Below are 63,610 nucleotides of genomic sequence, written 5' to 3' on the forward strand. Positions count from 1 at the left end.
ACATTGGTGCAAAGACCTTGAAATCGAGCACATGAAGGACAAATGAAATAATATTTACGTGATAGAAAATATTGAAATATGTACGTATATATATACATATAGTTTTCAATAAAGAAAGATAACATGTCAAGGACAAATGAAATAATATTTTTCAAAAATTGATCATAAGAGAAAATACTAGAACTGCTGACTACAATCTTATTTAAAGCATACAAAACACTGACTAAAAAAATAACATAAATTCTTTAAAAACAATGACATGAACAATGCAAGTGTTAACTCGTAAATTATATCCTAATACAAATTTAGACCAAAAAAATATCATGAATCTCAAGGACAGTAATGTGCACAGTATAGGTGCGAACTCATCAATCATACTGAATAAAAATTTAGACCTGAAAAAAGCACAAATTCACAACAGCTCAACCACTTGTATACAAAATAAGAAATTACAAAAGAGAATCAAATTACACTCAGTATTTTGAAAATACTAAGTGTAATATAAGAAGCTACAAATGTGAACAAATAACATTCAACTATTTTCGAATGTATGATATAAAAAAATTGCAAAAAATATTCAAATAAATTGCAAAAGATACTCAAATAACATACTAACCTTTTCAAAAGTGCGTTAATAGTTTATTTAGAAATGATTCTTAATTGATCCGACTAAAAATTAATTTTTCATAAATAAAATGATACAATTCCTATTATCATATAAGATAAATCAAAAAAAAAAAAAAAAAAAAAAAAAAAAAAAAACAAAGATTGAAATTTATATACATATAGTTCTCAATAAAGAAATATAATATGTCAAGTACAAGTGAAACAATAAATTTCCAAAAAGTGATCATCAGTAAAAAAATACTAAAACTGATAACTACTATCTTATTTGAAGCAAACAGAACAATACATATGCCATGGATATCAAAGGATTTCATCTTGTCCCAAAAATGTTGGGTGATGTGCACAGAGTTAAGTGCTAACTCATAAACCATGTCAGAATATAAATTTAGACAAAAATATATATATAAAATAAATAAATAAATCTAAGAACGGTGATATATGTAGTCTATGATGTAAGTGTAAACTTATAAGTTATATCCGAATACAAATTTAGACTAAAAAATATATCATAAACGCTTTAAGAACAATTATATGAACTATGCACGTGTTAACTCCTAAACTATATTCTAATACAGATATAGACAAAAAGGAATATCATGAAATCCCAATAATGTGAATAGTGTAGGTGCAAACTCATAAACCATATTGGATACAAATTTAGACCTGAAAAGAAGCAGAGACATCTTTTGAGAAATCTCAAGATCCCCCAACTTTTCAACATATATTAATATTGCTCAAACCAAATTCATGTTACAGACTCTGCCACCATTTGATATCTTTATACCAATTATCTTTTGACTTCTCATATTTACTTGTCCCTTTGTATTGTTCTAATTCAAAGTACTAAAATCCCCGTTCATACCCACAAACTTACAGGAATTGAACCCCAAAAATGTCAAGGAGTGCTCAACAACTTGAACTATATCTCCCTGTTATGAGCACTTCAAACTTGAGTGCTTAAAACATTCATCATATTGAATTCTCTACATTGTCGACAAGAACAAATATATATTCCTCATGTATTTCAGTATGAGAATCATTCAAGGCCTCCTACAATGTCAAAGAGGCCTTTAAACTTGAACCCCAAAAATGTCAAAGAGTGCTCAACCGCTTGAACTATATCTCCCAATTATGAGCACTTTAAACTTGAGTGCTAAAAAAATTCATCATATTGAATTCTCTACATTGTCGACAAACACAAATATATTTTCCTCGTGTATTTCAGTATGAGAATCATTCAAGGCCTCCTACAATGTCAAGGAGGCCTTTAAACTTGAACCCCAAAAATGTCAAGGAGTGTTCAACAGCTTGAACTATATCTCCCAATTATGAGCACTTTAAACTTGAGTGCTAAAAACATTCATCATATTGAATTCTCCACATTGTCGACAAGTTAATTCTAAGACAAATATATATTTCTCATGTATTTCAGTATGATAATCATTCAATACCTCATACAATGTAAAATTTAAGAATAGAGGCATTAGAATTTAATATGATTGTTTATTGTAGGTAAACTTTATATATTTCTTCATGTTACCCCAACAACATTGCATCACTCGAAAAACAATACACAAAACAAAAGGGTCATGACTAACTTATGCTGTAATCTAATAGAAATATAGAAAAGAGAATTTTCGAGATCATCTTCAATTACAACAATACAAAAACTAATCATACTTTATTCAAGCTGACAAAAGGAATTAATCTGAGAAAAAAAAAAAAAACAGTTACCAAAACTGCAATTAGAGATCCGATACAACAAGAACAACAACATGCCCAACCAATGAATAGACACAACATCGCACCTTTCAATGCAAAAATCAAAGATGTAACAGCTTCATACCAAAAGAAGTTTACTGCAAGTAACAGCTTCATTCAACAATACAAAAAACATAAGTGAAGAGCAAATAAATAAATAAAAATAAAAAAAAAACCCACAATTAGAAATTATAATACATATACAAACATTCTTCAAACAGGCCACAATTCAAGATCATTATATAAGAAGATTCACACCCGAAAGGCCGAAACAACAATGAAATTTTTAAATCAGAAAATCACTTTACATGTGAAGATAGATTTTCATTTTATTTTCGTTTTTCTGGGGAGTAGAAATTCAAACAGCAATTGTTCTATGTTCTAGGGAGAGAAACCAAAAACATCAAATAAATAAATAAATAAATAAATAATCAAGAAGGTACAGAGATATAATTAATCTGTTAAGAAAGAAACTCACCCCAATCAGTGTACCTCAACGAAATCGAAGTCGTCCTCTCCAACAGAAACACTCAGCTCCAAATTAATTATGTCTGTAACCACCCAATCATCGAGTTTTTCCTATTGCACATGAAAAATCAAATCACGAATATACAAAAAAAATCAAAAAAAAAAAAAAAAAAAAGAAATAAGGATACGAGGAAGATGGACAGTATCAAGCAAACCAGAAAAAAATTATTAAATAAAAAGAAAAAAACAAATCAAGAACAGCAAAGGGTGAAAAACCAAAAACAAAAAGCAGGAAGGGATTGAAGAAGGGGATGAAGAGAGAGAGAGAGAGAGAGAGAGAGAGAGAGAAGGGTGACAGAAGACAAGCGAGCACAAGCGCAAGCAAAGGTATAATGACTGTATACAATTGTGTGCCAGTGCTCCCTCTCTTCTGTCAAGTCTATGGAGTCTCTCTCCCCATTTCTCTCCCTCTCCTCCCAATAATCGACTCGGTCCAAAGATGGATGGATCTGAAAAACCTAAAGGAGAATCAAAATTAAAAGTTAAAAAATCAGAGTCTCCCTTCTTTAATTTGCAGCGAAACTCCCAAACAGGAAATTAGGGTTTCTGCGAACCAAAATTGGCATTTCTTCTTGGGACTTTTTTCAAGTCTGGTTGGATATTGTTGACGGAGATAGTATATAAGTATGCTCGAAAATCAAACAGCTGCTATTCTTCTTCTTCCTTGGGCCAGTTTCTTACAAGATCGATGATTTCAATATCGATCATCACCGTCCTCCCTCCTTCCCTGTGCAGGAATGGAAACACAGACAACTAAAAGGGTTACGGGTTTGGGACTAAGTTATGAGGGTGGAGATATGGAGGAAAATGAGGAATTGATCGGTGAAAGAAAGATGATGATGGTCATGGAAGGAAGGAAGGATAAGTATGGCTTCTAATCATGGCGATGATTGGCTATCAAATTTACAACAAAACTTGATGACTATGGATTTGTTGGAACAAATCTTTTTTTTTTTTTTTTTTTTTTTTCAATGTCATTTCCAATATAAAATAATAATAATAATAATAATAATAATAATAATAATAAATAAATAAATAATAATACAACCTTTTATATTTCAAATCAAAACAATTCTTTAAATCAAACAAACCCTATGACTTTATGCATTCACTTATTTATATTATTCATCTATTTTAGGGTTTGTTTAGACAGAGAATTTTGGAAGTTTTTGAAATTTAGAAAGTTTAAAAAAAAATAAAATATTTGTATTTGATTTAATATTTGGTAAGAGAATAAAATGTATTTAATATAATATTTTTTAAAAAATAAATAATATTAGAGTAAAAGTGTGTTACTTAAACATAAAATTTTATCTATTTATTTATTTATTATTCATCTAATTTTTAAAAATTAATATTCCTCCTATTTCAACTTAACGTTTTTTTTTAATAAAAAAGACATCAAATTGTTAAATATAAATTTTTTTATCAAGCTACTGTATCACGTTAATGTTAAAAACAAATAAAAATGATTAAATAAGTACTTACAAAATTTTCAATTTTTTTTTTTAAAATTTAAAGGAACTAAAATATATAGAAAAAATTATTTTGATTATGTTTAATATAGCGAGAAAACACTGGCATTATATATATATATATATTGACTGTGTTTTTCTTTCCTTTTTTTCTTAAGAAAAAAACAAAGCAGTATATTCTTTTGAAAAATTATTATAAAAATACACCCTAAGTATTTTCTTTATATTTAGTATTAAAAAATTATCGGTAATATAAAAATAATATTTTATATTAAATTATTAAATTTACGAGGCTAATTGAATATATTTGTGTAATATTATGTATATACATTATACTCTTTTTGTTACATAAAATTATGTAAATTTGGTTAATAATTAATAAATAATAATATTTTAATATTAAAGTAAGATAGAAAAAAAAAGAATATTATTACATCCGTCCCATGTACAATGTCTATAACGGTATTTTAGTATTTTAGGAGAAGTATAATTAGTAGATAATTAAGAATGTACTAGTGAAAATAATTATCCTATAATATAAATAATTATAAATTAAGATTAAAATAACTAATTAGTTTAATTAAAATTAAAAAAAATAAAATTAAAAAGTTAAAATGAGATAAAACTGTATAATCATTTTCCAAAAAAAAAAAAATGGCATATGGGACGGATAGAAACGGCCACGTGGACATGGTATGTGAAACGGAAGGAGTATAAAAAAAAGTCATTATATAATTAATAAAAATTAGTAGAATAAAAAAAAAAATAGTAGCAAATTGATTATTATTTATTAAATCAAAAGTAATAAAATTATACATGTATAAAATTATTTACCACAAATAAATTATACATAATTTTAGCCAACGATATATATATATATATAAAAAAAAAAAAAAAAAAAAAAAAAAAAAAAGAAATTGAAATTGAGTAATTATTAATGAATTGAATCAAATATCTTTTGTAAAACACACATTAACCTATTTATATCTTTTGTAAAAAGGAGAGAATAATATTTTATTTGATTATTGAAAATGTCTAAATGTAGTAGAGACTTTTATCTTTTATATTTCATGTGCTGATCGGTATAATTCTGATTTGGTCGAATTAACATATGTTATAAATGTGAGCAACGTATATTTATATATATTTTAGTATATTTATAATACAATATATATCATATATTATATTATAATTTTACATATGTTATCTTATAATACATCATATGCTAAAATTTGTATAAATATATACTAGTTACCCTATAATATATGTTAATTCGGTCAAATCGGATCTACACAGAATCTACAACCCTAAAGTAGTAATATATATAATGATATACTTATAATTTATGTAGAAATTAAAGATACTTTAGTATTAATATATTAGTATTGTTTTTATTATAATAAAAAATGATACTTTTAAAATAAAATAGATAAAAATAATGATAAAAAATACTCCTTTCATCTCATATAAAAAGTAACGTTTATTTTTTGCACGTATATTTTTTAATATTAGTATTATATTGAGTTGTAGTAAAAAAAGATAAAAATATATTTATTAGTATTGTCTAATATAAATGTGGTGGCTTTCTGTAGTATATTGTAAGTTGGAAGAATATGTATTATGTTAGATAGGTAGTATAATTACTAAATTATGAAATTATACTCTTGTTTGGGGACGAATGAAAATAGAAAATGAAACACTTCTTATGGGATGAAAATAGTATTTTTAATGGAAACGAAAAAAATATTATACTATGTATTAATATATTATTATTTTTATTATAATAAAAATTAATACTCTTAAATATAAGTGACAAAAATAATAAAAGAAAATACTCTTTTCGTCCCATTGAAAAATTGTTATTTTTTATTTTTTGTTCGTCCGAAAGCAAGATTATCATTTCCTAATTTAGTAATTGTACTACTTACCTAACATAATAAATACCCTTTCAACTTACAATATATTACTCAAATGTCATTACTTTTATATTACACTATACTAATAGGGGTATTTTTGTCTTTTTTATTACAATCTAATATAATATTAATATTAAAAAATTTACCTAAAAAACAACCTTATTTTTGGTATTTTTTGGGTAACACTGATGGAGTGGAGTTTTGTGGTGTTTTTTATATTTTTGGTATTTTTTGGGTGTATTGTGTAATTTTAATTTTTTTTAAGTAGATGATATATAATTTTATATTTTAAAAAGTTGTATGTAATTTTATTTTTTTTAAAAAAATAATGTATAATTTTATTTTTTAAAAGTGATATAATTTTAATTTTTGGAAAATAATATAATTTTATTGTTTTAAAAAATAATGTATAATTTTATTTTTTAAATTGATATATAATTTTACTGTTGAAAAGTAATATAAATTATATATGTATGGATCTAATATAAAAATAAATTAAAATTAGGGTGTAATTTATAATTATAAAAAATTATATAAAATAATATAAAAGAGGATATATAAGAATATAGTAAAAATTGAAATTTATGATTAGAGTAAAATTACAATAGATGTAGACGCAGAGTATAAAATATTGTGGTGTCAGTGGTACTGCTTTCTCGCTCAACTTAACTTTGACCTATACAGTCCTTTCGTCTTGTATACTCACATACGGTGTTCTATTTATACGGTAGATACGAAAACTTAAAATTTAAAAAAAATATAATTAATAAATAATTAAAAATATATTAATAAAAATAATTTTAAATTAAAATTAAGATAATTAATTAATATAATTAAAATAAAAATAAATTAAATTAAAAATTTTTAAATAAAATTAAAATACATAATATTTTTCAATAAATAAAAATGACAATAAATAAGACAGGAAAAGAGAGATAGGACAAGTGGGACGGAGAAAAATACATGACTAATGGATGATGATGATGATATACAGATGATGATGGTGATGATGTACACCACCCACCCACCCAGTGTAAGTCTATTATCAGTGGGTTTCCATTTGGGCAACAGCCACCCTAACTCGTAAATAATTTATAATTTAATTTAATTTGCTCCCGATTCTCTGTACTACTACCAATAATACTACCATATTCGTTTAACCTTGTTAGTGTAGACACGAAAATGGCGTAGACACGAAAATTTATGATAAATATAATTAATAAATAATTAAAAATATATTAATAAAATTAATTAATTTATAATATAAATCATTATAAATTAAAATTAAGATAAATAATTAGTTTAATTAAAATTAAAAAAATTAAATTAAAAAATTTAAAATAAAATTATGATGGATAATCATTTTTTAAAAAATAAAAATGACATGAGACGGAAACAGACATGGTAAATGGGACGAAAGGAGTAATACACAATTTGCAGGGCCTAGTTTGCGGAGGAAATTAAGTTCGGTTGGAAGTTTGTCCAATGTATATTTTCGGATAGCGATTGCAAATTTCACTTCATTAAAAAAATAATAATAATACCCCTTCCGTCCCGGTGAAAGAGCGACGTCTGTTATTTTCACGTAGATTTTTTAATATTAGTATTATATTAAATTATAATAAAAATGACAAAAATACCCTTATTAATATAATATAATAATAAAATAATTGTAATATATTGTAAGTTAAAAATTATATTTATTATGTTAGATAAGTAGTACAATTATTAAATTAAATGGTAATCTTATTTTGGGATAGACAAAAATAAAAAATAACAATTTTTCAATAGAACTAAGAACATAATAATAATAAAAATAAAGTCACAGCTGAGCTAAGGCACCTACCTATCTACCTACCTACCTCCTACTGCTGGTCTGCTACTACTGCCCTACTCCTGCTACCCGACAAAAACCACTTTGGTCAATAATTATATTAATAATTAATAATAACAAAATTAGTGACCCTAAGCCCTAACAATCAATCTCATTAATTGATAAATAAATAATAATCATACATATATATATATATATATAAATCAATCACGCATTGATCCCATCTCTACTCTCGACCATGTGATGTGATGTTAATAACACAACTTGAATTCAAACGCACCATAAAAGTGAAAAACAAAAATAGTGATCCATCGTGTGCATATTTACTTTGAGCATAACTAAACATTTTTTATAAGCTGGATTCGATCAAACATAACAACCGTTACTTACCTCCATAGCAACTATGGCGCCAATTTCATGCTTCACAAATATTTGATCAGCATATACGCCACCACAATCAACACCACGATGGCGACGACGGATAAAAGCAACGACGCGCAAGAGCACCCGCCCTTCATCCGTTTGTTCAATATGGCCAGCTTTCTCTTCGCTTGCTGTTTGTTTTCATTGCAAAACAAACGAATCAAAGTGTTGGTAGATAGATTAATGGAGTAAGAATAGTAGTCGGAAAAATATATATATATATATAAGTAAATGGACCTTCACCTGTAGCTTAGAGCCGGTGACCTCAACTCCTTCGTCGAGATCAAACTGCAATATTGAACAAACGTGAATTAAAGACTTGATTTTAGGTTATATTATGCGAAATGGGAACTCACAATTAGTCTTGTGTGCAGATCGAGTTCTTCGTTGATAGCCAGAGCAATGTCTTTGGTTTTCATCACCGTATCCTGCAATTTGTCGAAATCCTCGTCTTGTTCTGTGGGAAAATTTTAAATTCGGCGTCAGGATCGAAGATATAAGATCAAAAGTTTTAAATTCGAATAAAAGCACGAGCCTTTCATGATTTGCCGTTGTAGACCGAATATTTCGACATTGTCAAGGCCAGCTGCTCTGTTCCTAGCATCGTCAGGTTTACTTTCTGTCGCCACATCAGGACTGAGTAACCTGTCTCTGTTTCCCAAGTTCGACGCGTTCAACTCAGAAGCCATCTGCTTTACTGTGGATCTCAAATCTGCAACCAAGTCCTCTCTATATTTCAGGTTTTTCGGTGTCCTGCAAGCTAGACCAAGCACGGTCAAGAAGTGCATAATACATAATGCCAAAACTTGGAGCGGATCACCAAATCGCTAATAACAGTTAGTATCATATAAATAAGTACAACACTACACCTAAGTTGCCATTCTCTAGTATTATGATCGATTACAAATATTCAAATCTAGAACATAGAGAAAGCAATCAAGCCAACAACCCGGCATCTTAGGGAGATCGACAATTGAGCATCTGTTCTTTTTTAAGTCGGGAAAAAGAAGCTTTGCATATTCATTGAGACAATATACGAAACAAAGGAAAGAAAAGGGCTGTGAAAAACTGTTAGCAAAAACTATATGCTACGATTTTGTACTGAACAAGAAAATGCATAATAAGAAAGAATCTTGGGTCATTTTATAATAATGAAGCAGAAGTAGAATGGATGAAAAATCTTAGGCTTAAGATCATAAGAATCTTCAGATTGACCGTAAATAATGCATCACCTCAACGCACACGTGTTAGCAAGATGAGCCAGATGAATTGACATAAAACAAACTTTGGAAATGAATAGCAGGGTATCATCATCAAAGAGTTCGAAACAATACAACCTAAACAATTTATTAGGTTTATTAACATCAAGCTCAACGAGCAAACTTACAGAGACGGCTTTCCAGAAGGTTTGGATAGACGAAACTCAAGATTATCCAGTCTGGTTCCTAAAATGGTGATTTTCCTCCTCAAGGTGGATGTAGATCGCTGAGATTCAGAACTTGTTGCAGGCAGTGAACTCCTTTCTGACATCATGTTGCTTATATCATCAGAAAGTTTGACAGCTTCATTGTATTCCCTCATCCACACATCTCCAGAGTCTACCATAGTTGCTACCTCTGATAATTAAGTAGTGCTGGGCCCTGGCTGTCATAATAACATTCAATAAAACTAGATTTGAATCTTAAAACTCCTGGTAATTAGTTAAGTGATCAACGATGTTATGTATCATCTTCAACAAAGTGTTCTGCTCACCGAATGTTGAGGAAATAGTGGAAAACACAGAATTTGAAAAGAATAATAAAACAATCGAAGAGATTATGGATTTCAATGAAGAATTGTTGCGCATTCCTGTACATAAATGGCTAAACCTTATGGTATTCCGAGTTATATAAATACAGGTCAGAACACATTTATACGAATTGTATAATCTTATTCAGTGAAACATAATTAAATAAATCCTAAAGCAACAACAAAATGTAGTGTGTGTGTAAAGCAAAACCAACCCTAAAGAAAATCAAACAACCAAGCACTATAATTTTAAGTGTCTCCGACACATATTCGCACAACCAGTACAGTCTTCACCAATATTTAAAAGAAAGACTTATTACTATACATTTATTAGTTGTCGGTTCATTAGACAATACTATATGTTTAAATCATACTGATGCATGTCTCCTGTCAAGAAGACTATCCTTAGGCTTCCCACCCGATTTGTGACTGTGTGAATTGTGATCAATGCCTAAAGGTTACCCAACTAACTAATTTACATGTCATGGAAGATCAGACCTTATGTTGGAAAATATAAATCATATATCATAGGCAAATCATACAATTGGAAATCTCTCTTCCTCTGTCCAAATCCCTAAATCTCTCTTTATAGTTCATCTTTCCAACCCCAAGCATCCCATAAATTCCGAGGATACGAATTCAGAAAGAAAACAACCACATAATCAACCTCTAAAGAACATACCTAATCATTTAACCATGGTTTCTCAACCTCAATTTTTTTGCAGAATTTCATTAATAGCATTCTCTAATCAATCAAACCAGCTAAGTACTTGTGGTTCCAACTGCTTACACAACAATTTACTGATGACTGATAACTAAAACAGAGCATAATGAATAGCTCAAGAACGGAATTATTTATAGATCATTCCACCCAATCATTTTGGGAAGATAAGTTATGAGCATTAACACAAATTCTCCTGAAATAAAATATTAAATTTCTTTACCATATTTATGGCTCTATTTGATAATAATTAAGTACCATTCCAGCTAGGTTTCTAGATAAAAACAAAATCAGCCAATGAATCACTCTACAACCTATTTTCATATCGAACTCAATTCGAAGAGTCTGAAGCAAAAACCCACGGTTGAAAAGAAGCACTACAACACGAAACAAAAGTCGAATTGATCGATTCCCTAATTCTATCCCTAAACACCACCTCTGATTCATTGATCCTCAAATAACAATAGCTTCTACCAAAATCACAAACGAATCACAGCTTTCCAGTACAAGTCGCCATGGACTTTACTGAAGTAGCTACAAGGTCGACAAATCGACTACTTCCATAAAAGCAACAATTAATCCACATACGCTAGTTTATGCAGGAGAATCATCAAAATCATCAATTCCAAATAAGAGATATACATATGCTTACCTTGAAGAATGATGAATTAACAGCAACCTCTCTCAGAATTGAAAGGTTTCGCAACAATAAACGGTTCAAAAAGGAGATGCAACAGAATGGCGCACCGGCGACGGCGACGGCGACAGAGAAATTAAGGCGAAAGAATCGGCTTCAGCGCGGCGATGCTTTGTTGAGAAAACACGTCGAATTGTGCGGATGACTCGACGCGCAAGTTTGTCTTTGTGTATCGTCTCTGCCGAATATGGGGTCAAGTCAATTCCTTTCTAACACAGACAATATATTTATAATATTATATATATATATATATATTAATCAGACCTATTAATATTTTATAATGAAAAATTAAGTGGGCTTTAATTATTTTAAGGCCCAAAAAATCTTTACGGCCTATTGCTGTTAAGAGTTTGGATCTGGATCCCAAGTCTGTATTAAAAAAATAATTATTATTAACTTATTTATTTATGATATAATTAATCTAATTTTAAAATCAGCACCCAATCTCCACCTTATGTCATAATATTCGGCAGACTAATAAATAATATTTTAATACAATAATGAAATAATTAAAATAAATAAAATAGGAGTATTATAAAAAATATTATTAAAAAATTAATAATAAAATAATAAATTATGTAAAAAAAAATAAGAAATTAATTATTATTTTTTAAAATAATGATAGTAAATAAATAAAATTATTTACAATAAATAATGTATAAGTTTAATAAAAATAATAATAATATAATTATTTTGAACAAAAAAGAATATAACTCCGTCCGTCCGCCTCTATGGTCACCTTATTAACATTAAAAATATACGTATAATTTTTTATACAAATTTTTTAAAAATATTTTTATAATTTTTTCTTAATTAATATTAAAAAGTAAAATACAAATAATAAATAAGATCTTAGAGCCTATCAAGTAGTATATTTATTTACAAAATAGCAATAGTTAGGCCAAGGCAAGCCCTTCTCCGCACCTTCCTTTCAGCCTCTACCACTAAATCCTCCCTTATCCGATAAAAAATATATATAAGAATGTGCTTATTATGTTAAATAAACTAGACATCTAATAAGCACATTCTTATAATATAATAATAAAAAAATCATGTTATATTATGCAGAGCATTTAATATCGGCTTAATTTTTTATATTTTATATAAAATAAATTTTTTTTTTAAAAAAATTAAACCAAAATACAAAACCAACGACCTCAGCCTTCCATAGAGAGGTGGGAAAGGGATTTTGTTATGCAAATGAAGTGGCAACTTGGTCAAATTAAAAGATACAATTATATAAAATAATTAAATAAATATTTAATTTTCCTTGCTATTTCCCCATGCTACGCACTCCCAGAAGGCACACATTACATAACCAAGAATTTTATTACAAAATTTCTAAACAATATTAATATAAAATTACAAACAATATTAAATATCAAAATTACGAAAATATCTCGCCGCCGTCAATTTTCCGATTCAACTCCCCCCGCCGTCGCCGAGCTCCATACAACGTCTTTAAGCGCCGGCCGGAGATGTTTCCGGCAGAACTGGCTGTACTCCACCGTGTCGCCGACGCAAATCTTCACCTCCACCACCAGAAACGACGGCGCCACCGTGAAGATATCCACCGCAATTTCCAACCTCTCTTTCCTCCCACTCTCCGCCCTAACTAACCTCACGCAAGTTTCCGTCTTCTTCACGGCGAAGTCCTTCGTCTTCGCGACCTCCTCGATCTTCGAAACCACACTGTTCGCCGGCATCGTCGTCGCAAATCGGAGCTCCTCTCGCTCCATCTTCTTCTCCTCGAACAGCGGCGAGAGATCAAATCCTTCGGATAATGAGATGATGTGGAAGGCATTTAGCGTTTCCGTTTCGTTGCTTTCGAACTCCGGCGGATATTCCTTCGCCGTCGCCATCGTCTTCTTCCTCGGCGCCGATTTGTTGAACCACGACGAATCCATGATTTGCTCTGTGCTTATCCGCGTGCTCGGATTAGGATCCAGCATTCTGGTGATCAACCGCCGCGACTCCGGCGAGAGCCACGGCGGACACTTGAAATCGCCGCGGTGGATCTTCCGGTACATGGAAATGACGTTAGTGTCGTGAAAAGGTAAATATCCGGCGAGAAGAACGAACAGAATTACGCCGCAGGACCACACGTCGGCCTTCGCGCCGTCGTAGCCTTTCCTCCCGATCACCTCCGGCGCGACGTACGCCGGCGTTCCGCACGCCGTGTGCAGCAGTCCGTCCTGCCGGAGATGATCGGAGAGCGCACTCAAACCGAAATCCGCAACTTTCAAATTACCTTCCACATCGAGCAGCAGATTCTCCGGCTTCAGATCGCGGTGGTAAACACCGCGGCTGTGGCAGAAATCGACGGCGGAGATCAACTGCTGGAAGTAGTTCCGCGCAGAATCCTCGCGCATCGGTCCTCTGGAAGCTCTGGCGAACAGCTCCCCGCCGCGGACGAATTCCATGGCGAGATAGATCTTCGACTTGCTCGCCATAACCTCGTGGAGCTCGACGACGTTCGGATGGTGCACCATCCGCATCACCGAGATCTCGCGCTTCATCTGCTCCATCATCCCCGCGCGGATCACCTTCTCCTTATCAACAACCTTCATCGCCGAGTTCCTCCCCGTCCGTACATTCCTCGCAAGGTAAACCTTCGCGAAAGTTCCATAACCTAATAACCGCCCAAATTCATACTTCCCGTGCAACACGCCTCCACACTTTTTCTCTTCAGATCTCACCCCCATCGATTAACAAAATTTCAAATCCGTTCGTCTCAGATCTCTCTAAAGCTAATGAAGAAGGAGGAGCAAACTTACGCGCCGACTGCAATCGGAAACACCGCCGATTTCACCCGTCCTCCACGTGCTTCCGGTGGCAATCGCGGCGGCGACCGCGTGGCTTTTTTATCCTCCCGCCGCCCGAACGACGGTTAGAATCCGGCGTTCCGATCATCTTTCTGCATTCCCTGGCGGGGGTCCTCTCCGCTCTCGTCGTCAAATCAAATCAAATCAAATCAAAAAAAGGGAACATCGATTCGTAGGGAATTGAACAGCGAAAGTTACACAGTTACGTTTGGTTCCATCACTCCGCAGAGGAGGGTTTATATACATATCCGATTTTGGGGTGTATATGCCATTCCACCATCCCCGCCCCCAATTTCAATCCGACGGCTGCGAGTGTACTTTGGTCTTATCGGACACGTGTCGTGATTTTATTACCAAAACTGAAACCGCCATGTTTACTGCGTCTGGGTGCCCTGGTAATAAGAAAACTATTCTAAAATTTTCATTTTCTTTTCTATATTACTCCATTTGTCCCATATAATAGATGCTACAATTTAGATAAAATATAATTAAAAAATATATTAATAAAATTAATTATAAATTAAAATTAAAATAATTAAATAATTTAATTAAAATTAAAAAAATTTAAAATTTAAAATAAAAAATGTGATTAATGTATATAATTATATTTTTTTTTAAAAAAAATAACTATATAAAATGAACGAAAAAAAAAAAAAAAAATTATATAGGACGGATGAAGTAATTGCTCATTATGTAGAACTGGATGAAGTAGCTCCTCCCCTTTTACTAGAGTAGATTCATTACGTAAATATATATAGAGAAATTCTAAAACTAATAGTAAAAATTTTAATACTCCCTTCGTCTACCACGTATCTATCCGTTTATTCTTTGCACGTAGATTTTAGTACTATATGGTACAATTGATATATATAAAGAGTATTATACTCCTTAACATTTATGATATTAAGTGGTTATTTAATAGCATTTGTGTAATATTATATAAAGGATGGAGTAATTTTCTATTTTAGTGGAATGTATATTTACTTTAAAAAAAAAAATTTGATACATTTGCGATGACATACTAAAATAAAAAAATGGATAGATTGGCGGTGGACGGAAGATAATTTAATACTCCGTCCTATGTTGGATGTCTGGGTCAAATACGAGAATTTATGATAAGTATAATTAGTAGATAATTAAGAATGTATTAGTAAAAATAATTATTTTATAATATAAATAATTATAAATTAAGATTTAAGATAACTAATTAGTTTAATTAAAATTTAAAAAAAATAAATTAGAAAAATTAAAATAAAATTAAAGTGTATAATTATTCTCCAAAAAAGAAAGTGAAATGGGATGTGAGACGGACGGAAACAACAATGTGGACATAGTAGGTGGGATGGAAGGAGTACTATAATACTCATTCCCTCGTATCTATTGTGATCATATTGTCAGTCCTTTCCATATCTTATCTCATTTTTTTAAAAAAAAAAATAATTATTACATATTTTAATTTTATTTTAATTTTTTTAATTTAATTTTTTTAATTTAAATTAAATAAAATAAAAATAATTATTTTTACTAATATATTTTTAATTATCTACTAATTATATTTATTTTAAATTCACTTGTCTACAAATATACTTATAAGGGACAAATGGAGTAATATTTATGAAATATATATTTAAATTAATATTTTTAAAATGTTATTATTGATGCATAGTAGTATAAAAATATATATACAAATTACAAATAAGATGTATATTATATTTCTTCAGTTCGAGAACTATAGTCTTAGTTGTGTTTGACACAGTGGATAAAAAATATAGATAAAATATTTTTTTGTCCTTGTAAGTGTATTAATGTAAAAAATAGTGATAATTGTGTAATAATAATGAAAGAATAAGAGTAGTTTTACAATGATATAATTATTTATAAAAATAATATTATTATTTTAAAATAGACAAAAATAATAAATAATACAATTGTATTGAGAAGGGTGAGGAAGTAGACTAATATCTTAAACTTTATCGAGTCTAGTCAGAAAATTGGATTCAATTACGTGCTTTATTTTAATTTAGAAAGCGACAGATTAATTATGTCCTATTAGGCTAATTAAGCAATCCAATTCAATGTACGACAAAATGACAATAATCGGGACACGTCAGCACAATTGAATGAAATTGAATCTTGTGACAAATAAAATTTAAGCACTTTTGACATATACTTTAAATTTTTAGTACTATTAATCAATATTAATATTTTAAAATAGTACGTTAAAATATTTATTTTATTTAAAAATAAATCTTATCAAATACTAAATAAAACGTGTGTCTATATTTATGAGATGGTGTTTATTTGGACACACAATTAATTTTATTTTTTTTTATTCCAAATTAAAATGTATTTTGTGTGTAGATAATTATTTAAAAGGGAAAAAATTATTTTTGGTTCTAATATAATCAAAATTTATCAATTTTGGTCTCATATAAAAATCTTATCAATTTTGATTTCAATATAACCAAAACTTATCATTTTTTGTCCAAATATAAATTTTTTTTATCAATTTTATTCCCAATGTAACAAAATTCATCATTTTTTGTCTCAATATAATCAAATCTTATTTTTTTTGGACCGTCAACAAACCGATGGAAAATGCTGCAAGATTGTGCAATTTTTTCAAATATAAATATAAGGTTTGATTTATTTTCACGTCAGCATTTTCCGTCGATTTTTTGACGATGTGAGATAAAAAAAAGTTAAGGTTTAATTATATTGGAACAAAAAAAAATAACGTTTGATTATATTGGGACAAAAAATGATAAGTTTTGGTTATATTTGAACTAAAATTGATAAAAAAAATTTATATTATGACAAAAAATGATGAGTTTTGTTTATATTAGAATCAAAATTGATAAGATTTTTATATTGGGACCACAATTGAAGAATTTTGGTTATATTAGATCCAAAAATAATATTTTTCCTATTTAAAAATATCCGCTGCTGGCAATGGCATGTTATGTGTAGAGAGAGTTAGGCAGAAATAAATTTATTTAATTTGCAATGATAATTTCTAATTTAGGAAAATTGAACCTTCCCTAGGTGTTACCCAGTTTCTGGTCACGTTCTTCAATAATTTCGCATCAGCTGCTACGCTCATGTTAAGATATGTTGGTTGTGGTGTGGTTCAAAATTTTCCAAATTTAAATTTCAATATATAAAATATAAGTAAATGTTAACTATAATATTTTAATAAATCATACATTTTTATTAACAATATAAATAAAAAATATAAAGTATGTATTTTTAATGAAAAACAAAATTAATTGAGTAAGAAATAAGCAATCATAAATATTATGAAAAAGAAACAAAAATTAATAAAGGATAAACTTCGTTTAAATAGCATATTAAAAAAATTTTGAAAATTTGAAAAATAAAAATAAAAATATTTAATGATGGAAACCGAAAGTGCACAGGTGACCTGAGACGGGGGTTTGAACTTATGACCTTGAAGTCATAAGTCCTGCTTCTACACCACCAGGTCATCCCTTATGAGACTACTTTTAATGATTTTTGAGCGTATAATGATTTGTCGATGATGTAAAATAAACAATACTCATTCTGTTCTAATTCAAAATATATTTTTTTACCGTTTTTAATTTTCACTTCAAATCATTTTCTTTCTGATTTAGAAAAAATAATCATACACTAATAATAAAATATCATTATATCATTACATATACAATTATTTATACATAAAGTGAAATGACAAAAATATTTAAAATCCTTACACACTTTTACTAACTCATAAAATATTATTATTTCTTAATCTACGTACAAAACTCCAAATAGTCATTTGATTTGGGACGAAGATAGTGTAATATATTCAATTAAAGATAAATTAAAATTGTTGTTAAAATATTTTGAAAATTATACTCTTTTGTGTATTTGATTTTAGTTTTTCTTTAGATTTTTTATAAAAACATATTATATATATATTTTTTATTATGTTTCAAATTATTATTCAAATAAAAATTATTATTTTTAATAATAATAATAATATATTGCTCTATTTTCTGCTACCAACAAAAGATCTAAATAAATTGAATTTTCGTTTCGAAAAGCTTTCGAAAAACCATACACATACATAGAGTTTGTAACTAACAAACTAAGTATGGCAACTAGTTAGTTGTATATCTTACAAAACGGATAGATGTCCGATAAATATACTACACATATGTATCGTTCTTGGAGATTTTCCGGGAACTACAACACTGATATAACTTCTTCTTTACGCGATCTTCCCACATGGAATGCATTCACAAACATACCATGTTGAGATATTACAACCTAATTAATTCATCTCCCCATGATGCGATAATCTCATACATACGTAAGAAAAAATGTCGGATATAACTAAACCCTAGCTATAGTAGTATATTCGACTCATCTTCATTCCAAATACCGATAAACATTAAAAACCCGTCAAGATATGACATATTATATAAATGGATGTGTTCTTTTTCAATTTTTTATTTTATTTTATTTTATCTTTTAATATTGCAATCATCATAAATTATTTTTATAAAAATATATTCCTTCCGTCCGCTTCTAAGGATCACATTGACCTTTTGCGTCATTGTATTTAATATTAAAAATATCCTTATATTTGTATAGTTTTTTTTGTACAAATGTCATTCGATTAATATTATAAGACACTAATGTAGATATTTTGTAGTTTTTTCTTAATTTTTACTACGTATTGACATAATAATTAATATTCAAAGATCGCATAAAAAATAAACGAGATCCTTAGAATTATTATTATATTTTTTAAAAGATCACAATTCAAACTATCATTAAGACCCTCCTTGCTTAAACTAGCATGTTTGTCTTTAAGATAATTTTGGTATTATTAATATTTTTTTATAATAAAGGATAAAAGAAGAAAATTTACAAATAGAAAAATAAATAAATAAAAATACAAAGAGTTTGTTTGATTTTTATTCGATTGAGAATTTTGATTTAATTTTTTATTTAAATAATATTTTATTAAAAAATAATAACATTAGGTTTTTAGCCATAATCCCCGAAACTATTGATTTGAATTTGAAACTCAATCCAAACACAATTAATTTCTACTCCTTTCAAATTAAAATATACTTCATCCGTCTCAATACAATAGTTTTGTTTATCATTTTTGTCCGTCCCAAAATAATAGTCTTATTTTCATAAATAATCATATCACCATAAAATTATCCTTATTTTTTCATTTTTATTAGACAATTGCCACTACTTTTTACACTAATACACCTACAGGGACAAAAATGTCTTTTATCTATACTTTTTAATAACTATCAATATAATACCAATATTACTTAAATCTTATGCTCAATTCAATTAAAACTATAGTTTTAGGACTGAGAAAGTATAAATATTCGTATATTTTTATCTAACCGTCGTACGATCAAAATTTTAGTAATAAATTATTGTTATTATTACAATGAAGACTGGACATAATAGGACGGACGGACGTACGAATACGGACGGATCAATCATGTTTGTAAATGATCAAGTATTATTATTATTATTATTATTATTATTAAATTAGTGGGGTTGCACGTTTTACGTCGGTGCAATCATTTAATTATAAAACATATGATTATTTATTATAATTAAGCTAATACTAGATTTATTATTATTATTATTATTATTATTATTATTATTATTATTATTATTATTATTATTATTATTTGACTTGCGGTAAATGATGTAAAAGTAAAACTGTAGGATCCTAATTTATTATAAAGCTATATATATATTTTTATATTATATGGTTTGGGTAAGTCTCGAAGACAATTTAGTTTCGGAATTTCTGAAAGTAATATAGGTTTGAAATTTTTTGAAATTAATAGGGGTTTGAAATTTTTTAAACTATTTAAAATAAGTTCAAAATTTTGAAACTTTTCACAATAATAAAATATATATTTAATATAGTTTGAAAAATCCGAAACAAAATTAATTAATTTTATATTATATATATATATATATATTTTGTAGTTTTAGAATTGATTTCGAAACAATTTTTGAGGTTAATAAAAGAAAGTATTTTTAATAAAAAATTTATAAATAAATTAATAATATTAACATTTTCTATTTTGCATTTATTTTAACAAAATTAATTATTTTAAATATAAATAATTATTATTTCAATTATTTTAAATTTATAAACATATGATAACTTAATGAAATAAAATATATTAACATAACTAATAAATAATAGTATAATAAAAATATATTAATATATATGTGTGAACAAGAGATTAATATATAAAGATAAATTATGGATAAAAAGAAATAAAACCAAAACATTGTTATGAAAGGCTAGGGTATAAAATTAGTTTTTAAAACTCGATAAACTTTTTAAAAATTTTAATTTATCAAATATTAAAAATAGTTATCGGACGGTTAAAAACTATTTAATAAGCTAAAAATAAACACCCTCTTAAACTTTGAGATTTATTCTTTTAGTGTTTTGCTTATTTTAGAATTTTTGTTAGTAAATATTAAAATTTGTGATAGTATATATTTTAAAGAATATAATATTTAGGTGAAATAATTTCAATCCTTTTAGATATTTTATAAAATAAAATAATATTCTTGTTAGAAAAAGACAAATAACATATTTTCATCGGAAAATTAAAATAATTATTCAAAGAACAAACCATATAACAAATGTTATAGTAATATATATATATATATTATTATTATTTTCTATTAAAACTATTAAATCAAATACCGCAATAAAAATTTATTTACTATCATCGAATCCATCCAAATTAAACCAGTACAAAAAGAAAATAATATATTTGTAACGAAATTCCGTTCATAATGTTCACATAGCTAACGTAATTCCATTTATAATTCCGTTTCTAATGTCATTAATAACGGAAAAAGTAAATTTAGAGACAAACAAAATTATGTTACAAAAATAATTTTTTGTTGTAGTGACCTTAAAATACAAATAAACATACTTAAACTAATATCAATATGAGTGGTAGTGTGTTATTTAGATTTTGGTCTCACACCTTTTATTTATTATTATTTTTTTATTAATTTTGAAGATATTACATTAATAATTATTTACATCAAATCAAGAAACAATTTTGTTATAGTCATGACAAAATAGAAGGAATCTTGTATAGTTTATTGATAATATTATTATCATTTTGTTCCAAGAAAAATAAAAATAAAAATAAGATTACTTTTTGAATGAATTATTATAGTAAAGAATATTATCTTGATAAAAGGGTTGGTTGATAATGTTTGTTGTTTGTCATTGACTTGTCTATGCTTGTATATATTTAATTTATGTGATTTTTTTTTAAAAGTTAGTTTTATTGGAAAATATGAAAGAAATTTTGGAAATTTATGAAATTATTTGAATAAATAATTTATTTATTATTTTTAAAATCATGCATGATAGATAATTAGTTTTTTTATAAAAAAATTAAAAATTATGAATATATATATTTTTATATTGAGAATGGTTTTTAAAAAAGAATAAATCCATCGAATTCATTGACGTATTATACTATAGTTTTTCATGAAAAGTATATTCAATATGTTTCATATCAATGTAATTATTATTTTTTATTAGTATTATATTTGTATATAGTAAAACAAAAAAAGAAAAAGATAATTTTACACCTATTTATTTTGTGATATATAATTAAATTTAATATAAATAACAACATTTTTGTAATATATAAAATTAATACATTTTGATGAAAATAAAATATATATTAAAATCTTATCAGCAGTATATTATTCATCAATAACGGTTGACGACTAGCATTTAGGAAATTCATATTTATACATACCTTATTTATTTGGGCGCGGATTAGGTGCTGTGCTTATTTGACTCAAACAACGTATACCATCAAAGCATACAATATATATTTTTGCATAACACAGGGTTATAAAATATAGTTATTACATAACATATACTGCATCATAAATATGTTATGATAGTATATAATATATACTGATTATATTTATGTGATATGATGACATGATCAAATCAGCGTTATACTGATTTGATTGTATCTACACTCGGATCCACAACCTATTTATTTATATAAAGCATGTATATGTCTAACACAAACTAATTTGTATTATTGTATCTTTCATAATATTATTAACATTATACCTTAATCAATAATACATTAAGATGATAAATAAAGCTACTAAAAGTTTCAAAACATTTCATGATTGCAAATAAACAAATACCACTTTTTGTTTTAAAATAAAGAACCCACAATAATTTTATATAATGAAATAATAATTAAAGACGTCAAATTTTTCACAATCAAATTTCTTTAAATTATTCTATTTTATTTTCTCCATCTATGATCTATCTAATAAATAAATATGTATACAACTTTCAATGATTGAGATTTATCAGCACATAAACCATTGTTTATATAAAATAAATTATCTTTTTAATTATCTGAAAGTATACTCCAAATCTTATATGATTATACCCTTTGAATTACATATAAATGGTCAATTAATTGAAATATTTTGAGTACATTTATATGGTAATTTTATTTTATTTTATTTATTTATTTTAGTGGGTTGGATTTTCTATTTTATAAAATGAAATAATATATTGTTATATAATATTAATATTATATATTAAAAAAAAAAAATCTAAGAAAACAAATTCATAAAAATCTTTAAAATAGTACCATACAAATTCTCAATAAATCCTAAAAAAAATTCCATTGATAACACACACCTATATCATAACAATAACTACCAATTTCTAATTCTTATATGTGTAAAATAACACATCTAATCAGATTAAATCAACCCCAAGAAAAAAAAAAAAAATTAAAATTTAAAATTGTAATATTCACATAAATATTCACACAAATATTTTCAACCAAATTGAAATATTGTTATGTACATTCTACCATTGATCCAACAATGTACAACCAACACTTGTATTACGTAGATTGCGAGAAGAAAGACCGTTGATAACATTTGAATGCAACAAATAGTACGAACAATGTCCAAATTCGAACAATGGTCGAGCATACATTCCAAATAACACTCAATGCCAAGACTCCAATGGCTTTCTTGTGACGACATGACTTCCAAACATCCATGATTTTTTTGACCCAATATATACCTTACAAATAAATTGAAATAAACAAAAATTATACATCGTCGTCTTCACTGTATCTATATTACTTTTTCTCTATCCCTAACCAATATATCAAATTCTTAATTTAGTCGATATAGTCTTCCCACAAAAATAAAATATACCTACGCTTCACTAAAATTACTAATATGATACTATTTCATTTTACGACATATATACTACTTTTATAAGACATTTAGTAAATATACTCTTATATGAATAGGAGTATAAGTTTGTTTGATTTTGATTTGAAATTGTATATTTGATTTAAATTTTAATTTAAATAGTACTCTTTCCGTCATTTAAATCTATTCTCACTTTTCTTTTTTGGTTGTCATCTAAATTTATTCCCATTTTTTAGTAAAAAAAATACTATTTTTCTTTAAAAAAAAAAAAATTCTATTATTACATATTTTTCTTAAAACCCGTGCTCGATTAAACGAGCACCCAATTGGATGACAGAGGGAGTATATGATGTAATATTTTATAAAAAAAATAAATTACATAAAACCGTGTGAGTGAATAGTAATATTGATTTAAGTTTGAAACCCAAACCAAACCCAACACATTTTTGTTAGCAACATTTTGTTGTGTATATATATATATATATATATAACAAATAAAATAAAGTTGGTATGTGTATATTTAAGGCCCATAATAAATAAGCCCAAAAATAATTTAAGCCCAATATTAATTTACCCTTGATATTGATTGGGGTGTGTCTGGTTTTCATTTTATTTTTGGACCCTATAATTTACAATGAAATAAATATATATATATATATTCTTTATTTAATATTATTCCAATGATCATATAAAAATAAAATAAAAATACGAATGAGAGATAATTAAGGATTTTAAAATGGAGTGACTAATTTTTCTTTTAAAAGATTGTTTTTTTGTACACGTGTTTTCTTTTATTTTTGCTACTATTAAATTTTAAAACGTATTATATCAAACAAAGTATTTTTAATTTGATTATATAAATATATATATTTTTAAAAAACATAATAAATAAAAATACAAGTAAAAGACAAAAAAAATAGAAAGGGTAAATTAGAAGTATTACCGAATGAAATTAAGTGAGGCGAGTAGACTGAGTAGGCTTTTGGCACTGTAAATATTCCAACAAATCCTGCCACCATAAATACGCTAGGTTTACACAACACACTTTCACTTCTTCTGATACTATTAATTTTTTAAAAAATATTGTATCAAATAATTTTTTTTTTACAAAACATCAAATCAAATACTAATTTTTTTTTTTTCAAATTTCCAAATTCCCAAAAACCTCCAAAAACCTCTTATCTAAACAATCACCATATAAAGTCAACTATTGGATTTATCAATTCCTTTTTATATTAAATATAAAAATTATATCGATAATATACAAATTAATATATATATTTTTGTGAATTATTAATTTTTTACAAATAAATAAAATATATATTATATACTATATTAATATAAATATATGCCACAAAAAAATATTGGGTATATGGCCTTCTATTAATGGCCTTCTATACACCCTTAGGGTGTGCTTGTTTGGGGTTTGGATTTTGAGTTGGGATTTGAATAGTAAAAATTTTGAATTTGAATAGTTGTATGATGTAATATAAATAGGGTTTGATGTGATGTTTTGAATGTAAAATTGATTTTTAATATAATATAAAAAATGAAAAATAGGTGTTTGATTTAATATTTATGAAAAAAAAATTAGATGAATAGTAGAAATCCACCAAAATCCTTCAAACAAACACACCCTATATTCGGACGTCTCTTTGAAGTGCGTATAATCCACGAAGCTTACGTGTCACTTTCAATAAAATAAATACAACTATATTCACGAGAATACTGTATCTTATTTAATTGACACCTAAGTTTTTATGTGTGTTCACTACTTGTGATATCTTCATCATGATTTTATTATTATTATTAATTTTAAGCAAATAACATATGAAATAATATTTATTATATTATATTAAAAATTATTTTTTATTCAAAATATCAAATTAAATAATTATTTTTAATTCAAAATTTTATATCAATAATTTTTTTTTTCTCTAAAATTGCATCTGTAAACTGTAGCTCCGGTTACTTACGCTTATAAATTATTTCGTCCCTACTGACATTTTTAAATAATTATTTTTTATAAAATATTATATTGAATATTTAACTTTTTTATTATTTTATAAATGTTTAAAATTTCATAATGTGCAAGAATCATATATGAACAGATTTAGAAAAAGAGAGAACAAAGGTTAGGACAGCAAACCTAGCTTGGCCATATTCCAAATACAAATGGATCCTCCAAATCTTGCCAATACGAACAAAACCATAGCCAACTGCAATACTATAAATTAATATATATATATATGTATATATAAATGAATAAATGGAAATTGGGAATTGCCTTGATGGTGATGACAGGATCTTGTCCAGAAAAGAGGGCTCTAAAATGGAGAAGAACCTCATTCACATAAGGCAAACTCAATTTCATTATCCAAATGGCTTCTTCTTCCCCAACAACACTTAAACACCTCTGTCTCTTCTCACCACTTTCCCTGCAGAAAAAATTTATTTATTCTCTGTATAAAGTTTTACAGAAAAAAAAAAAACAAAAAAAAGAAAAGAAAGAAAAGATTTTTAGAAGAATGAATGATTGATTGATTGGTTACCTGGAAATGTATGATTTGAAGAGGAAAACAGCAGCAAGATACAAAAGGGCTGAGTAGGAAACCACAGAAAGAAAGCTGCCATTGTTGATTCAAGAACATTATAAAAAATTAGATTCAGAAATTAATCAAAAATTTATATAGATATGAAATGGGATTTTGACCTAATGTTTAAATCCCAAGTGTGGGAAGAAGAAGAAGAAGAGGAAACAGCAGCAAATGCAAATGCCCCAATTCCAAAGACAAGTGCTGATTTTGATGGATCTTTCCACATTATCAGATTTTGAAGCTTCTTTCCATGCCCTGTTATGTCATAAATATGATGTAATCTAATATTTATGAATTCAACAAGAAATGAAAACTTACCTGATTGATTTGGGTGGATTGTAATTGTGGGTTCATACTCTTCTTGATTCTCAGCCTCATCATCATAACCATTCTTGATTTCTTGATAGACACACACCTCGTTAGAAGATGCTGCAAAACTTTGAATCCCATCTGCTGAAGGGTTGGCAATGGGCTCAACATCCTCACTTAAATGGGCTTCGATTTCGATTTGGTCAAGAAGAAGAAGATCCCTAATTGGGCCAGAAGATTTCAGTTTCCTCAACTTGAATGAAGAATAAGAATAAGAATGGGGTTTTTCAATCCCAATTCCCATTGGCATTGATGCTCTTCTCTTGATCACATTCCCATTAGAAGAAAGAATGGTTGTCGGGTTCTTGCACTCCAATTTATTACCAATCTTGTTCTTCTTCCTCATCCCATTTGGATCATTATTATTATCAGATCTTCTTGTACTGCCATTGATGATCCTTGAATGATCATCATCTTCATACTCCCCCAAACTGCAAGAAGTTTTTGCTCTTGCACCAGTTTCTTGAAAATTCTTGTGTTTGATTCCACTTGTTGTCCTCATTATTCTTCTTCTTGTTGTTGTTCTTCTGGCCTCATCATCACAAACACTAATGTCATTTCTTCTTGTTGCCCCACTCATGTGGCTTTTAGGACAGTTCCTTTGAGATGAAGCTAGACTGCACTTCTATCTATACATACATTGAGTTAGCGAGAGAGAGAGAGAGAGAGAGAGAGAGAGAGAGAGAGTAGCTGCTTTTGTGGGTGTTGGGATTAACTTTGGTCTCAAGCATGGTATTCCAGTTAATTACATCATGCCGGAGGCATCGGGAGTTTGAAATCAAACTATTTTTAAGATTTTTTTTTTTTTTACTTATAATTGGATAAATTCCGAGTAAATTTAATATTTCTGCAAACTAAACTCGATAAAACAAATTACATAAACCACGTGACATCATAATGTATGTTCTGTGTGATTATTAAGTAGTTGAAGGAATGGGGAAAAGTAAATAAAGAGATGATTATGATGATACAAAGTGAGGTGTCTATTTCGTGTTGATATAATGAAAATTGTGTTTACAATTCGAATTTGATGTGCTGAAAAGAAATCTAGAAATTATATATATATATATTTTGATTACATGGGAACTCGCAGTAGCTATCCGAAAGTGCGCACTGGATAAACTCTTGACCGAACTTAATATCCTGTAAACTATAGACATTTTATATATTTATTCATATCGACGATGGTTGTTTTTCGAATGCGTTTTAAATAATTTTTTAATAATACGTAATAGCTTACAAATTATTATTATTATTGTTACTAATACGTGATCTCTATTTTTTTTTCAATATTTATTGATTTAAAAATATGTATATATATATATATATATAGATCATTGGACATCAAGAAAACTTGACAATAGTGTCTAATGGACTATTCTTTTGAAATTTCAATAAAAAAATATCAAATTAAATATATATATATATATTTTTAATATTTATAATATATAAAAAAATTAATTTAAAATATTAAATCAACAACTCAAACCTAAAGTCAAAATCAAAATGCCGAAACAAACACACTAAAATATTTTAGATTCAAACCAATTCGGAATGGCACTACTTTTGTAGCTGAGAAATAAAAGTTTGATTGGGACAACATGGTATATTTCCGCTATGCGTAATAAATTTAAATAACACCATTTTCGTGACAATAATTTAATAGTTACATAAATAAAGTGATATATATATATACACAAAAATAAAATTTAAATTTGAAGCAGGCGATTTCTAGCCTTAAATTCAATTCAAAATTGTCCATTTCTTTTTTTTTTTAAGGGAGTTTTAGAAATATTAAGATAAAATAGAAATAAAGGTAAAAATACTAAATTAACCCTATTAATATTGTATGATGTAAACGTAATGACATTTGTGTAATATATTATAATTTGGAAGGGTATTTATAATATTAGGTAGATAGTACAATTATTTAAAAAAAAGGAAATGAATATTTTGTTATGAGACGGACCAAAATGAAAAAATGGATAAATTATTAAAAACCGGAGGGAGTAATAAAATTTTAAGTGTTTTAAAACTATCAAAAGTATGCTTTTAATTGAAATATATGTTTTTCATAATTGATTTTTTTTTTATTAATCATATTTTAAAAAATTTAAATATCTAGTATAATTAAAAATGTATTCATTGAGTTTGGTAAATTGTAATGTTAAAATCCTATTTTAATTATATATATAATTTAAAAAAAAAATTATAATTTAAATGTAACTCTAAAATATATAAATTATATTTAATATTTTTAAATTGTTTACTATAATTAAAAAACTATACTCCCAATGTCCCAACTTTTTTGTCAGCACGAGTACTTAAAAACTGTATTAGTGAAATAATTATAGATTAAAATTTGTTTGTAATGTTTGTTACATAATACATTCTTTTTTTTTAAGGGGTATGTTTGTTTGGATGTGTTGAAATCTTTTTAGGTATATCAGAATATTGATATACCTAAAATATTGATTTAGGTATGTTTATATAGTAGTTTGATATAAATATAAATACTACTATCCACTGATCTATCAATTTGTATTTAAGATCATTGTTTTAAATGCTTTGTATAATTTTAGACACCGATATGAAGTATTTTTATCGTTTTTTCTTAATTTGTACTACGTTTTGATATAATAATTAATACTCCATCCGTTCTCTAACAAATTATCCATACAAATTATTCATTTTTTCGTATTAATCTGTCCCATAACAAAGTATTTATTTCTTTTTTTAGTAACTGTACTATCTACCTAACATTACAAATACCTATACAACTTACAATATATTACACAAATGTCATTACATTTATATCAAACAATACTAATAAGGTTATTTTAGTCATTTCTATTTTATTCCTACTACATCTCAATATAATACTAATATTTCTAAAACTCCGTGCAAAAAACAGATGAATACGTAGTTATGAGACGGATGGAGTATTAAAAAATTAACATACAAAAAGTAAATGGATAAATTGATAGTGGACGGAGATAGTAGTAAAAAACTGAATAAAAACTGAAAACCGAGTATACTATTCGAAGAGACAGCTACAATGTTCAAATTTCCGGCATTTATACACAAGTAAAAAAGAATCGATGACGTTCGAGCACATCTCCAATCACCGGAAGACTAAAATATCGACAAATTCTAAAATCGACATCGTTAGAATCGAATAATCAAATGAAGCTATAAGCATTCTAACAAATTAAGTATCACATTGTCGATTACTCATCGTAAGCAATCAATTTTCCAGTCTCATAGATCACGTATAGTCGAAAAACTATCTCCCTCCCACTTTCTCGCCACATAAAGAAATTTGTAAAGTTACCGATAATCCGAGCATCAAACTCTCAACGCAACTGGATCCTGCCAAGAGATCTTTCGCTTACCCACGCGGGAAGAACCTTCGCCGGAATTTCGACAAATGGAAAGCTTCAAATCGGTCTGTGGGTCGAACTTCGCTGCTTCGCCATTGCTCGAGAAGTCTTCTTCTCCCGTCTGATAATATTTAGAAAAATCGAAAAGAAAGTTAATCGATTGAGGTATATTTTTGAAGAGACGACGAATTTGCAGCAAAATGCGAAAACTTACCGAGACTTGGTTCAAGTCGAATATTGGTGCTCGGGGGAAAAAAGTGCCGGGATGGGTTTGGCTAAGGCTATCGTGGTTTAAATCGAAAGCGCAAATTGGAAAATCGATAGCGCCGAACGTTCTTTCTTTCAGGTCCTTGTTGAAAATCGTAGTGGCGAAGATATTCGTCGGAGGGTCTTTTTCATTATACGTCGTTTTCTTGATTGCCCGAATGTTCTCTACGGAAGTGTCGCACGTAGCTACTTGTTTACCGATGCTTTGTTTCTTCTTGGGCTTCGGTTGTTCCAGAGCTGGAGGCAAACCATTCCGTCTCGACTCTTTTACGCGGAGAATTTGATCTTTCGGCTTTTTGGTTCGCTTTGGCAATGGCGCGATGTGTTCGTGCGTCACGGTCAAATTCTTTGTTTCGGAAAGTTGTCTGTGCCTTTCACGGAGAAATCTGAGGAATGCGACGGGAGACTAGTGAGCGCAAACAATCGGAATTAACACAAACACATGCCCTTCTACATAACAATATATTTAAGAATGATTCAAACTATTCAAATTTCTATTGTATTTTATTCGATTCGATTTGATTTATCCAAATACCATTGGTTTGATAAAACTATTTACGGAGATGGATTGAACAACAATCGAATTATCGATCATACCTACATAACAATTGTTAACGAATCATTCTATCCAACATTCTACCGTATTCAATTTGATTCGATTCATCCAAATACTATTTGGATTGAACAACAATCGAATTATCGATCGTACATACATAACGATCCATTAACGAAACGTTCCATCCAACATTCTACCGTATTCTATTTGATTCGATTCATCCAAATACATAAAACTATTTGCAGAATCGGATTGAACGACAATCGAATTATCAATCGTACCTATATAACAATTCATTAGCAAATCATCTATCCAACTTTCTACCGTATTCAATTCATCTAAATACCGTTCCTCAATAAAACTTATTACAGAAACGGATTGAACTAAAATCGAATTATCAATCGTACCTACATAAACATCCATCAAAATACCATTCCTTGATAAAACTATCTACAGAAACGAATTGAACAACAATCGAATTATTGGATGTACCTATACAACAATACATTATCAAATTGTTCCATCCAACATTCTATCATATTCTATTCGAACAATTAATCCAAAAACCATTCCTCGATGAAACTACTTACAAAAATGGATTGAACAACAATCGAATTATCGCTTGTCCCTATATAAAAATCGATTAACAAAATCATTCTATCCAACATTCTACCATATTCAATTCGATTCAATTTATCCAAATACCATTCATAGATAAAACTATTTACAAACAAATTGAACAAGCAGCGAATTATCGATCATACCGAACTTCGGCGGCAAGAATCTGCTTCCTCTGTTTAGCAGAATCCAATGAACCTCTCAAACCACTGACTTCCTACAAGAGTGCATAAATCGAACATCATCGTCTACACAATTGCCTAACAAGAATTAACTAACAAAACACCATAAGAACCCTAAAACGAAAGCTTTAACAATCGAATTTGATATAATCACGAATGATCTGAACAGTACTAATTTTTCCAGTGAACTGAGATTAAGATCTAACAAGAGGCAATTAGCATAAGAAAGACACAAAATTGGAATTAACCAATCAATCCAATCATCGATAAATTAATCGAAATCACGAAGGAAATAAACAGACTGTAATTAGACTGAATCAATAATTCAATCGAATCGATGGGTAAAAGCATCAGATCCCCAAACAGGGGCAGAAATTAAAGAAACCCTAGAACGGAAGGAAAAGGGGAAACCTTCTGCAACTCGACGTAGTCGTGGATAAGAGACTGATGCTTCAGGGAAGCCATGGATATAGAACCTTCACACCCTCCAACACCAAACGAAGGCGTCGTCGAATCAAAAGCCACACTTTTACTCTTCTTCTTCGACATAATCAAAATCAGATCACAGAACGAAAGAACCCTCCGATCTTGAAAACGCCCGCCCAGCGATTAACAGAAAAGAAAAAAGTTTGGGAGGAGAAGAGAAGGAGACGGGAAGGGAAGGGAAAGGGCAATTGCGGGTGGGGATAGAGACGAGTGCGAAAGGAGAGGTGGGCAAGGCATTAAAAGAAAGGGCAAGAAAAGGGATAGATACGACAGATAGATAGAAGAGAGGGAGAGAGAAAATAGGGAGGGGAGATGGATAGAGAGAGTTTCTTTCTTTCTTTCTTTCTTTCTTTCTTTCTTCGATTTGCTGTTTCCTGACCTGCGTGGGAATTCCTTTTCTGAATTTTCTTGTTACCCCCAACAAGCCCACGTAATTCGGGCAAGGATTAAATAGAAAAGACATAATAATAGCCGTTTGGAGAGACACAAAGGTTGCTGTTGTTGGTGGTTGTTGTTGTTGCAGCTGCTGTTGTTGATGATGGGGATGAATGAAGAAGGGTTTTTTTCGTGTTGCAGAAGGGGCAATTCTGGCAAGAAAAGAAAAAAAAACAAAAATATATATATATATATATAAACGAGTTTTTTATTTATCTGGTTGATTTGGAAGCGAATTGAAGGCATTGATAGATAGATAGATACAAATAGATACATACATACGTAGAGATGAGACCTGTTCCTTCGATTCCATGTTTTGTTCCTCTTTTTTCTCGCACTAAAATAACGCGGCAGCCATTTTCTTTTTTGGGTTTTTCTTCTTCGGTCCAGCTGGGCCATTGGGAAGAGGGTTGGGTGGGGTGGACTCTTCTCCCACCTCCTAGAGTGAGAAAGACACAGCCTTTTTTTTTTTAATCTTTCTCTCTCTATATCTGTATTTGTAGAGTGAGAAAGCAGATGTTGCAGTTGTTGGTAGTAGCTTGTTTTTAGGCTTTGGTCCTCCTCATATGGCCGCTTTGATGGCGATTCCATTACCACCGCAGGGACCCAAGGTAACAGGTGAAATGTCCATTTTGCCCCGCCTGTCATCATCTTCCATGTTCTTCCACTATCGAATCAGTCAAAGATTCTTTCCCTGTTCTGAGGACGAGGGCATTTCGGTCAAATCAATAACACATTCTGAACCATTGATCTCCCTTCCTCCCCACTACTTTCTTGAACCAGGTCTTCCAGTAGGGTCATTTTGGTAATATCACTCCCACAGATGTATGGAGATGAAATGATGACGATGAAAGCCCCATTCTTGATTTCATACCTAACGTAAACAACATCACTTGAAATTGATTCCTAACTCCCCCCACACACAAATAAATTTTATATGTATATACATTTATCTTTGATATTAATTAATTTTTTATTTATTAAAATTAGGAGTGGACTCTTCAATTCCATCACTTCACAGAGACAGACATAAGAGTCCAAGAATGAACCACCACCCCAGAAAGAGCTAGCTAGGGCCAGGAAAGAAAACCCATATTTAAATTAAATTAAATCGATATGATATGATATGATCACCTATATATATCTATATACATATATTCACCAAACGTGGCTCAAATTAATTCAGACAGATCCCATTAACAGGGATTAAGCTGTAGTATTGAGAGACGACATACAGGTCACAAATGGGAGGCAGCTGTGGCTGTGAACATACTGCAGGATAAAAAAAGTGGGGTTGGGAATCCAGGGAACACACCATTAACAAAAGCTCTGGGGTTTCTTGGGGTTTGATCACGTTCCATTTTTTTTTTAAAAAAAATTATATATATATATATGTATATATTTTTAACAATATTATTCAATCCTGATTCAAAAATATGGAATGCACTGTGTTTTGGGCTTATATCCATTTGGTTGATTAATCGGTCATCACACTTCACTCACAAATTCATCTTATACACACATGAATTTATCAGTTTATATTGTGTCTATATATATAGACCATATATTTATTTATTAATAATATATTATTTTTTACTAAAAATTTTACGTAATTTCAGAATTAGAACGCTTTCATATCTGAGTCTCACTGTTTATATTCATGGTTGTTCATATGTAGAATTTGTATGCAGTACATGTTCACTTCCTTCAAATCTAAATTTTTAAGTAAACTAATCATTTTAGGATTAATTAGTCCTATATATGAAAATAGAACATGCACGACATAAAAATAAAACAAGCAATATATATTATTAGTTTGTGCTATGTTAATATATCTATATGTTGAAATCAAAGATGCTTATTAATGTTACTCAACACATACAATATAAAATGATCGTCATTTCAGACCATTGTTAGTCTCAATACAACGATGTACTATATTATAATACAACGCAAATATATCATATGAATTGAAAACATATAGTAACAGTTCAAATATTGCATACTAATTTAATTCAAATCACGGTTTGAGAAGTTGTTGATTAACGTTAATCAATATGGTACTGATTAACTCTAATCAACACGTCAACCCGGGTACATGCATGTGTTCGTTCAAGAACTTGAAATATATATATATATATATATTATTACATACAGTTGGAAATTGAATGATAATGTGATCCTATAACTCTAAATCAACTATAATAATCACTTTGGAGAATTCTTAGTTCTTCTCATCTAGTGCCAGCTTCGATCGATATGAATTTTTATTTATTTATTTATTTGGCAAATATTTTCCAGACAAGAATGACTTGAAGAGGACAAATCCTCTCCTAGGTTGAATCAAAGGAACCTCATGTCCAGCTCCTCTTACTGTTGCAAATGTTACTCCTTCATACACCTCACTCCACCCCCCAACCTATTTATATATCAATTAATTAATTATATACTTGGAACAAATATGTCAAATTTTTGTGTAATTGAATATATAAAACAAATAATATTGATGAATTACATAAATCTCTAATAATTACCTGTCCTCCAGTGTACCATGGATACCATGGAGTTTTTATCTTGAGCTTTAGATGGCTTAAAGAAAACCTCGTCGCCGTCACCGGAACCACCGAGTCCGTGTCTCCGCTGCATCGAAAACATCGATATCGCCATAAGTATTCACATTCAACTCATTATTTGAACCAAAGCCAAAAAAAAATCACCACTATTTAAGTTTAAGTTACTTTTGATGATAACAATGTAATTTATAAAATAGTACATAAAATGCTTATTATTATTTTTTTTATACAAAATATCATATCTAATCTATTGAATGATATTATTCAACATGTTAATATAATTTATGGAAGCATATAAGTAGACAATATAACAATAGTTCATATAACATATACTATTATTAATCTCACAATAAAAATATATATTCATATACTAAGTTAACACATGATCAACAATTAACATATAACCATTTTTATTTAACTCTTATTCATATCATACATATACATGTTATTTATTCAATTTCTTTTTTTTTTTTCTTCCTATTATTATTCTCAAAATTATCTAAAAAACCTCAAATTACTACCAAAACATATCTACAAACAAGGACATTAGTATGCAATATTAAAAAAGAATGCCATTACCATCTAAAACCCTAGGTTGTAAGAAGATCAATATATCATCTTATTTAAAAAGTTTAAATTATTGAATCGAATCAATAACCACATATATATATATATATATATATATAGAGAGAGAGAGAGAGAGAGAGAGATCGCGCGCACCTGAATATCCATATTCGAAGCCCGGCAGTGATAAGCTTCTTGTAGGTAGGCAACATCGAGGCATCGGAATCCTTCCAATGTCTTAGAAGAACATCACTATATATATGCATATATACGTATACATAATCTTCCTCTTATGATTCGATAATTTAGCGCGCATTGTAACGAGTCTTGACTAAATAAATTAATTAGCTTACCTACAAGCTGTCCATTTGTATGGGATCCCTGTTAGGTTTGCATGGAGGGCTTTTTGCACGTCGGGTCGATTGTAATACTTCTCGGCATAGCTCTCGGTGCATGGATCATATCCAAATGATCTTCGCCCGATGAGAATGCTCTTGAGCGTTGTAGAAACTCGTAGGGTTTTATTCGACTTATTGCATACAGGTGTATAGATGCTGTACTGATCGATCTTCCCAAATTCGTGGTTCATGGCATAGTTCATGATCTTGTCACATTTTATCGAGCTTTCTTGTGGCACAAATTTGCAATGTTTGAGGAGGGTTTTGTATGTTTTGTCGGAGATCATCGAATGGCTCCACCAATATGTGACGGTCCCTAGCCCGTCGTAGTAAGTGTCCATGACTGCGTTCCCGACCTGCCCAAGAGTTTAGGGTTTCGGCATTCGCCCGAATGATAAGAAAAAGAAAAGAAAAGATCGAAGAATTGAATCAACTCACGATAAATCCTTTGAGATTGAGGAATGTTTGGGAATGTTTCTTGTTGTATTCTTGTATTTTTAGAGCTAATTGGGGAACATAATGTCCTGTCGAAACAAGAAATGTGATGAGTTAGGTTATGTGTCTGTGTTTTTGTTTTTTGGATTTTAATTTTTGTATTTAATATTTGTTGGATATTAAATTTTATAAGAAATAGTACTTCCTCTACATCATAAAGAGATAAATGTTTACTTTTTTTTTTTTTTTTCTATGTAGATTTTTTACTATCAGTATTGTATTGGGTTGTAGTAAAAAAAAAAAAAAAAAAAAGACAAAATGCCCTATTAATATTATATGATATAAAAATAATAATATATGTATAATATATTGTAAGTTGAAGAATATTTATTATGTTATATATGTAATACAATTATTGAATTAAGAATGATATCCTTGTTTTGAAACACACAAAAATAGAAAATAGATTCCTTCTTATAGATATGGAAATAGCTTTATTTATTATTATTATTATTTTTTACAGAATTACAATAATTACGTGTTATATATAGATATATGTATCTATAACTTAAAAGAGCGCAGAGACTTTAGTAAGAATTGATTGAATTCGATCGGACAGACCGATCATATAATCATCAATACAATCGATGTAATGATAGAAACGGCGACTCCGGGGCTGAAAATCCTCCGAGCCCGTATGTGGCTAGGCTACTAACTATCATGTATTTCATGAATTAAATAAAAAATATATTATTATTATTATTATTATTATTATTATTATTATTATTATATCACAATCAAATTAAATATTCAACCAAAAAATCAGAACCTAATAACTAAACGAAGATATTCTTGGGGTGTGTTTGTTCGAAGGATTTTGAAGGATTTCTACTATTCATCCAATTTTTTTCCCCAAAAACATCAAATCAAACACCTATTTTTCATTTTTTATATTATACTAAAAATCAATTTTACATTCAAAACATCACATCAAACCCTATTTATATCACATCATACAACTATTCAAATTCAAAATTTTTACTATTCAAATCCCAATCCAAAATCCAAACCCCCAAACAAACACGCCCTTGATGAATTTATAAGTTATTACACCAATGTGTATTTTGATGATGTAATTTATTGTATTTGGTTGGTTGGTCATAAAATTCAGAGATTGCACCATTATTATGACACAAGTTTCATAACCAAATAACAAAATAAATAAATAAATAAAGCCCATTTAGTTGTAGGTTTTGAAGTTGGCTATTGAGTTTTGAAGAATGAAATTCTGAATCGAAATAATTGTTTAATATAATATAAATGTATATTGATGTATTATTTTAAATATTAAAATTAATATAAAAATAAAAAATAAATATTTAATACGATGCTTTGAAAAAAAACAATTATAAATATTAAAAATAAGATAAAAAAAAAAACCAAGGTGCAAACACAAATTTACCGGCATAACTTTCCCCAGAGAGGTAGAAATCTCTATATTTGTACTGTGGAAATCTCGACATCCATCTTATCAGGAAAATTAGGGCATCCTCAGCTGTATCATTAAATTATTTTCACAATAATTAATTAAATAAATAAGAATGATTAAAACCCTAATATACATAAACATATATAAAAACCTGTTCTTGTATCCCCAGAATCCTTAAGATCAGAGGTAGTATTAGTGTAAGAGTAACCCACACCAGCTGGTGATTCAAGGAAAAGAATATTTGCCACTGCAAATGAAAATGAAGATTAATTTTTTTTATTATTTTTTTTTTGGATAAATAAAAATGAATTAAGTTTGATGGAAAGAAAATTAAATATACATGAATTCCAGGAGTATTCATTGTAATAAAGAGATGAAGCAGTTGTGTTGATTCTGAATGCTCCAATTTCTTCAGAAGCTCCATACGCTATTGATGAGCATCCAGGTCCTACATAAAAATAAATAAATAAATAAATCTCACTTACATTTACAATATAAACTCTTACACAATTTCTATTAAAAATTTACTCACAAACTTATTTGATTTTAATTAAAGTTTGTATAATACTAACTTGAGTTTATATAAAATACTGTCTCCGTCCGGCTCTAAGAATCTTTAAATATTAATTATTATATCAAAATTTAGTACAAATTAAGAAAAAATTGAAAAAAATACTTTCATTAGTGTCTTATAATACTAATAGAAAGACATGTATATAAAAAATTATACAAATATAAGGACATTTTTAATGTTAATTATAATGACGTAAAAAGTAAGTGTGATCCTTATAGACAGACAGAGGAAGTAATAATTTTACGTAATAAACTGTAAGAGAATATAATATATATATATATATGGGCATAGATCGGCGGTTGATCCGATCAAGTCAGTATAGCCCAAATTTGATCGGATCAACATATTATAGGGGTGACAAACATATATTTATTCATATTTTAGCTTATTTATAATATAATATAATACTACATTCGTTGGCTCTAAGGGTCCATTTACTTTTTGCGTGTTGATATTTGAATATTAATTATTAGTATAAATTAAGAAAAAATTACAAAAATACTTTTATTGGTGTCTTATAATACTAATAGAAAGACATTTGTACAAAAAAAAAAATACAAATATATGAATATTTTTATTGTTAAATACAATGACGCAAAAAAAAAATGTGATCTTAGAGACGGACGAAATGAGTATATATTATAACACCACATATAATTGGATATGTATAAATATATTTGAGATATATATATATATATGTATAAAAATAATTAATAAGAATGTTAAAACCGAAACAAAACACTCATGGGCTCTTTACTCTTCTTGGATCGTATAATTAATTGAAAATAATAAAAATAAATAAATTAAATAAATAAAGGGTCCATTGATGAGTTAATGAATGTGGTTGGGTTAGAGGCAGCCGCCATGTGTTGCAATAAAATGCATGCATGCAAATACATGAATGTGATGTAATTTCTAGGTGATACATTAATGCATTTACTATTTATATCTTAATCTATACATAGAGAGATATAAATATATTTTAAATACTCCCTCCATCCAATTGGAACGGTGATATTTGCTTTTTACACGGAAATTTTTAAATATTAGTATTATATTGGATTGTAATAAAACAGACAAAAATACCCCTATTAGTATGGTATAATACAAAAGTAATGACATTTGTGTAATATATTGTAAATTAAAAGGGTATTTATTATGTTAGTAAGATAGTACAATTACTAAATTAGGAAATTATAACCTTATTTTTGGGACAGACAAAAATAAAAAATGGTAACATTTCAATAAAATAGAAGAAATATTATATTTATAATTATCATTTTAGTCATTTAAGTAAATCGGGTTTGTTGAAACAGTCCTATATTAGTATAATTAATAAAAAATAGATAATAATAATATTTTTTTTTTATTTTTTTGCAATAAAAAATATAAAAAAGTGATTATTTTTGTTGCTAGATAAATGGAATAAGAATTTTATGACAACCTAAAAAAAGTAACCATAAATTTGATATTCCTTCTCCGTCTCAGATATATTATTCACGTGTAAATACATTAATAAATAATTAAGAAATATATTAATATAATTAGTTATTGTATTATAAAAATAATTACACAATAAAATTAAAATAAATAAATAATTTAATTAAAATTTTAAAATTATAAATTATAAAATTTAAAATATAATTAAAATATATAATTATATTTATAATAAAAGATAAATTATATATAAAAAAAATTGAAAAAAAAAATAATTTAAGTGGGAGGAAAAAATTATATTAGTCGTGTTTATATATAGAAAAGATAGATCACATGCGCACTAGGGCATAGCAGGAACTATTACTATTAGTGCAGTACAGTGGCTGCCTGCGTCAATTGAATTGAAGAAATTGGAAGTGGTGTCAGTTTATGTTATAAATTGTCTTGTCTCCTCCTCCGTCCTGTCCATCCATGCATCACACACACACATATATATACATATATATATATATATGCCGACAGATACGATACTCCATCCGTCTCATAATTAGATATTCATTTGCTTTTTGTACGTAGTTTTAAAAATATTAGTATTATATTAAAACGTAGTAGGAATAAAGTAGAAAATGACTAAAATAATATTATTAGTATGGTGTGATAATATAGGTAATGACATTTGTGTAATATATTGTAAGTTGTAAGGGTATTTGTAATGGTAGGTAGGTAGAACAATTACTAAAAAAAAATGAATATTTTATTATGAAACGAACTAAAATAAAAAAATAGATACTTTGTTATTGGATGAAGGAAGTATTATATATATTAATAAAAATGTGGTTATACGACTATTTAATTAATTAGGGTTTTCCAAGAATGTACAAATTAAACTAACCTACACACGATTGATGATTATATATATATATATATGGTTCAGTTATCCTCCTCAATCACCATCCAGTCATATATATTTTTAAAATAAAAATAAATAATAAAATAAAAAATTTAAATATAAATTATGAATGGTGATTCATCGGTATAAGATGGACACGATACATTGGGAGTAGAGTAACTAACTAACTATATATATTCCTCTAAGAATTAGGGTTTCTAATTCTCAAGTGTATCCAAAAACCAATAAAAATGAGGTTTTGATCAATATTTTTTTACTCATTTGTTACTATTTATTTTTTAAAAAATATCATTATCAATTTTTTTTTTTTTCATAAAATATCAAATCAAATACTATTTTTTTACATTTTTTTTTTTTTTTCAAACTTTCAAAATCCTCCAAAAATTGTATCTAATCAAAGTCGATATCGATTATAATTTTGTTTATATATATACAATGTGTGAGTGAGCTGTAGATTGTGCTAACTAATTAAGGGTGTTCGTTTGTAGAATTTTAACAAAATTTTACTATTCATCTAATTTTTTTTCCCTAAAAACATCAAATCAAACACCTATTTTTCATTTTTTATATTATACTAAAAATTAATTTTACATTCAAAACATCATATCAACACCTATTTATATCACATCATACAACTATTCAAATTTAAAATTTTTACTATTTAAATCCCAACTCAAAATCCAAAGCCCCAAACAAACACACCCTTAACTGGTAATTGAAAGTGTACCCCACTCATAACACCTAAAATTTCAATCTCAAAATATAGTTTTTTTGTCAGGATAAATGGTTTGTATTACTGTAGATAAAAAAATTTAGATAAAGTATAATGAATTACTAATTAAAAATTATATTAGTAAAAAAAAATTATTGTATAATAAAATTAATTATAAATTAAAATTAAGATAATTAAATAATTAAATTAAACTTAAAAAAATTATAAATTATCAATTTTAAAATTTGATTAAAATATTTAATTATATTTTTAAAAACAAAAATAACAAATTATACAGAAGGAACTGAAATAAAAAAATATAAATATTTTATGATGGACGAAGTAGAGGATATAATAGTATTAGGAAATCTAGCAACAAAAAATAAATATATAGAAAATCCAAAAAAATTATCCCGTAAACAAAGAGACTTTATTTCTGTTTTTTATTATAGAAACTTTTGTATGCTTTCAATAATAATATATTTATTTTTCTCATTAATTACTAATTCAAAATATTATTTAATATTTAAATTGAAAACTCAAAAGTGAAATGCAAAGAGAAATTTTTTAAATATTAATATTTTGAATGTATAATTAATTTTTAATATAGTATCCAAATTTAAATTTATAGATTTGATGCGATATTTTTTTAAAAAAAAATTATAAATAGTAAAAATGAAAAAACCACAAACAACATAACTTAAGGGTTTTTTTTTTTAAAAAAAAAATAAATTTGAATTTGAGTTTGTTGTCTAATAATAATGTACTATAGTTGTTATATAAATTAACACATCATTTGATATGATTTATTACATAAGATAACAATTGGTTTTTATTTTTAATTAATTTTTTTGTTCTAATATATAGTTGTTAGAAGAAAAAAATTGATAAATAGTGCGACATTCGACTCAATCACATTATAATTAATTCCCTTTATATATCAGACTCTTTATATACCAATTCCATTCTACTATAAAAGGTTACATTTACTTTTTGTTTATTAATATTTGAATATTAATTATTATATCAAAATATGATATAAATCAAAGGTAAATGGACAAAAATAATTTTATTAGTGTCTTGTAATACTAATATAACAATATTTGTATAAAAAAATTATACAAATATAAAAATAATTTTATTAGTGTCTTGTAATACTAATATAACAATATTTGTATAAAAAAATTATACAAATATAAAAATAATTTTAATACTAAGTATAATTATGTAAAAGATAAATATAACGAGACAAACGCAAAAAAGTATATATAGACGATCGAGAAGCTAAGCTACTGTCGGCACTCCATTTTTTCCTCAATCCTTTTATTTATTTATTTTTCTTTTCACGTTTATGCAAAGAAATTTGGAGTTTTCATTTCAAAAGCCCTAAAAAAGGCAACTTTCTGTTCCAAAGGCGCATCTTAGTGAAACAATGCTATTTTATGCTAACGTGCGACGGGTGTCAATGGTTGCCCTAACACGACCTGTAAGGGATGATGACTATGCTGGACCGATTTGTTTTCGCAGCTCCCGGGAGCTGAGCTCCCGTACAATAACAGTGATAGTTACGAGGTTTTGTTACATATACTTCATCCGTACACCAAAAATTTGTTTATATATATTTTTTATTTTGTAAATTACAAAGAAAATAAGGATAATTTGATGGATGAAGAGAATATATTGTTATATTATTTTTAATTAAATTCGCAAAATTTGTAATAGTATTATTTAATCGAATACTCAAATCGAAATAACATTACCAGGAATTTGGAAATTGGTTTCGAAAAAAAGCTTTGGAATCAATTCCGAAGTTATTAAAAATAATATTAAATAATTTTTATTTCAATAGTTTTGAAAAATCGGAGACTTATACTGTTTTTTCTGGTCTTATAAGAAGTCTAAAATCAATACGTACATTTATTCAACAACACACTTGGGGACCAATGGAGATACCCACGGGCATTATTTTGGATGGATTTAAGATTAAAAGTAGAAATGAAGGAAGAAAAAATACGATGAGTAACACAAGGAATTATTAAAATGAAAAAATTATTTATTATTATAATAAATTAGTATAAATAGATTATTTTTTATAATAAATTGGTATAGAAAAAGGGATTTAATGTATGAACAAGAAGTGACTTCGAACCGTTCAATCAAAAGGGCTAGATTTTTTTTTTTTTTTTAGAGTATTAGGTTCGACCAAAGATTTACCCAATGCGTACTTTCGGGTAGCAGTTGAGGGTTCCCACGTCATTAAAAAAAGAAAAGAGAAAAAAAAAGGCTAGAATTGTAGTTTGCAGGGTATTAGATTCGACCGAAAATTTACCAAGTGCACACTTTCGATAGCAGCTACGGGTTTTCACGTCATAAAAAAAAGGAGCTAGATTTTATTTTATTAAATAATCAAATTCCTTATATATTCTCTTCGTTCCGAATCAGAGTACATTTCTACCATTTTTGTATGTCTAATTTCAAAATATCGTTTTTCAAGTAATTATACACTAATATAAAAATACCTTTAATTTATACATATATTACAATCGTACTATTACAAATACAATTATTTTATAAATAAAGTTAAATGACAAAATTGTTAAAATTTCTTACACACTTTCAAATAATTCTTTTGGAATAGTACGGAGGGAATATTAATTTTCATATATTATTGGCATGAGTAGCATTAAAGAGATGCATTTCTTGCAAGATGTAAAAAGATAATAATAAATAAATAAATCATTCTTTATTTCCCCTTTTTTTTAAAATCAGAAAAAAAAAACCAAGAATTCTCTTAAAAGGAAATACAATGATCTTTATATGTATTGATTGTTAAACAATGAGATAGAAATTACTAATGATTTTAACTAATGTTAGGGTGTGTTTGGTTGAGTTAGATTTTATATCTTGATTTTAGGGGAGGGGATCTCAGCATCATTCCCTACACTCATGTATCTATACATGAGTGTGTGATGATGCTGAGAGTGGGGTAGAAAGGGATGACCGTGAGGCTCCCCTCCCTGATTTTAGGTTCGATTTTAAATAACAATTTGATATAATATTTTATCAAAAAAATACAGTATATATTTTTTTATAAAATTAAAAATTAAGAAAAAAAAAACCTCATAACACAAACATCACTAATTAAACACTCCATTATAGATTATATATATATATACATATATGTATGTGTATTATTGATATCAGTCATTATAAACTATTTAATTCTATTCCAAAATTTACTTGTTTCAAATTAAATTCTCCACAAATTATGTGACAACCATTAAATAAAAATTCACTAATACACTATCTTAAACTGCTAAGAATTAAATAGACACGATCATATAATTTAATTACAATTAAAAAAAGGTATGACTAAGGTGTTTTTTTTGGGGGGGGCTTTGTAAAATTTAATTGTTGATGTTTTGTAGGTAAAATTAGCAGTTGAGTATGATATTTATTTTTATTTAAATTAAAATGGTCGAAATAGTATAATTTAAAAAAAAAAAAAAAAGAAAAAACATTTATCATACCTCCATTGAGCCAAAGAACAAGAGGTTTTGTGTGGGCATTTTTGGGAGCTTCAGTGAGCCAATAGAAGAGAGCACGGCCGTGTTGTTCATTGACGGTGACGTAGCCGGAGAATTGCGAGAAATTGACCGGCGGCTGTCCGGGCAGCGTCGAAATCCGGTCGAGTTCTTGATCTTCGGGAACGATACGGGCGAAATTGATGGATACTAATGAAAAAAAGAAATAGATATGAAAAAGGGTTTTGTGAAATGCCATTGTATTGTAGAAGCAATCAAAGTATATATGATAATGAAATACTACTACTATTCTATGTATATATAAACATATATATATATATATATGCAAGAAATGCTGAGATATTTTCTTTTTCTTTTTATTTATACAAATTATTTATATATTAATTGGGGCACACCTATATATACACTGTCAATATATATATATATATATATATATATAACAAGGGAGATAATGATGCAGCAATGATATGATATATATATATGTATGTATATATGGTTGTGTTAGATATAGTATTTTTTTGAATTTTATCAAATATTTTTATTTTTCAATTTTTTAAATATTAAATCAAATAATTATTATTATAATTTTAAATTCAAAACATCAAATCAATATTTATTTATATCACATCATCAAACAACTAAGTCAATTTTAAATTTTTATTATTAAAAATCCAAATAAGAAAATCCTTATTTTCAAACTTGTCTAAGATATGGACCTCATTCTATACCATCACGACAATTAAAGAATTTTGGAAGTTTTTATTATTAAAATATATTTATTCTACTATTTTAATATGTCTATTGTGGTTGTTCGGGAAATTGTTTGTTCCAGGAATTGGATTTTAAATACACTATTTTTTTTCCTTAAAAATATCAAATTAAATACCTATATTTTATTTTATATTAAAAATTAATTTTACGTTCAAAATATCACATTTAACACCTATTTATATCACATCATACAACTATTCAGATTCAAAATTTTTACAATTCAAAATTCAAATCCTCGAACAAACATAAGTAAAAAATATTATTCTTTGGTAAGGTAAACTCGTAACTGTAAAGTTATAACTTCAAATTCTGCAATTTTTATTTTTTTTTTGTATATTAATTCTAATTTGACCTAAAATTTATGTTACTAATTCTATGAAAATTTTTAAGTTTATTTTAGAGAGATAAAAAAAAAAAAATCATATATTTTTATTTAAAATTATACATATGAAAATTTATATTAAAAAAATATTATTAAAATTGAAAACAAATATAGGCAGTGTATTTGGGTAAGAAGGTAGGCAGCCAAAATATGGGTGTAGAAAGTGTCCATAAATGCCTTCTCTATACATAATAAGTGGTCCATTCTACAGCGGCAGGTAGGTGGGGGTGGGGTGGGGTGGGGTGGGAGACCTTATTATTATTATTATTATTATTATTATTATTATTATTATTATATGTCAAATTTTAGTGAAATAATTTTTTTGTTTTTTTATTAAATTACACATGACAAATGGAGACCAGAACAATAACATCTATCCTGTCTAGATCTTGGATTTGCTTTGTGTTTTTATAATCTAGTTTTTGACTTTTTTACTAAACTATTTCGATTTTATATAAAAATAAACAATTTAATTTAATATAACATCTTATTCCACTGCAAGAAATTATCAATTTTGTAACAAGATTTTTTCATTCCTAAATTCACTTTTTCCGTTACTAATGATATTAGAGACGGAATTAGAGATGAAATTACGTAAGCTACGTGAACTTTAAGAACGGAATTCCGTTACAAATATACTATTTTTTTGTAGTGTTCAAATTAAAATTTAAACAAAATCAAATCAAATCCAATTTTGAAAACAAGGGTTTGTTTGGTTATGAGTTTGAGAGTTAGATTATTTTATTTCTTCTTATAGAGTTGGATTTAAGGTTGAGAATATTAAAATATAAATTAAAATAATAATTTAATATGATATAAATATATACTTCTTTTATACATTTGTTGGTATGAATTTTAAAAATAATAGTATTTTAAGTTTAATGAACAATCAAAAGTAATATAAAAATAATTTTATTTTTATTTTTTGGTATAAAAATAATTATATAATAGTAAAATAAAAATATTTTTTTATGATAACTTAAAAAACATAAGTATAAATTTAAATGATTAAGGACTATTAAATTCTATTTAAAACTCAAATAAAAAGCACTGTACATGTCCAAGACCCAAAAATTTTGGGCTCCTTCGGGACATTTTTTTTAATAATATATATAAAATATATTTTATAATATTAAACTTTTTTTTTAAAAATTTGAGTATTTTATTGAAATTTTAATTTGAATGTATTTTGACATGGTATTTAATTAAAATTAATGAATACTAAAAATAATAATATATATATATATATATTTAAGATAAGATTAGATGCTAATGATATTAAACAAAACTAAGAAGGTAGGTGTGTTTTTTGAGGTATATACGAAAAATGAATACTAAAAATTTTGGGCTCCTTCCCGACATTTCGTGGTTTATTGAATTTAATTAAGAGTGTTTTTGCTTTTTGGAAATTTGATTTGTTTTTTATTTGAAAAGTAAATTTTATTTTATATATCATTTCGTCCATTCCACTTCAAAATATCTATTTTCTATTTTAGTAAAAGTAATCATATATCAATATCAAAATACTCTTAAATTTTACTTAAAATTTTACCTAAACTATAAATATACAATTACTTTTTGCATAACGTTAAAAAGACAAAAATGTTAAAATTTAAAATTTTTTACACACTTCCACCGACTAATAAAATATTATTATTTATTAATATACTATAAAACCCGAAAGAGTCCAGAGGAAGTGTATATATTTTTATGAGAAATAAAGGTGATGACATATTAAAAAAAAATTAAAACGAAATTTTTATCTAAAGAATGAGCATTCAACTTTCGGCGTGTATCTACTTTTTATTCAAAAAATTAAAAAAAAAAAATAGTAACCAGAACAAAAGTTTGTATAAATAATGAGAATGATTAATGAATGATATTAATTTTTAAGGTTTTTTATTTCCAAAAAATATATATAATTAACTAATGATATTAATTTCAAATAGATAAAATATTAGTTTAAATAACATTAAATTCAATAATTCAACAATAGACAGTGATTAATGTAAAAATTGATGAAACATATATTCCTAGGAAATTCATACAAAATCACAATGTAAAACATACCCTCAATCAAAAGCATGAGTTAATCAAATATAATCGAAACAATAAACTAAATATTTAAAATATTTCATAATCATCCATCTATCTCTCAACATAATCGAGAAGTTCGAGACTAGCTTCGATGGCGGCGTAGTCGTAAGGATAAAATAGTCGAATGCTATAGTCACCATTTGGCTTTTCCAAGTCGAACACAAGCAGTGTAGCTTCATTAGCTTCCATATTCCATTTGTTGCTATCCGGTCTTAACATTCGTCTTCTTCTAGTCTCAGCAAAATTGTACCAGCATATCATAATCTTGCATTCAACGGTTAACTGTATAGACTGAATTTCCTTATGACAAGGGACCGGTCTTTCGAACCGTCGAATCCATGAACCCAAGACTCCGTATTCATTCATGGTCCACACCTCACACATGTCCGGAAATCTCTTCAGAACCGCGATGCTGAGCAAACCGTTCGCTACGGCAATCGAAGCAACGCTGAAGCACCACCTATCAATCTCCATTGGCAATTCCATCTCGGTAAAAACTTCATTCGCAACGTCGAAAAGCAATATTCTATACGTCTTCGACGAACGTGGAATACGAAGCCAGTGGATAGATCCCGACATATAAATCGACATACCATCAAGGGCTAAAACCCCCACCGGAGGCTTTATTTCTTTCCATGAATTCGACTTTAACGAAAAAACTTCGGCTATTGAAAATTTTTCTGTCATCTTCACAATTTTGTAATCGTTTGTTTCTGAATCGTAGCCAATCCCGAAATACCTTGGATATGTAATGCGACGAGATGAAGAATTTGGAATGGATATCGAACGCCCGATGCAAGGATTGAATAGCATTAGATGAGTGGAACGTAAGTCATAACAAAGGACGCCATTGCAAGAACCGTAAATTCCCATTTGTAAAGGTCCATCTGAATCATCGATGAATTCCGAATTTCCAAAGGTTGCACCTAAATTGTGTTCAGGTAACACAAAAGTTTTGTATATCTTAAAGGAACCAAACCTGATTAATCTCGTGATCTTTATAATGCGGCCGATGTTGTTTTTGTTGCGTCGGGGGTCGCTGAAGTTGGATCGATGTTTCCTTATGAATTTGGAATCGCAGATTGTCGAGTTCCACAGTTTGCAGACGGTCTTCAGGCGGAGAAGAGTCTCCGGCGGAAGCCATGTCAGTATCTCAAAGATTACGTCGTCGGGCACAAATTTGGATTCGTTATCGGCCATTGTAAGGATCTGAAAATCAACAGAGAAGAGAAAAAAAAAAGTCAGATGGGTGCCTTGTAACTATGAAAGGGCTTGGGGTTTTAGGGTTTTTGTTAAAAGATGGATGTAGAGATAAAACAATCAAAACACATTTAAATACTACTAAATTAAAATTATATGTATATAATGATTGTGGATATTTTAAAATGTAAATCGGATATATTAATCGGAAAAGAATTCAATTGATTTTTATTGTTGATAAGATTTTTTGGTTATTATAAAGTGGGAATATGCCGCTATTGTGCGAAAGTGTACATTGGACCAAATTTAGTACCTTACAAATTAGGTCTGACAAGTAAATTATACATCACAATCCGTTACTAGACAAATTAGGGTTTCTTTCTTTTGTGAGGGATATATGGTCTAAACATTAAAAAGTAGATCTGTTCAAATCAAGTAGGTTATGAGCAGATGAAATATTTATATGTGATTGATTTTGAGCAACAAAATTAGTAAGTTTTGTTTTGAGTTAAGCCCTAAACCCTAATGTTTGAATTAGATTGATGTCCTTAAGTGGTACTTATATGTTAAGGCTACGTAGGTAGTCAAGTCTATCGGTTACATTTGTGTTAATTTCACTCAGTCACAAAAATATAATATAATTACAATATATATATTTTGATCATTATAATATAATTTTATGTAACATTGTATTATATAAAAATACAACCATCATTTAGTTAATATATTTAAATTTTAAATAATTTGTGATTAATGAAAGTTGTATCTTATGAATAGTTTTTTTTTTTTCAATGAAAAGAATTTTTATAAATAAAATATTTTTAAATACCTTTGTACCGTATAAATCAATATAATATTGATTTGACTCAATCTACATATATTTATTAAAAAAAAAAAATTAATAGTTGATTCGATTAATTGTTAACTGACTATATTAGCTAAAGTATTTGATAAAATAATTGTTTGACATTAACTGTTTATACGTAAAATGATAATTGATTATATTTTATACTACCTCATGTCTCCGAGGGTCACATTTACCTTTTGCGTCATTGTATTTAATATTAAAAATATTATTATATTTGTATAATTTTAGTATTATAAGATACTAATAAAAGTATTTTTGAAATTATGATATAATAATTAATATAAAAATATTTGCTTTGTGTTTTTACAATTTAGTTTTTGACTTTTTTACTAAATTATTTAGATTTTATATAAAAATAAACAATTTAATTTAATATAACATCGTATTCAAATTACTTTCAAACTAGAATCTAAACAAAATCAAATCAAATACAATTTTGAAAACAAGGGTTTGTTTGGTTGTTGGTTTGAGAGTTACATTATTATTTTTATTATTTATAGAGTTAGATTTAAGGTTGAGAATATTAAAACATAAATTCAAATAATAATTTAATATGATATAAATATATATTTTTTACTATATATAAATTTTGGTGTGAAATTTAAAAAATAATAGTATTTTAATTATAATGAGCAATTAAAATTAGTATAGAAAATAGTTTTGCCTTTACTTTTTAGTATAAAAGTAACAATGTGATGGTAAAGTAACAGTATTTGTGAAAAAGAATAGAATATTCAATGAAATAGTTACCTTACAATTTGATAATCTAAAATAAAAAGGTAACTTATTTCACCGGTACGTTACGCTTTTTAAAATATGTATATTTTCCGACATATAGAGTATATAATATTTTGAATTTAAAGTTGATTGTAGTAATCCAAATTAGAATTTTGGTTTAATATTTTTTGTGGGAAAAAAAAAACTAATGAATAATGAGATTTTGCATTTTAGAAAAAAAAAAAAGTCAAATATAATAGATAAAGAACATGGAAAAAAAGATCAATCAAAACCATAATCTACAAAAACAATTTAAATATAATATTAGATAAAAATTACTCCATCCCTCCTATATAATATAGGTGTACTGAAATTTAGGTAAAGTATAATTAATAGGTAATTATGAAGTGTATTAGTAAAAATAATTATTGTATACTAAAAGTAATTATAGATTAAGATTAAGATAACTAAATATTTTAATTAAAATTAAAAAATTTAAAATTTAAAATGTGATTAAAGTGTATAATTATATTTCCAAAAATAAAAATGACAAATTACGTGGGAAAAAAAAAAGAAAATATGGACAAATTATGTGGGACGAATGGAGTAATATTCCGTATAATATATAATACTCCATATATTGTTAAAAATAAATAGCTAGAAAAAGATTGAAAATGTTATGTGAAAATATGACATTGGTTTGAGATTGAAATATTAATTTAAATATTATTTTGATATAATATTTATAATAAAATACAATAAAATATTTTTATTAATAGTTGTATAAATCACAGGTTCGTTATCTAATTTTATTTTTATTTGATCGGTACAAGTTTTTTAAAAAGAATTGGTAAAAATATAATTTTTTTTTTCTTTTTAATAGTAAAATAGAGTAAAAAAAGAAATGGTATTTCATATGTCAGGCTATTTGGAATTTTATAAAAGATTAAAAAATAATAATATTTTATTAATTAATGAAAGTGTGAAAAGAGTTTTTGTTTTTGTCATTTAATTTTATTTATGAAATATTTATAAGTGTAATAATATGCATATAATTTAATTAGCTCATACGGGACATCTTTTTTATTAATATATATAAATAAATGTTATAAATATATTTATAATGTGTTTGTTTGGGGGTTTGGATTTTGAGTTGAGATTTGAATAGTAAAAATTTTGAATTTGAATAGTTGTATGATGTGATATAAATAGGTGTTGATGTGATGTTTTGAATATAAAATTGATTTTTAATATAATATAAAAAATAAAAAATACGTGTTTGATTTGATATTTTTGAAAAAAATAAATGGGATGAATAATGGAAATCTAATTCAATGCCCCTAACAAGCACACCCTTATAGTATTAAACTTTTTTAATTGTGTTTAAATTTTAGTTTCTTTATTGGAATTTTCATTTGAATGTATTTTGATATGCTATTTCATAATAAAAATATCAATACTAAAAATAATACTCCTTTTGTCCCATATATATATATACCTATTTGCTTTTTGAACGGAATTTTAAAAATATTAGTATTATATTGAAATAAAGTAGAAATAAAGGTAAAAAAAACTAAATTAACCCTATTGGTATTGTATGATATAAAGGTAATGACATTTATGTAATACTCCATCCGTCCGATATACAGTGTCTGCTACACTGTATACACGATATTTTAGAAATGATGTAATTAGTAGATAATTAAGAATGTATTAATGAAAATAATTATCCTATAATATAAATAATTATAAATTAAAATTAAAATAACTAATTAGTTTTATTAAAATTTAAAAAAAAATTAAAAAGTTTAAAATAGATTAAACTGTGTAATCATTTTCCAAAAAATGAAAGTGAGATAGAATGTGGGACGGACAGAAACGGCAACGTGGACATGGTACGTGGGACGGAGGAAGTATATTGTAAATTGGAAAGATATTTATAATGTTATGTAAATAATGAAAAAATAAATAGATAAATTGTTAAGCGACGAACATAGTATAATATATATATTTAAGATAAGATTAGATGCTAATAGTAATAAACAAAACTAAGAATGTAGGTGTGTTTGTCGAGGTATATATATTATGCATTTCGTAGTTTATTGATTTTAATTGAGTTTGTGTGTTTTTTTTTTTTTAAATTTGTTTTGTTTTTAATTTGAAAAGTAAATTTTATTTTATATTTTTTAAAAATCTATACTATAATTTTATAAGAAATAAAGGTGATGATGTAATAAAAAAAATTAAAACCAATTTTTATCTAAAGAATGAGCATTCAACTTTGGGTGTGTATCAACTTTGTATTCAAACAAAAAAATAAAATAAAATAGTAACCAAAACAAAAGTTGTATAAATAATGAGAATGATTAATGAATGATATTAATTTGTAAGGTTTTTTATTTCCAAAATATATATATATACATATAATTAACTAATGATATTAATTTCAAATAGATAAAATATTAGTTTAAATAACATTAAATTCAATACTTAACAATAGACTATGATTGATGTAAAAATTGATCTAATGGACAAGAACATAGATAAACGCATTAACGTTTAGAACAAAAACTAATCGATGAAACATATATTACTAGAAAATTCATACAAAATCACAATAAAAAACATTACCGCAAAATCTCAAAATGACACGAAATAATAAACTAAATATCTAAAATAACTCTCATAAACATAATTACCAATCTACCTCGCAACATAGTCAAAAAGTTCGAGACTTGCTTCGAAGGCGTACACACTGTAAGGATAATCAAGTAGTCGAGTGCTATAGACACGATTCGGCATTTTCAGGTCGAACACAAGCAGTGTATTTTCATTAGCTTCTCTCTTCCCTTTGTTGTTATGCCGTCTTAAAATTCCACTATTAGTCGAGCATATCATAATTTTGCATCCAATAGTTAATCCTATAGACGCAATTTTGCTATGATGAGGGACCCGTCCTTCGAACCGTCGAATCCATGAACCCAAAACTCCGTATTCATTCATCGTCCACACCTCACAGATGTCCGGATATCTCTTCAGAACCGCGATGCTAAGCAAACCATTCGCTACGGCAATGGAAACAACGCCATAGCGCCACCTATCAATCTCTATTGGCAATTCCATCTCGCTAAAAACTTCATTCGCAACGTCGAAACGCAATATTCTAAACTTGGTCAATGAATAAGGAGTGCAAACCCAGTGGATAAATCCGGATACATAAATCGACATACCCTCGATGACTGAATCCCGCACTGGAGGCTCTATTTCTTTCCATGAATTCGACTTTAACGAAAAAACTTCGGCTACTCTAGGGCTTACCGAACACTTTTCGGTCATCTTCACAATTTTGTAATCGTTTGATTCTGAATCGTAGCCAATCCCAAAATCCCCCCGAAAGTGAAAGCAACGAGATGGAGAGTTTGGAATCAATATCGAACGCCCGATGCAAGGATTGCATACCATTAGATGATTGGAACCAGACATATAACAAAGGACGCCATTGCAGGAACCGTGAATTTTCAAACGTAAAGGTCCTTCTGAATTATCGACGAATTCCGAATTTCCAAAGGTTGCACGTAAATTGTCTTCAGGTAACACAAAAGCTTTGTGTATATTGAAGGAACCAAACCTGATTGATCTCGTGGGGATTATAATGCGGCCGATATTGTTTTTGTTGCGTCGGGGGTCGCCGAAGTTGGATCGATGCTTACTTATGAATTTGGAATCGCAGATTGTCGAATTCCACAGTTTGCAGACAGTCTTCAGGCGGATAAGAGTCTCCGGCGGAAGCCATGTCAGTATCTCAAAGATTACGTCGTCGGGCACAAATTTGGATTCGTTATCGGCCATTGTAAAGATCTGAAAATCAACAGAGAAGAAAGAAAAGAGTCTATTTGTAACCATGAAAAGGGCATAGGGTTTTAGGGTTTTTTTGTTAAAAGATGGATATAGAGATAAAACAATCTAAACACATTTAAATACTACTAAATTAAAATTATATTTATATAATGATTTATTTTAAAATTTAAATTGGATATATTAATCGGAAAAGCATTTAATTGATTTTATTGTTGATAAGATTTGCTGTTACTTGGATGAAATATTTATATGTGTTACTTAAAAATAATAATAATAATAATAATAATAATAATAATAATAATGATAATGGTAGCAGGATCTTAAAGAATGATTGATCGGCCGATACGATGTCAAGTCAAGACGAAGGTCGGACAAAGAAGAAATATCGGCAGACGCGGAGGTTTGTCAAGACGATATTTTGTTAAATCAGTTGTCCATCTAAGGAGATAAGGCAAACAGAGCCTATCGGTTGGTTCGCTGTCAGCCGGTTGGTTCGCCGTCGGTTGGTTCGCCATCGGTTGGTCCGCCGTCGGTTGGTTCACTGTCGGATGGTTCGCAGTCGGATGGGCCGGTCGGATGGTCCGCGGTCAGACCAAATGAGGTCGGACAGAGGACGGCTGATACGGAGGTCGATCGAAAGAGGAAGTCGGACGAAGGACGGTTGATACGGAGGTCGATCGAAAGAGAAAGTCGGGCGAAGAAGGACGGCTGATACGGCGGTCAGTCGAAAGAGGAAGTCGGGCGAAGAAGGACGGTTATTACGCAGGTCCGACCAAGTGAGGTCGGGCGAAGAAGAATAAGACGGACGATACGAGATCGGACAAGAGACCAGATGGTGGTCTCTTGGTGGGGCGGCCAAGAACCATTTGGTCTAGCGATCAGTTAGTCTCTGGATTGGTCGGTTGGGTTATGCGGTTGGCGAGGCAAGACGGTTAAAGAAACGTGTCAATGAAAGAGGAATTGGTGGGCGGTTAATGTAACCAACCAGGCGACGTTCTGAACATTTTCTTGAAGAAATATTTAAGGATTTGAATTTATTCTGGAAAGGCATCTTCAATCGACATCAAATTCAAAAGAATTGTCACTACTTTATTTTCCGGTCTGTGGTTTTAATTTCCTATTTTATTTATGTATTCTACAGTGTTTAGAGACTCCAAATCTCAGGCACTAATTATATCAAATTCGAAGATAATTTCCTATTTTCGAATTTTACATTTTTATTATTAAAAAAATTTGCATCTAACAATATGTGATTGATTTTGAACAACAACATTAGTAAGTTTTGTTTTGAGTTAAGCCCTAAACCCTAATGTTTGAATTACATTGATGTCCTTAAGTGGTAATGATATGTTAAGGCTACTTAGGAAGTCAAGTCTATCGATTACATTTGTGTTAATTTGACTTAGTCACAAAAATATAATATAATTATAATATATATTTTGATAATTATAATATAATTTCATGTAACATTCTATTATACAATAATACAATCATCATTTAGTTAATATATTTAAAATTTCAATAATTTGTGATTAATTAAAGTTGTATCTCTGAGTAGTTTTTTTTTTTTTTCATGAAAAAAAATTTTATAATTAAAATGTTTTTAAATACCTTCTGTGTGCCGTATAAATCAATATATTTGACTCAATCAACACATGTTTATTTAAAAAAAAAAAGGTTAATAGTTGATTCAATTAATTGTTAACCGAATATATTAGCTAAAGTGTTTAATAAAATAATTGTTTGATATTGTAAAATGATAAATAATGATATTTTATATTATTAACTATTTATACGTAAAATGATAATTAATGATATTTTATATTACCTCCCGCATCTAAAAGTCACATTTACATTTTTATTATAAGACGCTAATATAAGTATTTTTGAAATTTTGATATAATAATTAATATTTAAATATCAACACACAAAAATTAATTGAGACCTTATAGTAGCTGAGGTAGTATATTTTTAAAAGATTGATTTCGGTTATTAGTTATTGACAATTATTAAAGTTTTATTGAAATATTTGTTTTTTTATTTCTTAAAAATATTTTAAAAGAATTAATATATTTTTTGAAATTTTTTTGTTCTTTTTAATTATTTTACAAAGCAAACACTCTGAGTGTTTTTTTCATTAAAATAGTATAAAATGTAAAAGAATAAATTATTTATATATATATATATTTATTAGGTTAATTTTTAATTAATTTATTTTTTATTAGAATAAACTTATTTTAATATATTTACCTTTAATATAAAATTTATGTGATAAAAAATATAATAGATTTAAATATAAAAAAATAATATCAAATATTTAAACTTCTAAAACTGGATTTATAAGTCTTTAGAAAAAAATATAATAAACAATTAATAAATATTGTAATAATAAAATATATTTCCTCATATTAAACTTCTCATTTACATTTTGCATTATAACGACATTTATAAAAACATAAATAAATAAATCAAATTATACAAACATCAATGAAGCCTAGTCTTGGACAAATGATGTATTAATATGAGTCAAATGAATATTTATTCTTAAGGATAAAAAAAGAATAAAAAAATAGGAGTATACAAACTCTTTTGAAATGTTGAGATATATATCATTTAAAAAAGCAATATTTTACTAATTTATCAAAATTTAAATGAATTTTTTTACTATAAAAAAAATAAATTAAGTTTTTAACTAGTCAAAGTGTTAAAAACTTTTCAAAAAGCTAAAATAGATTGTGTTATATTTATAATTTTTTAAAAAATTGTTCCCCTTAGATCATATATTTTTTTTGGTTTATTATTAAATTTTCTTTATAACATGCAAATTTGGAGTCAATACTCGGATAAACCAACCTCAGATGGAATTTTATAATATGTAAACTAAATCCAACTAGAAAAATTATATGTAATATGCAAGACCTGGAAGCACCCGACTAGAAGAACTATATATATATATTATAGACACGACCTGGAGGCGAACATACTTAGAACATGATATGAGAAAACGTTGTATGCGATTGAAAGCATAGATAAAAACATTCAAAGTTTCAAACAAAAAATCACAATTTGAAAACGACATATTATTAATAACAAAATCAAATATAATCTAAACAATAAATTAAATATCTTTTTATCAACCGGCAACATAGTCTAAGTTGGAGAGTAGGTTCAAGAGCGTATACACATGCATTGGACCGAGCTAGACGACGACAGCAGGTAAAGACATAATCCGGCCTTTCAAGGTCGAGCACAATCAATGTACCTACGGCACCATTCCTACCCAAAGAAAGTAAGTTCCTGTCGATGATAACTACAGAAGAAAGATAATCGCTAAGGCACAAAAAAACCTTTGCATCCAATACTTAACACTACAGACACAACTATGTTATTATAACAAAGTAGCCGTTGTCTCAGCCGTCGAATCCAAACTCCGTCTTCATTCATCCTCCACACCTCACAGATCATCTCCAAATGCGTCTTCAAAGTCGCGCTATTGCCAATTCCATCTCACTAAAAACTTCCTTCACAACATCGAAAAGCAATATTTTATACCTGCTCGACGAATATGGAACAAAAAGCCAGTGAATAAGTCCGGACATATAAATCGCCGCACCATGGATCAGCACATTTTGCGCCGGAGGTTCTATTTCTTTCCATGAATTCAACTTCAACGACAAAACATGAACAGATCTACCATATCCGATGATCTTCACAATCTTGTGATCATTTGTTTCTGAATTATATCCGATGCCGTATTCCACGTGACCAGTTGGTGAATTATTAGTGCTTGGGAGAGAGATCGAACGCCCAATGCAAGGATTGCATACTAAAAGACGATGATTATGATCGAAACTTTCAGATTTACTACAGCAGAAGACGCCATTGCAAGAGCCGTGAAATTTCCAATTTAAAATTTCTTCTTCTACAGAATTATCCCAATTTCCAAAGATTGCACCTAAATTGTGTTCATCAGGTGACACCAAAGCTTCGTGTATATTAATGGAACGAAACCTGATCGATTCCCTGCCGGGGGTTACAATGCGGCCGATGTTGTTTTTGTTGCGCCGGAAGTTGGATCCATGCTTACTTATGAATTTGGAATCGCCGATTGTCGAGTACCACAGCTTGCAGACGATCCTCAGGCGGACAAGAACCTCCGGCGGAAGCCGTGACAGTATCTCAAAGATTAGGTCATCGGGCAAAGAGGACAAAGACATGGTAATTAGGATCGATCTGAAAATCAATAGAATAGAGAATTTAGAGAGCTAGGAAAGAATCGATGAATCGGTACCTTAGCTTGTAACTTATATGAAAGAGCTTAGGGTTTAGAGTTTTGTAGTACTAAATTATATAAGAAAATAGATTTATAAGAGAGCATTATAGTTGGAACCTTTTATATCCCTTTTTTCCTAATCACATCCTTAATACATTCAAATTATTTCTTTTTAAAACCCTTATAACATTATCACATTTACATATTATCTTTACTACTTTATAAAATTTATAATAATTATTTATTTTTATACATTTTATTATCTAATAATATATGTAAATAATATTTATTATATAACATTATTTTAATTTTAAAATATTAATTTTATAAACTATAATAATATTATAAAAAAAATTATATTATGAAATATTAAAATTATTCATGTAAAATTAGTTGCATTTAAATATTTGAAAGATTAAAATAAATTCGGATTAATACTTTGTCCGAATAATTTTTGTTTCCGATAGTTTTAATGAAAAAGCTGGTTGAATAGGGATTGAATACGAAATTTTAAAAAAATTTTAAATATTATATTGGATATGTCAAAAAAATTATCGAGAAATATGTAAGTGAATCGGGATCTTTTGAAATAAATATAAATTTGTATTTGTATAGATAAATTATTGATAAATTTAAAATTTAAAACTATAATTTATTAAAGAATTATTTGTTTATTATTTTTTATGATAATGAGTTTTTCGTAAAGATAATATATGACTATTAACGATAAAACTAAACAAATTAGTATTTAATATGATATTTTTTAGAAAAATAAATAGACCCATAATAAATAAAACTTTGTTATGTTAAACAAGGCATAATTTGTGCAGCAGCGAGGATAAAATTTACCACAGACTTTCAACCGTAATATTTTGCTTTTAGTCATCTTGACCTTCCCTACACTATATAATATATATTTTTTTAATTTAAAATAGTAATTTCAATTTAATTTGGCAAATCTAATCTTAACAAAATAAAACAAAATTCTCCCACTTAATAATAAATCTATTTCCTACTTAAATTTAATACTTAAAAAATGTTAGCTTTGATTATTGTGAATCTATCTATCCATTGCTTAACAAAACCCTAAACCCTTCCATTGTTAAGAGTTACTATCAATTCTTTCCTCTCTTTTCTATCCATTTTCAGATGGCTGATAAGAAATCGAAATCTTTGCACGACGGCGTAATCCCGCCTGAGTTCCGTCTCCAAGCTGTGGTGTTCGACAATCTTCAACTCCAAATTCGTAAGTAAGCATCGATCAAACTTTCGGAGAAACAAAGACAACATTGGCAGCATTATAATCCCCAAAGGATCAACTAGATTTGGTTCGATTAATATATATATATATATATACACAAATCTTTTGTGTTTCCAGAACACAATTTAGCTGCAATATTTACAAAAAAGAAGTTCATCGATAATTCTGAAGGACCTTTAAGTTGGAGTTTCCACGGTTCTTGCAATGGCATCTTTTGTTGCACAGTTGCTCCTGATAATCTGATTCGAGGGTGCGATCTCTCTCCCAAACTGTCGACGACAACATTACACTAATTATCATCCACGAGTGGATTGCGGCATCAGCTATGATTTAGAAACAAACGATTACAAGATTGTGAAGATTATTGCATACATTATGGGTGTAGAGAGAGTATTTGGGTAAGAAGGTAGGCAGCCAAAATATGGGTGTAGAAAGTGTCCATAAATGCCTTCTCCATACATAATAAGCGGTCCATTCTACAACGGCAGGTAGGTGGGGTGGGGTGGGGTTGGAGACCTTCTTCTTATTACTCCCTCTGCCGCACATACCATGTCCATATATGTCCGTCTCATATACCATGTCACTTTTCTTTTTTGGAAAATGACTATACATTTTAATCTCATTTTAAACTTTTTAATTTTATTTTTTAAAAATTTTAATTAAACTAATTAGTTATTTTAATCTTAATTTATAATTATTTATATTATAGGATAATTATTTTCACTAATATATTCTTAATTATATATTAATTACACTATTCCTAAAATACTGTATGTGAGACGGAGGTAGTATTAGTATTAGTATTCAAATTACATTCAAACTAGAATCTAAACAAAATCAAATCAAATCCAATTTTGAAAACAAGGGTTTGTTTGGTTGTTGGTTTGAGAGTTACATAATTATTATTATTATTATTATTATTATTATTATTATTATCATTTATAGAGTTAGATTTAAGGTTGAGAATATTAAAACATAAATTCAAATAATAATTTAATATGATATAAACTTTTTTTACTATATATATATATATATATTTTTGGTGTGAAATATAAAAAATAATAGTATTTTAATTATAATTAGTAGTCAAAAGTAGTATAAAAATAAATCTTGCATTTAATTTTTGGTGTAAAAGTAACAATGTGATGATAAAGTAATAGTATTTGTGAAAAAGAATAGGATATTCAATGAAATAGTTACCTTATAATTGGATAATTTAAAATAAAAGTATATATATTTTCTGACATATGGAGTATATAATATTTTGAATTTAAAGTTAATTGTAGTAATAAAAAACTAATGAATAATGAGATTTTCCATTTTAGAGAAAAAAAAAATAGTCAAATATAATAGATAAAGAACATGGAAAAGACATCAATCAAAACCATAATCTACAAAAATGATTTAAATATAATACTAGTAGATAAAAATTACTCCATCTATCCCATATAATAGGGGTGTATTAGTTTAGGTGTGAAAATTTAGGTAAAGTAAAAATAATTATAGATTAAGATAATTAACTAGTTTAATTAAAATTAAAATATTTAAATTTTAAAATATAATTAAAGTGTATAATTATATTTTAAAAAGAAAAATAATATATTATGTGGAACAAAAATAAAAAATATGAATAAATTATATATGACGGATGGAATAATATTCAATATAATATATAATACTCCATATATTGTTAAAAGTAAATAGCTAGAAAAAGATTGAAAATGTTACGTGAAAATATGACATTGGTTTGAGACTGAAATTTTAATTCAAATATTATTTTGATATAATATTTATAATAAAATACAATAAAATATTTTTATTAATAGTTGTATAAATCATAGGGTCGTTATCTAATTTTATTTTTATTTGATCGGTACAAGTTTTTTAAAAAGAATCTGTAAAAATAGATTTTTTTTTTATAGTAAAACAAAGTAAAAGAAAATACTATTTGTAATTGATTAAAAAATAATATTCTCTCCGTCCCACATACCGTGTCTCTATACTATAGACACGGTATTTTAGGAGAGGTGTAATTAGTAGATAATTAAAAATGTATAAGTGAAAATAATTATCCAATAATATAAATAATTATAAATTAAAATTAAGATAATTAATTAGTTTAATTAAAATTTTAAAAAAATAAAATTTAAAAATTTAAAATGAGATTAAAGTGTGTAATCATTTTCCAAAAAAGGAAAGTGACATGGTATGTGGGACGGACAGAAACAGCAACGTGGACATGGTATATGGGACAGAGGGAGTAATATTTTATTAATTACTGAAAGTGTGAAAAAAAAATTAACTTTTTTGTCATTTGACTTTATTTATAAAACAATTGTAAAAGTGTAATAATATGCTTGTAATTTAAGTAAAAGTTAAGAGTATTTTGGTACAGTGTATAATTACTTTTACTAAAATATAAAAAGATACATCGGAATAATATGAACGAAAATAGTAAAAATAATATTTGAAATTGAGAGTATTTTTTTATAGAAAATAAAATAAGAATATTTTTTATAATAACTAAAAATAAAAATAAATATAAATTTGAATGATAAAAAAATATTAATTTTTATTTAAAACTCAAATTAAAGGCACTCTATACCCCTTAGGCAGCCCTGGACATGTTCAAGACCCAAAAATTTTGGGCTCTTTAGGGACATCTTTTCTATTAATATATATATAAATATTCTAATTGTATTAAATTTGATTTTCTTTATTGGAATTTTCATTTGAATGTATTTCGATATGGTATTTTTATAATAATAATAATAAAAAA

General features: G+C 27.5%; 6 protein-coding genes across 7 annotated transcripts; all 6 read right to left on the reverse strand.

Moving 5' to 3' along the window:
* Positions 1-7,985: 7,985 nt before the first annotated feature.
* On the reverse strand, positions 7,986-11,972 carry LOC127264663 (syntaxin-52-like). Of its 2 annotated transcripts, none has more exons than XM_051294157.1 (6): positions 11,726-11,972; positions 9,952-10,204; positions 9,100-9,317; positions 8,921-9,021; positions 8,808-8,852; positions 7,986-8,695 (listed from the first exon to the last, which is right to left on the reverse strand). In XM_051294157.1, exons 2-6 carry the CDS (start codon positions 10,167-10,169, stop codon positions 8,564-8,566), a joined length of 714 nt encoding a protein of 237 aa, XP_051150114.1. In that variant the 5' UTR covers positions 10,170-10,204; positions 11,726-11,972; the 3' UTR covers positions 7,986-8,563. The 2 variants fall into 2 exon arrangements, with proteins under 2 accessions (XP_051150114.1, XP_051150116.1); XM_051294159.1 differs by having other exon boundaries at positions 9,952-10,208.
* A 1,011-nt stretch (positions 11,973-12,983) lies between these two features.
* Positions 12,984-14,820, reverse strand: LOC127264951 (CBL-interacting serine/threonine-protein kinase 6-like). The gene has a single exon (XM_051294565.1). It carries the CDS (start codon positions 14,473-14,475, stop codon positions 13,180-13,182), a length of 1,296 nt encoding a protein of 431 aa, XP_051150522.1. The 5' UTR covers positions 14,476-14,820; the 3' UTR covers positions 12,984-13,179.
* An 8,642-nt stretch (positions 14,821-23,462) lies between these two features.
* On the reverse strand, positions 23,463-27,676 carry LOC127264695 (uncharacterized). Its single transcript, XM_051294196.1, has 7 exons — positions 26,790-27,676; positions 26,588-26,726; positions 26,427-26,501; positions 26,162-26,312; positions 26,024-26,093; positions 24,818-24,883; positions 23,463-23,737 (listed from the first exon to the last, which is right to left on the reverse strand). Exons 1-7 carry the CDS (start codon positions 27,418-27,420, stop codon positions 23,553-23,555), a joined length of 1,317 nt encoding a protein of 438 aa, XP_051150153.1. The 5' UTR covers positions 27,421-27,676; the 3' UTR covers positions 23,463-23,552.
* Positions 27,677-29,851: 2,175 nt separating this feature from the next.
* On the reverse strand, positions 29,852-33,258 carry LOC127265003 (uncharacterized). The gene is made up of 5 exons (XM_051294637.1): positions 33,046-33,258; positions 32,258-32,919; positions 31,811-31,881; positions 30,438-30,876; positions 29,852-30,344 (listed from the first exon to the last, which is right to left on the reverse strand). The coding sequence occupies exons 2-5, from the start codon at positions 32,393-32,395 to the stop codon at positions 30,189-30,191; spliced, it is 804 nt and encodes a 267-aa protein (XP_051150594.1). The 5' UTR covers positions 32,396-32,919; positions 33,046-33,258; the 3' UTR covers positions 29,852-30,188.
* Positions 33,259-34,751: 1,493 nt separating this feature from the next.
* Positions 34,752-45,697, reverse strand: LOC127264668 (serine carboxypeptidase 24-like). Its single transcript, XM_051294163.1, has 9 exons — positions 45,390-45,697; positions 38,567-38,674; positions 38,378-38,473; positions 38,200-38,292; positions 36,741-36,826; positions 36,258-36,658; positions 36,061-36,156; positions 35,302-35,407; positions 34,752-35,186 (listed from the first exon to the last, which is right to left on the reverse strand). The coding sequence occupies exons 1-9, from the start codon at positions 45,640-45,642 to the stop codon at positions 35,043-35,045; spliced, it is 1,383 nt and encodes a 460-aa protein (XP_051150120.1). The 5' UTR covers positions 45,643-45,697; the 3' UTR covers positions 34,752-35,042.
* A 3,008-nt stretch (positions 45,698-48,705) lies between these two features.
* Positions 48,706-49,854, reverse strand: LOC127264847 (F-box protein CPR1-like). Its single transcript, XM_051294389.1, has one exon. It carries the CDS (start codon positions 49,852-49,854, stop codon positions 48,706-48,708), a length of 1,149 nt encoding a protein of 382 aa, XP_051150346.1.
* Positions 49,855-63,610: the final 13,756 nt, after the last annotated feature.

This window comes from Andrographis paniculata, unplaced genomic scaffold, assembly GCF_009805555.1.
Source record: "Andrographis paniculata isolate CXL003 unplaced genomic scaffold, ASM980555v1 Contig71END, whole genome shotgun sequence".
NCBI classification, from domain to species: Eukaryota; Viridiplantae; Streptophyta; class Magnoliopsida; order Lamiales; family Acanthaceae; genus Andrographis; species Andrographis paniculata.

Bases quoted from the DNA above. Each gene is read 5' to 3' on its own strand.
- LOC127264663 (XM_051294157.1), bottom strand. From the start codon at position 10,169: ATGGTAGACTCTGGAGATGTGTGGATGAGGGAATACAATGAAGCTGTC. The intron at 9,022-9,099 runs GCTCGTGCTTTT...ATTTTCCCACAG, and splicing joins ACAACGGCAAATCATGAAAG to AACAAGACGAGGATTTCGAC. The intron at 8,853-8,920 runs GTGAGTTCCCAT...TCAATATTGCAG, and splicing joins ATCTGCACACAAGACTAATT to TTTGATCTCGACGAAGGAGT.
- LOC127264951 (XM_051294565.1), bottom strand. From the start codon at position 14,475: ATGGGGGTGAGATCTGAAGAGAAAAAGTGTGGAGGCGTGTTGCACGGG.
- LOC127264695 (XM_051294196.1), bottom strand. From the start codon at position 27,420: ATGAGTGGGGCAACAAGAAGAAATGACATTAGTGTTTGTGATGATGAG. The intron at 26,727-26,789 runs GTAAGTTTTCAT...ATGACATAACAG, and splicing joins AATCCACCCAAATCAATCAG to GGCATGGAAAGAAGCTTCAA. The intron at 26,313-26,426 runs GTAACCAATCAA...TTTTTTCTGCAG, and splicing joins TTCAAATCATACATTTCCAG to GGAAAGTGGTGAGAAGAGAC.
- LOC127265003 (XM_051294637.1), bottom strand. From the start codon at position 32,395: ATGTCGAAGAAGAAGAGTAAAAGTGTGGCTTTTGATTCGACGACGCCT. The intron at 31,882-32,257 runs GTTTCCCCTTTT...GCACTCTTGTAG, and splicing joins ACTACGTCGAGTTGCAGAAG to GAAGTCAGTGGTTTGAGAGG. The intron at 30,345-30,437 runs GTAAGTTTTCGC...AAATATTATCAG, and splicing joins TCGACTTGAACCAAGTCTCG to ACGGGAGAAGAAGACTTCTC.
- LOC127264668 (XM_051294163.1), bottom strand. From the start codon at position 45,642: ATGGCATTTCACAAAACCCTTTTTCATATCTATTTCTTTTTTTCATTA. The intron at 38,293-38,377 runs GTTTTTATATAT...TTAATGATACAG, and splicing joins TTCTGGGGATACAAGAACAG to CTGAGGATGCCCTAATTTTC. The intron at 36,157-36,257 runs GTAAGCTAATTA...GCATATATATAG, and splicing joins TACAAATGGACAGCTTGTAG to TGATGTTCTTCTAAGACATT.
- LOC127264847 (XM_051294389.1), bottom strand. From the start codon at position 49,854: ATGGCCGATAACGAATCCAAATTTGTGCCCGACGACGTAATCTTTGAG.